We start from the raw sequence: 72,089 nt of genomic DNA on the forward strand, positions 1-72,089 counted from the left end.
TTGATTGGTTTTCTCAAATATTTTGACATTGACGAGCGGAGACAGACCAATGAGGCTCAGATCAAAGCACACACCTCTGCTTCTGATGTGCGCTCTGCTCGGCGCCGCTGCGGATTGAAGAACACGCTGATTAACGCAGATTAAAAAACGGGCCGAAGCCTCCCGCCAGTTTCATGTGTTATAAAGGTTAATCACAGATTTTTTAGGGGGGCTGGGCAGAAGTTTAGGGGGGGCTGAAGCCCCCCTAAAAAGGGCCTAGTGATGCCCATGATACCGACTGGTGTTAATTCACTCTTCAGTTTCCCTTTCAAACCATAGAATGTAAAAACCAGCATGGTCAAGTTCACATGCTCATTCCCGTCCTTTTTGTGGAGATGTAAGTTGCAATAGGTATCTGATTAATCTAATATAGGATGCGTTGGTTGAGTTTATTAACCCGCTAGCAAAGCTCTGCAGGGTAGTGTTTATTCACAGTTCCATCTCAAATGCAATGCCCGATATTATTGACTGGGTTATTTGAGACATTTTGTTTTAGATATATTGTTTTAGCCTATTTCTTTTTCAAAACATTGATGCATCATAATCTAGCAGTTATTTTTTTCTCATCATATGTTTGTTACATCCACGCCTGTCCCCAGGGGTGGACTGGGGCAAAAAAGTGGCCCTGGACTTTCTGGCACAAAGCGGCCCATCACACCCGGTCCGCGACTCACCTCACCATTAACCCACCAGCTCATTATACACAGGGCAATTTTAAACACTGAAGCTATTTATACAAAAATATGAATTATATTCATTGTTTTATTGAAATGCTTATCATAATGAATGACTGGCATACTTCTTCAGGTTATAATTTGTCTTTCCTGGTGCACATGGCAGATAGCATTTTTTTATATACAAATTTTGATTTCTCTTTTCCAAACACTGTAGTTTAATATCATTAAGTTCAATACCTACCATAAAATCAGACCATATACAATGCTATGGTCTAGAAGCCTTAGGGTGTAGTGCAGAATGTGGACTGTTTTAGGGTGCCTTTCTAGTGGTTATAGTATGTAATCTGTAATTTTATGGAATAGAGCTCAAATAGTGGAAAAGAGTTTAAAAATGATATGTAAAATTACAGCATATTAAAATGATTTCTGAAGGATCATGTGACACTTGAAGTAATGATGCTGAAAAGTCAGCTTTTACAGAAATAAATTACATTTTACAATACAGTCTCATAGAAAACAACTAGGCCTATTGGAAATTGTATTCATATTTCTTAATATTTGTGGTTTTACTGTATTTTTGATCAAATAAATTCAGCCTTCTTCTTTCAAAAACATTTTAAAAAGACTTTTGATTGCCAGGGTGTAAAATAATGCATATGAACTAACTAGCAAATTATATATTTATTTTCATATGACACTTTCCATAGGCTACTTGAATATGAAAGTTGCCAGTTCTAGCATGATGTATGTGTAGGCTAAGACTACGTTTCAGAAATATATTTCTGAATAATTTATTTATAATAATATAATTATATATTCATGAATAATTTGAAAATGATTGTGAAATTACTGAAGAAAGCCTGGAAACAGAAAGACAAACATTATTCCCTCTGATATGCTGAAAACTGCGACACCTATGCTAATGTTTCTTTATGCATTCTGTGACGAATAACGTAAAAGGCATTACAATCTGATTAATTCTAAAAGGTCAGCAGTAGTTTACAACCCTGGAAATTAATGTCCGTCGTTTAACATTTTTAAAATTGTTAACAGTCGGGAAATATTGCTGTAGCCCATTGACTCATATTCAGCTCTTACCTCGGCTCGGATTCAAGTGTGAATTACTGTGGACAGTAAATGCCGCCTCCTTCAATTTGATTGGATATCGCAAACATTTTGACATTGATGAGCGCTTTTACACCACTGAGACACTGGGACTGAGCAGGCTATAGATTAGAGTTTTGCCTCAAGTGGGCCACGCGGGCCATTCGTCTGGGCTGACGGAAGGATATAGGCTACGTAGTTTTACTATAATTTATTCTTCATTACGTAGCAACGGGCCGGCCCACATTGTCCAGCGGCCCACCGGGAAAACGCCCGGTATGCCAGATGGCCAGTCCGCCCCTGCCTGTCCCGGACTCCATTTCCCAGAATCCTCCCTGTCTCACACCTGAACTCACTTCCTCATTATCTCTCCCACTCTCCCTGGATGCCCTGCACCTGCTCCTTGTCATTAGCACTCCCTTTATATTGAACTCACTCCCAGCACTCCTTGTCTGTTCTTATATTGATATTGTTATGTCAGGTTGTGTATGCTGTTTGCTTTGTTCCTCGTATCATTCAACTCGTCTATTGTGGAAGCTCCGTATCTTCTCTTCCCTGCTGCACTACACATCCGTAACAATGTTCATGTTTTCACATGTATTTGTTAACATTCATTTTCGTAAAGGTCTTAAAACATTTTCATTATCTCCATGACGGACATGCCCCACCCTCTGAGTACTTCAGTACAAATTTTTTGAGACCTATCAATGATCGAAATGAGAAATTGCCCATCCCGTACAGAAACATGGTCTAAAGTCAATAGCGCAGTATTTTTTGTGTTATTTAAAGGGCACATTAGAAATATACGCATATAGGAGGGTGCCCAATGCACGTACAGTCTGCTTATTACACACACAGGAATGCGCAGCAGCACACAACATTTTTTAAATATTAAAAATAAAAGGATTCCTCTCCAGAGAAGCATTCAGTCTTTCTGCTTGCAAATTCCGCCATGTATATAGCGAATCCGTTATGGTGCAAGCGCAACTGGCTTTTAAAGGGAATAGGAGATGAGACTCTGATTGGTTTATTGCACGTTACGCTCAAAACACACCCATGACTCATTAAGATACTAGGTACAACCCTTTAGGACCATGCGTCTGGTGTGCCAACAGTTTTTTTCTGCTGTTAAACTAGCAAAAATGGCTTCGGACACACCCTAAGTGCACCTGCGCCATACGTTTCAGACCATGTGCTCAGAACATTAAAATAGGGCCTTAAAGGAACACACAGACTTTTTGGGACTTTATCTTATTCCCCATATCCCCCAGAGTTAGATAAGTCCATACATACCATTCTCATCTCCGTGCGTGCCATAACGCTGTCTGACACACCCACCACTAGCCTAGCTTAGCACAAAGACTGGAGGTAAATGGCTTCAGCTAGCCTACTGCTCAATAATTGTCAAAATAACGCCAACATTTTCCTATTTACATGTTGTGATGTGTATAGTTACATTGTGTACTAAGGCCGACAGAAAATTAAAAGTTGTGATTTTCTAGACTTATATGACTAGGAACTATACTATCATTCCTGCGTAATGATCAAGGAATTTTACTGCCGTACCATGAGTGCAGCGGCACAATAATATTATGCAGCACCTGAAAATAGGCTAACTTCCATGAGCTCGCGGTTCATCGGAGTGGTTAGGCAGATTTAAAGTTTGCAGTTTCTTAAGCAACCCCCAAAAAGGCATAAGGTGTGTTATGTTCTTGTTTACTGTCATCTGTAATGAGTATTTCTGTGTATTTCGCTGTATGTTAATGATGCTATGAAGAGAGAGAGTTTGTGTACGAGGTGTTAATGCGCACTTCTTTGCTTTATTTGTTCAGCTCTTACAGTGATTTTTTGGAGATCAAACGGTTTCAATAAACTCCATGACACATCATTAAAGTCTGGCCATCATTCGAACAGGGTCCGCTACACAACATGACAATCTGCTTGCACAGAGAGCGCTGGGGACTATTATCAGGTGCTACATAATATCATTGCGCCGCTGCACTCATGGTACGGCTCAAAGTTCCTTGATTATCACGCAGGAATATAGTTCCTAGCCATATCAGTCTAGAAAATCGCAACTTTTCATTTTCCGTCGGTCTATGTACACAATGTAACTATACACATCACAACATGTAAATAGGAAAAGGTTGGTGTTATTTTGTCACTTATTGAGCAGTAGGCTAGCTGGAGCCGTTTACCTCCAGTCTTTGTGCTAAGCTAGGCTAGCAGTGAGTGTGTCAGACAGAGTTATGGCACGCACGGAGATGATAATGGTATGTATGGACTTATACAGTATATCTCTTGGGGATACGGTGAATAAGCTAAAGTCCCAAAAAGTTGGTGTGTTCCTTTAAATCGTCCAGTAATGAAACAAGTGAAGTCTTTATGAGCAAGTAAAAAATATAATACTGCAGCAATTAACATTTTGTCAGAACCACTAGTAAATGACATGCTATTTTGTTTAGCTGTCTGTTCAGATTCGTGATCTCTATTTGAAACGAAAATATTGTGATTCTCGGTTTATGCAGAATTGTGCAGCTCTACTCTTATATTCCAATTATTTTGTTTTCCCTTCATTTTCTATAGTTAACAATCACATATCCATTATCTAATAATAGTCTAATGTTGTTCGGCTAACATATGAGAAATCTAAGTAATTTTACTCAACAGAGTAATAAGCTATGTTTTTTTTTTTTTTTTTCAATAAGCATTTTGTCTTTATACAACATAGTTATTCAGAGATATGATAGGGAAAGAACTCAGACAATCTGCATCCAATGATTTGGAGCGCATGTACCATTTCTGAGCAATATGTGCATTATGTTTTTCATACTTAAAAAGATACACCTGAAGAATTTTGTAGAATCAATGGACCTTAGATTTATTGCAGAGACACTGAACATACAAGGACAGTGTATTTACTTTGCCCATTATGTTTGACTTTATCTGAAATGAGTAGTTGTAGGACATCCTTATTAACTAGTCCTGCACTGGTTTTGGCAGACATCCATGACTGACTTTGGCTGTATGCCTCGCTTGGCAGGATTATTAATCATAATTAACTTAACGTTAAGGTGTACAGGTCTTCCAGTGCCCTAATGATAATTAAATGAGATGGAGGTCTGTGAAAGAATATACGTTAGTAATGAGGTGGCCTTTCCTGAACGACAATGTTAGTGTATCATTAGTACAGTTCCCCATGTCTACCATCATTTCCAAATTGTGTATTGTTTTTGGTTTAACTGTGTCCAATGATGCAAAGTATTTTATGCAACTTTATAAAAACATTAATATTTCAAAATGCGATGGGTTTTCAAGAGAATAAATAATTGCATGATATTGATTTTATTAGCATTGTAATTTCCACTGCTTTTTAGTAAGCAGCTATTGTCTGGAAAAAGAAGCAGGTGTATATTACCTCAGAGAAAGAGGGACCTGCAAATCAAAGAATATCAGGTTTATATCCAGCGCTCCACACGCACACCCACACACTCACACCCATGAAGTATGACACTGTTGCTATGGGACATGAACTGCCCACTCGGGGACTAAACCAGGCATATCGAGTTCTAGAGGTCCTTGTTAGCATAGCCTGAAAGCATACTACAATATCATATTCCACAAAAGAGTCAAGACCCGCACATTACATTTAGATTCTATTACACCAGCGACTGAGCAAGGCCTATGGTTTTGTATAGCTTGCGTCGCTACATTACTTCAGAACAATAAGAAATCTACTTAACCAGACCGCGAAGAATTGTCCCTGCAGCTATTGCAATAGGATATAGTGTTATGTATCAGTTCAATGTGTTGTCTGTCTGTCTGTGTCATAAAATTCATGTAGTGTGTTGGCATGATTTGAGAACATTCAAGCTAGAACAATATATATACACTACCATTCAAAAGTTTGGGATCAGCTAGATTTATGCTTTGAATGTATCAAAAGTGACAGTAAACTTTACATGATTACAAAATATTTATATTTCAAATAAATGCTGTTCTTTTGATTGTTATATTTATCAAAGAATCCTGAAAAACCAAATGTATCACTATGGGCCCTATTTTAACGTTCATAGCACATGGTCTGAAGAGCATGGCGCAGGTGCACTTAGGGCTTGTCCGAATCCACTTTTGCTAGTTTAAAAACGGTTGGCGCACCATGCGCATGGTCCAAAAGGGTTGCACCTAGTCTCTTAATGAGTCATAAGTGTGTTTTGGGCAGAGGTAACGAATTACATTTACTCGAGTTACTGTAATTGAGTAGTTTTTCTGCGTACTTCTACTTTTTTAAGTAGATTTAAAAATATGTAATTTTACTTTTACTTAAGTTTGTTTTGTATGAAGTATTGTACTTCGCTACATTTTAAACCACATCCGTTACTGAGTAAAAATAAATAGTACAAAGGGGGGAAAACGCGATCCGGAAACGACTGCATTGAAATGAAGGCGGGAGAGCGAACGCAAAAATCACAAAAAGATGGAGACGGACGGACAAGACAGACGTCAGACCCAGCTGAAAGTGAAACGCCGTCGTGAACCCCTGGATAGTATGGAAAAACTTTGGATATAGACAAAAAATAGTGTTGTCCTGGAGGATATCAAATTAGCAAAAAAAAATTGATGCAAAGGAGGAAACACATAGAACATGTTTCTGTGATGCAGAGGGAATCCCGGAATTACCTACCTACAGTATAACGCAGATTGTCACGTAAAACGCGCAAACTGATGGATGAATGAATACATCGACAGTAGAGCTGTACAATAAATCAAATCGCGACATGGTCTGTGAATATTAAAGCTCAAAACACTGCTATATGAAAATATGATCTGCTTTTTCTGTCTCTGTGTGAATGGGCAGCGCCGTTTCGTCTAAGTTACTAGCCTACATACTTAAGTAGCCTACACGATGCTCGTGATGTTTAACGTGACAACGTCTCAAAAAACATATTTGGGCATGAGCATACAGTATGAACATTTCCAGAGCTGATCTGAGACCCCCTAATTAACATTTTCATCATTTTATTTGATTGAAAGCCATTATCAAATACACTCTGAAACAGATCTTTCCTGAAATAGGTCCTCACTAAAACCCGTCAAAATAAACGGTTTAACTAGATGAAATTATGACAGAAATATATTACTATTGTAGGCCTATAGAATACTTGTCAAAATAATAATAATAATAACAACAATACTAATATTAAATAATTTAAACATTACGCTTTGCCCCCCAAAAAATGAAAGGATAAGTATTTGATTACCACCGTTTTGGTAATGTATTTGTATTAAATCATAAAAAGAAAAATTTCTTAGGACTCTTTTATTCTTAAAGTTGTTAATCTAATTCATAATAATTTATTTAGTTCATTAGACATGTTTTGTTGAAATTTTAATAAAAAAAATCAGTTTTCATTAATTTAATGCCATTTTAACTGGTGATAATAATAACCATAATTGAATAATACAGTTTATTTATTAAATAATTAATACCGTGATGCTGTGAAACTGATGTTTTCATATCGTGAAAATCTCATTCTATTACAACCCTACACGGGAGAGTCCCCCATCCCACTGTTAAAAAAAGTAACTCAGTAACTTTTACTCTGAGTACATTTTAAATTAACTACTTTTTACTTTTGCTTGAGTAAATTTTTAGACAAGTACTTTTACTTCTACTTAAGTAAAATTTAATTGACGTAATAGTACTTTTACTTGAGTAGAATATTTTGTTACTCTTTCCACCTCTGGTTTTGGGCGTAATAAACCAATCAGAGTCTCATCTCCCATTCCTTTTAAATGCCAATTGCGCTTGTACCATGGCGGATTCACTATTTACATGGCGGAATTTGCGAACAGAAAGACTGAAGTCTTCTCCAGAGAGCAATCCTTTTATTCGTAATATTTAGAAAATGTTTGTCTGCTGTTGTGCATCCCTGTATGTGTAATAAGCAGAGTGCACGTGCATTGTATATAGGCGAATATTACCACAGTGTCCTTTAAATAACACAAAAAATACTGCGTCATTGACTTTAGACCAGGTTTTTGTTGGTCAATGGCACAGTCGTTTTCAGTTGCCTCAAAATAGCAACGCGCCAACAATGCACCTGAACACGCCTCGTTTTCAGACCAGCATGCCCATGGGCGAATAGATGGGTGCGAGTGCATTTGCTATTTAAACAACGTGGCGCTGGACGTGATAATGATCATTGTGTCGGGCTGAAACTAGCAAAAAACACTTGCGCCACATCTGCTGTCGTATTGCGCCGGGTGTATGATAGGGCCCTATGTCCACAAATTATAAAGCAGAACTGTTTTCAACATTGATAATAATAAGAAATGTTTCTTCAGTACCAAATCATTAGAAAGATTTCTGAAGGATCATGTGACACTGAAGAAATATTTCACAGTGTTGCTGTTTCCCCCCCTGTATTTTTAATTAAATAAATGCATCCTTGGTGAACAATACAGTCAGAGACTTTCACTTTACCAACCACAGACTTTTGAACGGTAGTTTATATCAAACATTTATTCAATAAATGTAAACACATCAGCACTTATCAGTATTTGCTAAGAAAACTCCCAAATTAAGTCAAGACATTACTGTGATAAATATACTATTATGGCAGACAAGTAAAGCTTTGCATGGACAAAGAGTGCATATAGAGGTCTATATATGTACAGTATATGTCACTAGCCTATAGTCCATAGCAATCCATTGTTTAGTCAGGTTTGACAATCTGTCCTATTTTGTTATGAAGTTGTCAGGGGAAGTTGTCACGTACAGTTAAATTAAAACAACAGCAAAAAAAATCTATAATTTGTTGTTTAAAGCAGGTTCCATTGGGACAACTGCTGGATAAAATGAGCTTGATGTGATCCTGGGCTGTCAAGCTTTCAGTTGTTGTAAAAAAAGTGAGTTTCTCAGCTGGTAATGTGGCTATTGAGGCAATCACACCTGTGTCTTTAGAGCGGTGCTCAATCAAGGTTGCTGAATGGCATCCCAGATAGCTCAGCGAATAGTCCTCCATTATTGTGCCAGTAATGGCTTCATGCCCAGCATCTTATTTTAAACCTAATTTCTTTCTGAAAAAAAAAAGAACACAACATAAACTGCACCAACATAGAAAAGAAAGACAAAGTAATAATTCTCAGTATCTCAATGTCCTTTGGGTGCAGTTCTGTAGTTGTATGTGTCTAGGAGTGTAATGGTATAATGACGGTTCAGTACTTACCTCAGATTTAAGTCACTGTTCAGTACGTTTTCTGTACAGCAGATGCGGAAAAAACAAACCATGTTTTTAGTTTATTTACAGTTTTTCCTCAATCACGCATTTTTCGAAACGGTCTGAACATTCTCAAAAATGTAAGTACAATTGTCACAACTGTTTGCTGGAACATCAGAACTCTACTGCATGCCTGCAAAATGAAGTTACTCAACCAAAACATTTAATTCATGCTTTAAAACCTAGTTTTTGTATCACTAAATTGGCCAGTGCCTTCAAAAAAAAAAAAAAAATTGTAATCGTGTGAGCCACACTGATCAAAATGTTTAGATGTTTTTTCACCATAACAGTCAACCGTGGAAATTATTGTTAAATACAAATTGTGAAATGTTTGTTGGGAAGAGTTGATACTGTAGTACATAGGGGAAAAAAAGAATATGAACATTTGTATTTATACAGTACATGTATGTGTTACATTTATGTGTTACATTTATTTTTATTTTTAATTATACTCTTTATTTTTATCTTTCAATATTTTCTTTATTTTTTATTTCTTTTAATTCCTATTATAACTGTAATATTTTTATTTCATTTCTGTGTAAAGCACTTTGAATTGCCACTGTGTATGAAATGTGCTATACAAATAAACTTGCCTTGCCTTGCCAACATTTAAACTGAAAACCCATTTTTTTCTTTCTTCCATTTTATGGTAAATTTCACATTTCTTACATGTTATTGTAAATACTGAACAGGGAATTGCCACAAAATGACATCCATGAAAAAAAATATATATTCTTGGTGGACATCCTGTCGCTCTTGTTGGTCTGGCCAAAGATTTTCATCAACATCACATCTGATGTTTTCCCTTGCGATGCACCAGTGGAAAAAATCTCCTTGAGTGCCACAACCATCCCCTGCAATGATGTCACCTGTCCTCACAAGCAGCATTCATGGCATCTAACAGAGACATCTGATCTTGTGGTCGATGGTCATATACTTTCCACCTCCGTGCTGTAAAAAAATCTCTTATCGGATTTAGGAATGGAGAGTATGGTGGAAGGAACTCCGTTGTAATCCTTTCATGTGCAGCAAACCATTCCCTAACAATGTTGCTTCGGTGGACGCTGATGTTATCCCAGATAATAACATAAATTGGCAAATCTGGTCTCTGTAAAGTGTGTTTAGGAAGGCCAGGATAAGTTGGGTGTTACAGGGCCCAATGTGTGGAATATATGTGCTCTCACCATTCTCTGAAATGGCAGAACACATTGTAATATTGCCCCCACGTTGGCCTGGTGTGCCAGTTGTGTCACTGTATCCAATGAAATTGAGGCCATGTCTCCGGCCTTTGGCCAGATTGAACCCAGCCTCTTCCACAAAAACAAGAATGTGGGTTGTTTCATGCCCTTCTAACTCCATTATTCTCTATAAAGTAACAGAGAAACAAAATAAAGTTACATTTCCAAAGCTTATTCTAGACAGTTTAGTATTTTTTTCTCTTCCGATGGGTATCTAAAACTTCAAGATATATATATAGGCATCTTAGAAGTACAGTAAAACTCCCAACACAACATACTAAGCGTTCACCAATTTCTTACCTGGACATACTGATACCGTAGCTCCTTCACTCTTTCACTTGTTTCATAGTCATTTGATGTCTCTTCAAAACTCTGTCTATAGTGGAAATGCTGACAGAATTTATATTTGCGATATCATTATCATTATCATTTTATGATTGCGTTTTGGACCTCTCTTAGCCTGATGGAATTGACCATGATCATGTTTAAAATGTATTTTTCTTGCTAATGTTTAAATACTGCTGCTCTGCCACCAGCATAACGTTGCTGTGTGGCCCTGTATACATATAATGTACTTGCATTTACTTTTACAATATTGTTGTGTATAAAAATGCTGGAATAAAACAAAAAAATTAGTAGGCCTATTACCTGTTTTCTCTATGAAAGGTTTGCTCAGTTGATGACACCGTGGACCTGTTTACATTAGGCTGTATTCTTCAACCAGCCTCTTCCATTGTAAGACCATGGTTTATGACATGATCCACAAGTGTGGCTCTGATTTCATCAGAAACTCTAACTCTTTTAATTTTTAATTTTATTTTTTATTTTTTCTCTAATTTTACCTCTTCCTCTATTATGCCTTCCCCTAACCACCACCACCACCACCACCACCACCACCACGTATTCTTACATGTCTTCCTATTGCTCTTCCACGAGCATGTTGCTGCTGTTCAGGGATGTGACTGTCCTCCAGTCTCAAAAACGGTAGTGGTTGTGCTGTGGGCAAACTCCATATATACTGTATTCTTCCAACTTGATTGGTTGATTGCGATTTCTATTTTATTGCAATGTCAGATCATTTGCCAATTTAGCAGACATTACAAACATTCCATGTCAGATCAAATATACATGCATGTCTGATAGATTTTGGTAATTGGATAATTTTGCATGTGATGGCTTACACGATGAAAGAATGTTTATAAGTTGTGAAGAGTTTGACAGTTTCACTGAGAATCAACTCATCAGTTTTGATAAACAAGCCATGTGCAATTAGTTATTGTGCAAATTGTAGAAAATTGTACTTACTCTTCTGCACGTGTGCCAAAACACTTGCAATTTTCTTAAATCAGTAAGAAATTCTAATCTGATGTGAACAAGAAACCAATTGTTCTGAGATCTGAACTTATTGTTTTGAAAACAATACAATTCTCATTCGAGCCAAAGCAATTGAGGAGAACACTTTTTTTATTTTAATTAAACAGTGATTTACTGAATACATGTCTGTCTTTAAATAAAGGTGTCTGTCTATATGACTACAACTGGCAGCAATAAACACTTCAGTTTATGATGCTGTTGTAATTGCTGGAAGAGATTTGAAGTGCTTACACTTTTGGATAATATTTTAGAATAAGGTTAGAATTATTATGGTCCCATTCCCCTCTGTCTATTTGACACACATGCACACTGGCACTCGCTCAATAAAGTCTGTGAAGGTAAACGTAGACTCTCTTGTTGTCAGTAAAAAATCAGGAGAGTAATAGAAGGAATCAAGCCAACAATAGGGCAACAATATGCAAGTGCAGTGACTAGTCCCAGGACAGTCTAGCACAGCGCACATAGCAAGAAAAAAAAAAGAAAGATCAATAGAATAGTAACTGTTAGCATTAATGCGTCTTCAGACCTTTCTTTAGTGTTAGTATTAATGCGTCTTCAGATGTTTCCTGGAAATGGCTAAAGAAACAGCAGCTCGGGTTGAGTTAGGTCATTCCACCAGCTTGGCGCAGTCAAGGTAAAGGTTCATGAAAGGGATTTTGTGCCACTTTGGGAAGGCACCATAAGGCGCCGTTCACTTGCAGAATGCAAGCTTCTGGAGGGCACATAGGTCTGAAATAGTGAGTTTAGGGCCAGTGGTTGTTCTGTTGGCAAACATCAATGCCTTAAATTCGATGCGATCGGCAGTTGGCAACCAGTGCAATTTTATGAGGAGAGGTGTGACATGCACTCTCTTAGGCTCGTTAAATACCACTCTTGCTGCAGCATTCTGGATCATTTGCAGAGGTTTGACAGTGCATGCTGGAAGGCCTGCCAAAAGAGCATTACAATAGTCCAGTCTGGATAGAATAAGAACTCGGACAAGTAGTTGTGTAGCATGCTCCGATAGGAAAGACCAGATCCTCCTAATGTTGTATAAGGCAAATCTGCAGGACAGGCCAGTTCTAACAATGTGAAGTTTAACTGCTCATCAATCACAACTCCTGGGTTCCTGGCTGTCCTGGATGGAGTAATGGTTGTCAAACCTAGCTGCGAGGAGCTACTGTCGGATCATATGGCTGGAATGAGAGGTAGAGATATGTGTCATCAGCATAGCAGTGATAGGAAAAAACATGTTTCTGTATGACTTATCCTAGTGATGACATGTAGATGGTGAATAGAAGGGGTCCAAGCATTGAGCCCTGAGGCACCCCAGTAGCTAGATGTTGCGACTTAGACACCTCACCCCTCCACGACACCCTTGACCTACCTGAGAGGTTAGAATTTAACCATTGGAGTGCAGGTCCTGAGATGCCCTTCGTCATGAGGGTTGACAGGAGGATCTGGTAGTAGAAATGGATAGTTCACCCATGATTTACTTAGATGCACTTTTATTGACTTCAAAACAGAAACAGCTATTCACTGCCATTATAAAGCTTGGAAGAGCCAGGACATTTTTTTAAATATAACTCTGTTTGTATTCGTCTGAAAGATGAATGTAATTTACACCTAGGATGATTTAAAGGTGAGTAAATCATGGGCTAATTTTCATTTTTGGGTGAACTATCAATTTATCTGTGTCAAAAGCAGCTCCAGCAAGATGTTTTCCTGTGCTCGTTTTGCTGGATCACGTCTCAAAAACATTAAACAACACGCAAAGTATATCGATATTAACGATATTGTCCCATCCTAAGAGGGCAACACTGAGTTTGAAATTGCGTTCCACACACAGAGGTTCCACGTGTACAGCGCACTGCATTCGTTCAGTAAGGACGCAAAAATGTTACTATTACACCTCTATATGTCCTATAGCTCATTTACCATCGGTTCTTCATTTTCATCCCACCAATGCTGATCTTTTAATTATGTGTTTGACATTACGTTCAGTTCTGCTGATGTGTGTGTATTTGTTAGGGCTGGGAGATATGGCCAAACAATCATATCTCTGTATTTTTTGGTTGAATGGCAATACACATTATATATCCCGGTATTTTCTACTTTTTTCTATTTGGATTTAAAAAAAACAAAAAAACATCTGTATTCATTTTAATCATAATTTTCACATCCTGCCTAATGATGTCCTAAAAACAATGTTGATATTGAAGGCTATAAACAAATACAGTGAATATAATGTAGGCTATGCAATATATTATGTGCAAAAAGGGGGTTAAAATTACATTACATTCTAACATCAAAATGAATAATTCACTAAACTAAAAATGAAAATAAAAACATACGCATATTAGCCTACATTTGATTACCCCATTATAATGGTCACTTTCATAAAAATGTACTTACTTAAAATTCCACATATGGCACATTTATTGTCCACCAACAAATATTTTAGAAATATGTATATTTTAGTCTGAATTATTGCGCTCTTATTCTATTGGGCTCCGCCTGTTTGCCCGTGCATGCACACGGCGATGCTCATTCACGGAAGCCTTCATTTTAGCAGAGATTCACATGCAGGCTCGTCCTCTCCGGACAGCAAAATGGACATATTTGCATGACTTTCTAACATTTACAGATGGAGACTATACCTTTGAAATGTAAGTTATGCACTGAGGAAAGCATCACAATTCAAACGCATTAAAAACCACAAGTATTTGTCTGTCTGTCATCACAAGTAGCCTATCTTTCAGAGCATCTGACATGGCATATACGTGTTAACTATATCTTACCAGTTATTTTGAAGCCCTTACTATAAAGCCCATGTCATGTTGAGGACAAGTTGTATCAAGCACTTTCCCTGCATCAGTTCACTCTGCATACTCCGCTATTTTTCAGATTCCATATTGTTTCTAAAAAATATATTGATATATTGTATAAACTCGATATACCGCCCACCCCTAGGATTTGCGTGTGTCAGTGTCCGTCTTCTCTGAGTGAAGCAGCACTTCCAGACATCCGTTTTCTTGCTGCTGCCTCTCCTGACCTCCATATTCTCAACCATGAGATTATTAGTACAATTTGCCACCATTAGCAGCAGTTATATCAAATAATAGGTCTGTGTTCCATCTTTAAATCAAAGCTAATTACACCCAGGAAAGAGGACCCAGTGCCAGAGGACAGGTTGTCCTCATCCTTGAACAGACACTGCCTTATTGGCCCCAATCAGAGCGCAAAACACAGAGCAGCTCCAGTAATGCTACAGTAAGCAGCCCCCATCACACACCCGTTACCCCATAAGGGCAGATTTGATAAAGAAAACATGCTCTGTGTGACCCTGAATAGATTGGGACCAAAAAACAAAAAAAACAAAAAAAAATTTAAATGCAAATCGCCATTATGGGGTTTAAGCACAATAACCTCTTTAGCTTATCGGCTCATACAATTGTTATTCTTATTTTTACAGGAATTTGCTACTAACAACTTAGGCACATTTATACTATTTTTTGCATGTAATAATGGATGTAATTATTTGTTTCTTTTTTTACTGTTATATACTGTATAACAGTACAACTTGCTTCTTCATCCTCATATCTTAAACCTGTATGATTTTCTTTGTTCTGTGGGACACAAAATAAGATATTTTAAGTAAAGGGGATTCAAAAAGCACTAAGCCATCTTTCAAAATATCCGCTTTTGTGTTTGTACAGGTTTGGAACGACATGAGCTTGAGTAAATGGAAGAAGTTTTATTTTTGGGTGAATTCTTCCTTTAAATAGACCAATCATTCCACCATTGTTAACCTTATATATAATGACTTAATTGTTTTGTATAGTTAATTGTGCTTATATACTAATTTTACCTTGATGATCAGAGATGTATGCAACATTTCAAGTAAATATATACCATAGTCCCAATTCTTCTTATTGTTTTTATTTTTAGATTTATCATTATTATAACAACATCGACTGGCCATGGCTTGATAATACAAGTAATTGATAATATGATAATATAAGGCTCTACATATACATGTAGTCTAAAAAAACTATGTAAAACTGTCGGAAGCAGAAAAAAAAATAAAAATGTAGGTGGGTGGGTCCTCCCCTAGAAATATTTACTGGAATATTCCATTTACATTAAAGGGTTAGTTAACCCAAAAATGAAAATGATCCCATGATTTACTCACCCTCAAGCCATCCTGTATATGACATTCTTCTTTCAGACGAATAAAATCGGAGTTATATTAAAAATGTCCTGGCTCTTCCACTTTATAATGGCAGTGACTGTTGGGTAATTGTTGAAGTCCATAAAGTGCATCTATCCATCATATAACTGCTCCGAGGGGTTAATAAAGGCCTTCTGAAGCGAAGCGATGCATTAGTGTAACAAAAATATCCATATTTAAAACTTTATAAAGTCAATTATCTAGCTTCCGGAGAATCGCCTTCCGTATTCAACTTACGGAAAAAGAGTACTTCTCGCAGTTCAAAATGCTTATGCTACGTCTGACGAATGTAACTGGTGTGCAATGTCGAAATAGGCCGCCTTGTTTACTAATTGTCTGGTTGGGCCAGACAAAATTACGTTAGACACCAAACTATTTAGAGCGTCACATGGCAGAAAGTCTTGACGCAGATCGACCCAAGGTTCAAATTTGCTTTTTGCCGAACTTGCTCTACTCTGTTTTCCCATCACATATCAGATTGGAAAGGCATTTATTTTCAATAAAAATGAATAAAATACGAAAAAGGTGGAAATAAAGCATTTAATAATAAACTGTTTATCGGTTAGGGGTAGGTACACAGCATGCGCTGAATTACAGATGGTAAACGTGAGTGGGTCCAATATCATTGGCCTTAAAAAGTGGGTGGGTCTTGTCCCACCCACTTACAATGGTTCTGACGCCCATGCATTTTGTTTCAATCAAGATTAAACATGTTTTTGATGACTGAAGCAAAATCTCTAGGGGATGAAACATTTGTTCCATCACAACTTGCCCTACTGCCATATTGAATATACTGTATTTGGCAGGGCAGGGTCCCCTAAAGATTTTGCTAGAAATTGTTAGGAATCTGAGAATATAATACTTGTATAAGCTTGTGATAATAATATTTCAACTGATGCAACATGAATTAATTTGTCAAGTGAATAGCGATTTTGCTTCTTTTTAATCTTTTTTAAATGTTTCAATTTCACTTGTTGTGTTAGTCTTTTTCAATGCATCACTGACTGCAGAGAGCAGCTGCGGTTATGAAATGAAAATGAGTGGAAAGCGATGAGGAGAGTGTGTGATTTATTGTGGCGATAGAGTGACCATTTGATTACACTTCCCATAAAAGATGAGAGTGAGTTACAGCCCAAGCTGCACAATTACAAGCTAATAGCGTCCAGCCATCATTACTCATACTTTCAAGCCAGCTAGGGGAACACTGAATTAAGCACTAGAATATTTGTGCCTTCCATACACTTTGGAAAAAATCTAATGTTTGACCACAAAAGACCATTGACACAGTGAATATGGCAGTGTGACTTATATCTGCAAATGATATCTGTTGAAATGTTGCTAAACAACAGACGATGAACAGTTTTCTTTGCAAGCTTGCACATGTTGTGTGGTCATAGTTAAATGCATTAATCCTTAATGAAGGAAATTAACTCAAGGTCAAGTGCGAGGGCTTGTTGGTTTATTACAGTTGTTGATATTGGATAGAATCAAGGTGTAAGTGCAGTCATTAGATGCTTTTAATGGTTTTAATTGGCCAGACAAAAGAGTATGGTAATTTAATAGGTCAAGTGCTTTGCTGGTTTAGTACTTGACTGTGTAAAAAAAATAATAATAATTATTTAGTTGACGATGCAAGGCAAAAGCGAAATGTGATGGCTTGTGCTGGAGTTACAATGGCATATTCATTGAGTTCTTTGCATATAGATGAGCTCTTTTTTAAATAAAAAAGGGGGGTAAAAAAAACTCCATACAGAACCGTCCCAGCGGTGCCAGCTCTGAGAGAATTGTTCAACTGAGCCGGAGGAGAAAACCGAACCGGAATGTCATGATCTTCCAATAAATCGAGTTAAACTCAACCTTAAACGGTGGAGGAATTTGACCCCAGTCCCTATGCAGGACTAAGGGAGAGTGACAGGGAAATGAAAAAAAGAAAGAAAAAAAAACACTTAATCTTCCCACTTTTGGATAAAAATGCCAGAAGTGTGGCGTCTATTGAACGGAAAGTGTGTGCCTGTAGGTACTATCACTCTTCCTCAGAGACCTTGCCTGAGGCAACCATCCAACTCCTCAGGGAAAATCATCTCCCACAGAGGTTCCTGGCTGCACCATCGACAAAAAAACTGTCAGGACATCTTTCATTCTTCATTCACAGTCTAGTCCTCGCTGCAGATATGACGAAACACAAATAACCCTGCATGCCACCGAAGATGTGCAGAGCTCTAAAACTTTAATTAGACTTCATTGAGAATAGGTTTTTTTGAAGACTGCAGGAATTGTTGGCCTATTGCTACTGTACTCTCCGGCAGTGTAAAAACTTCAAAACATTGCAGTTTAATAGGCAGGGATTCCTGTGATGTATTCGTTGTCATCGTGTCTTTTTCCATCATTAATTTTCTGTGCTTTCTGTGGCCACGATGCAGGGAAGTTCCTACCTGCTTAACTGAAAGTAATTGTGCTGAAGGCTTTAAAAGTGAGTCTTTCAGCCCACCTCAGCTTATGGCTGATCATTATGTGCGTTGAATACTGAGAAGGCTCTTTTGGTTGGAGGCCCCGGTCATCTTGTCCTCAACTGTTTGAGTGAAATTTGATTAGGAGTTTAATTATGTCCGGCAGAAAAATGAGGCTGGAGGTCATTTCATAGTATAGCTTGAGCTTGAGCTTGTTCTTGTTCTTGATCTAGACATACCTCTACATATTTTGCCTGCTTTGAAGATGGAATCAGTGTTAAAAAGTGTAGATGATGTCCTTCCTACCATATAATCTTGAACAATCAGCAGGTCAGAGTGTAGTTATTAATTGTCCTAGAAGAAGCTATTGACCTGTACAATAGCAAATAGCAATGATTTTGATTGCGCTTTTGTCTGACTCAAGGTTCTCCTGATTGCAGACTGGCGGAAGGTTATGAAGCTGCCCTTTACACACCTTTACCAGACGCAAAGAAGTTTCCAGTCACAGGCAATTTGCCTGTCCACAGTTGAATGTGGAAGTATACAGTCATGATCAAAATGATTGGCACCCCTGGTAAATATGATCAAAGAAGCCTGTAAAAATATATTTTCATTGTTAATCCCTTTGATATTTATAAAAATAAAAAATAAAAATAAAAATCGAACCTTTCATTAAAGTAAAATAATTGAAAATGTGAGGAAAATATCTTTTATGAAATAAACACTCTAATTTTCTATAGGGTTCAGGTCAGGGGACTGGGATGGCCAAAGCTTAATTTTGTGCTCAGTGACACAGTTTTGTGTTGATTTTGATGTTTGCTTTGGATCATTGTCCTGATAGAAGACTCAACCATAGCCGATTATAAGATTTCTAACAGAGGCAGTCAAGTTTCGATTTTTTTTTAATCTGTTGGTATTTGATAGAATCCATGATGCCATGTATAAGCCAAAATGGATGCCAGAAATAGGCTCAAAATTTCACAGATCCCGCAGTATATTTAACTGTGGGTATGGGGTACTTTTTGTCCCTATGTGCTCTGCCAAAAAGCTCTTTTTTAAGTTTAATCTGACCACAGAAACCAGTCCTGTTTGAAGTTCCAGTAGTGCCTGACATCTGAATATGCTGGAGTTTGTTTTTGGATGAGAGAGAGGAGGATTTTTCTTGAAAGGCTTTCTGACCCCAAGACTCAACAAATCTCTGCAATTCTCCAGCTGTAATCCTTGAATTGGAATTGGGCCTTTGTGTCTCCTCATATTTATACTCCTGTGAAACAAGAAGTCATGGCTGGACAACAATGCTCTAGTCACCCTGGTGCGCTAAAATTTGTAAAAATATGAATGGGAATATACTTCATATATATTTTACTCATAAGCATTTCTAGGGGAGTCAATAATAGTGGCCAATGTTTGGAGAAAAACATTAGTGTTCATAATGTGATTTCAACCCAGCCCCCTACTAGCAACTCCAAGATTTGATACATAAGAAGTGCAAGAAATATTGTTTGACTTCTATGCCACTTCACTTTGGATAAAAGCATCTGCCAAATGCATAAATATAATACAAATGCTATTGTTTATTGCCTAGTCTGTGTTACAACGAAGCTTCAGCATGGATAAAGCAGACACTTTTCAGTAAATGAAATAAAATCAAGTCTGTTTGGGACTGTTATGGTCTGGTGGTGGTCAAAAGGTCATGTAGTCCAGACAGGGTCATCAACTCCACTGTCTGACTGACAGCAGCCTTGTCACTGCTATGATCCAGTGCAAGGAAATCTAGTTAGTGCAGGAGGCTTTTTAATAATAGCTTGCTGTGCTGTGATCAGGTGTTGGTAGAAACGTTCTCCCTGTCCAATTTAAGAGGCCATAGGACAGCCTTTCACACAGTTGCTCTGCCCATCACTACCTTTCGTCTGGGGAGAATTGGAGGGTCATCTCAGACTATTGATTTGTGGTTTTATATAAGATTTTTCATTTAGTTATTTATTTGGTAGCTTTTGAATCAGTGCTTGACCCTGGCTGTGAAATCCATACTGTGTTACTTTTTTCTATGTCAGGTTATTTCCAAATGATGAAAGTGTCAATTTAAAGTTGATCTGTGCAGGATTGATTGATTGATTGACCTATTTGAGTTAGTTAGTTAGTTAGTTAGTTAGTTAGTTAGTTAGTTAGTTAGTTAGTTAGTTAGTTAGTTAGTTAGTTAGTTAGTTAGTTAGGTTGGTAGGAAGGTAAGTAGGTAGGTAGGTAGGTTAGTTATTTAGTTAGTTAAAATGTAAAATTTTGTAAACACTGTGGTACTATCAACCAGGGGTGCGTTTCCCGTACAACGACGTAACTCACTGGTTAACTACCATAGTACGATGCATCGTTGAAGAAATCAACTAGCTAGTCACGATTGTTTCCCGAAACCGTATTGTCGCAAATCTGTCGTTCAACCACGTTGGTTAATGATGTCACGCAGGTGGTGGAGTAATAAATGCTTTTAATGAATTATTTTGAGATCGAATTCATGCTAGATTTTTTGCTACACATTATGGATATGGCACCTGAGGAATAATTCAAAATTTTCTCAGTTATTTTGCTTTATTTCCAGATTCAAATAGGCTCTTTTTTACGTACTAGAGCACGTCCGCACATGCGCACTCTTCAAAAATGGTGCTTTAAATCTCTTGACAAACTAAAAGACATTAATGACATTTGTTTGTATTCTAAATAAAATATATAGGTTGTACTGAATGTCAGCTTGCTTATTTTGCTCAAGATAAGGATTTATTAAGTCCACATGTCATGTAAACAAGAAGCTATGCTTCTAACCACATGTCGAGAGCTGTCGTTGCAACCACACAAGTTTGCGACGCTGTTTGCGAACGTTCGTTCGAACAACGGTTTCGGGAAACACTGACTGGTTGAACTATGTTGATAACGACGGAACTTGCGACCATAGTTGGCTAACGATGCTTTTGGGAAACGCACCCCAGCTCGACATAGCACCAGTGGTTTATAAATAAGCAGGACTATTTGTTTGACCAACCAACAGCAGACAATGTGCTGAGGAACTTGTTTGGAATCAGTCATTATTTTTCCAATTTTGTTTGTTGACGATATGGAGAAGAAATTATATCGGTATCAGTTAACAACTAATATAAATTTTTCATATATTGATATTGACTGCTATTAGGTTTTTAAATTGTGAATGCTTCTCATTTTCTTCTATTTTTACATTTAAATGTTTACATTTAACACCCAATCAATCTTACAAAAATCACTAATCATTTAATAACACAATTAAGTGTAAACATTGGCAAATCTCAAAATAAATACCCATATTTTAAATACTGTACATTATACAGATGTAATGCCTAAATTGATTTATAGCATTTAAAATGATTTATTTTAGTGTTTAATGATCTATAATATACACTCACCTAAAGGATTATTAGGAACACCATATTAATACTGTGTTTGACCCCCTTTCGCATTCAGAACTGCCTTAATTATATGTGGCATTGATTCAACAAGGTGCTGAAAGCATTCTTTAGAAATGTTGGCCCATATTGATAGGATAGCATCTTGCAGTTGATGGAGATTTGTGGGATGCACATCCAGGGCATGAAGTTCCCGTTCCACCACATCCCAAATATGCTCTATTGGGTTGAGATCTGGTGACTGTGAGGGCCATTTTAGTACAGTGAACTCATTGTCATGTTCAAGAAACCAATTTAAAATGATTTGAGCTTTGTGACATGGTGCATTATCCTGCTGGAGGATGGGTACATGGTGGTCATTCAGGGATGGACATGGGCAGAAAAAATGCTCATTTCTGACATTTTTCCAGTCTTCAACTGTCCAATTTTGGTGAGCTTGTGCAAATTGTACACTCTTTTTCCTATTTGTAGTGGATATTAGTGGTACCTGGTGGGGTCTTCTGCTGTTGTGGTTTCACAAATGCTTTGCTGAATACCTCGGTTGTAACGAGTGGTTATTTCAGTCAAAGTTGCTCTTCTATCAGCTTGAATCAGTCGGCCCATTCTCCTCTGACCTCTAGCATCAACAAGGCATTTTTGCCCACAGGACTGCCGCATACTGGATGTTTTTCCCTTTTCACACCATTCTTTGTAAACCCTAGAAATGGTTGTGCGTGAAATCCCAGTAACTGAGCAGATTGTGCAATACTCAGACCGGCCCGTCTGGCACCAACAACCATGCCACGCTCAAAATTGCTTAAATCACCTTTCTTTCCCATTCTGACATTCAGTTTGGATTTCAGGAGATTGTCTTGACCAGGACCACACCCTAAATGCATTGAAGCAACTGCCATGTGATTGGTTGATTAGATAACTGCATTAATGAGAAATTTAACAGGTGTTCCTAATAATCCTTTAGGTGAGTGTAGATTTCTATGCAGATTCTAAAATGTTGCAATAATAAAATGGCATTGACTATGTGAGCTTCCACATTATCTGTGAGATATGACTTCTTTTAATGTGTTGGTCTCACAAAATGTTCAAATGGCTTCAGCTAACTTCGGATATAGTGCACAAGTCATATCGGCCACATTTATGATTTTTTAATGGTGCTTTTTGTGATGTTTTTTTCTTTTTCTTTTTTTGGGGTCTTAAATGGGTTATGAATTGAGAAATCAACTCTCCTTTGAGCCTTTGGTATATAAAAGTGAATCGTGATATAAGAATATCCTGTAAGTTTCAGAGCTGAAAACGTCTTTGTTAGTCAAAGAAAAGCTTTTATAGACACCGGGCCCAGAAAACGAGGGATCTCAGAATATGTCAACCATTGACGTAGTAGGACGCACAAGCACCGCCTCAAGCCCGCCCACGACTCGTGGAGCTAAACAATGCAGAATCAATTATAAACAAGATAGAGGTCGAGACTGGATTTGCAGACATATTGATATTAAAACACAATGCTGTGCCTTCTATATTGGATCCGACAGGAACGGTGCAACACCCTTATGTGAGTAAAACATGTTTTTTTTATATGTATTAGTATTGCATTGTTACAGATTATTTGATATCTATTGATTAAATACCTTAGCACACTGTCACAGGCTGGAGAAGGTGTTATTGGTTCATTCGTGATCAGACTCGGACTTGTAACGCCAGCTTGCAAAGCCCAAAGTCCCGGGGCTATGTGCTTTTCAGACGGGCTAACACCATCCTGCCGATACGCGCACGTGTGTGTGTGTGTGTACGGTTTGCAGTTATATTCCCTGATGATCGGGCGAAATGATACAGAAATAACATTCCAATCAATCGCGGGTGGATGAGAGATGAATCATTGTGTTTGTTTGATAAAGACATTTTGCGAGCCCTGGCTGTGGGCTGGGCGATTCATTCCAGTTGCCGTTTGCCTCACGCTATCACTGACAGGGGAGCAGAAGCTCATTAAATATGCAAATATTATCCAATCCTAGCTGTGGCCGTTTACTTCCAAGTCTTCAGTGCGGCACGGCCATCAAAACCGACCGTTTTTCAGAGAGCCTCAAAACCAAAGCAGAACGTAGCCTATTACTTATTCATTATGATGTTTTTGAATGTTAAAACCACGCAAACGTACAACCCCAAATCAGAAAAATTTGGGACAGTATGGAAAACGCAAATAAAAAAAAAGAAGTGATTTCTAAATTTACTTTGACTTGTATTTCATTGCAGACAATATGAACACAAAATATTTCATGTTTTGTCTGGTCAACTTCATGTCATTTGTAAATATGCATCCTTTCCTGTCATTCAGACCTGCAACACATTTCAAAAAAAGTTGGGACAGTAAAGCATTTACCACTTTGTAATGTTGCAAGTCCTTTTCACAACACTTAAAAGACGTTTAGGGACTGAAGACACCAAGTGATGAAGTGTTTCAGGTGTAATTCTGTCCAATTCTTCCTGCAAACAAGTCTTAAGGTGGGCAACAGTACGGGGTCTTTGTTGTCGCATTTTGTGCTTCAAAATGCACCAAACATTCTCTATTGGAGACAGGTCGGGACTGCAGGCAGGCCAGTCAAGTACCCGTACCCGTACCCTCTTCCTCCGCAGCCAGGACTTTGTAATGTGTGCAGAATGTGGTTTTGCATTGTCTTGTTGAAATATGCATGGACGTCCCTGGAAGAGATGTCTTCTTGAAGGCAGCATATTATGCTCCAAAATCTCTATGTACTTTTCAGCATTAATGGTGCCTTCACAGAAGTGCAAGTTACCTTTGCCAAGGGCACTGACACAACCCCATACCATGACAGACCCTGGCTTTTGGACTTGTTGCTGGTAACAGTCTGGATGATCCTTTTCCTCTTTGGTCCGGAGCACACGGCGTCCATTACTCCCAAAAAATACCTCAAATACTGATTCATCTGACCACAGTACACGTTTCCACTGTGTGATGGTCCATTCCAGATGCCTCCGAGCCCAGAGAAGTCGACGGCGCTTCTGGACACTGTTAACATAGGGCTTTTTTTTGGCACAGTACAGTTTTAACTGGCATTTGTTTATGTAACTACGTATTGTGGTACTTGACAAAGGTTTGCCAAAGTAGTCCTGAGCCCATGTGGTGATGTCGCTTATAAATGAATGACGATTCTTGATGCAGTGCCGCCTGAGAGATCGGAGATCACGGTTGTTCAGCTTAGGCTTGCGCCCTTGTACTTTACGCACTGAAATTCCTCCAGAATCTTTTAATTATGTTATGCACTGTTGAATGTGAAATATCCAAATCTCTTCCTATCTTTCTTTGAAGAACATTGTTTTTAAACATTTCAATAATTTTCTCACGTATTTGTTGGCAAACTGGCGATCCTCTGCCCATCTTTGCTCCTAAAGGATTAGACCTTTCTTGGATGCTGCTTTTGTACCAAATCATAATTACAATCACCTGTTGACATCACCTGTTTCAAATCACATCATTATTTAACCATTTAACCTCATTACTAGCCCTAAATTGCTCCTGTCCCAACTTTTTTTGAAATGTGTTGCAGGTCTGAATGACAGGAAAGGATGCATATTTACAAATGACATGAAGTTGACCAGACAAAACATGAAATATGTTGTGTTCATATTGTCTGCAATGAAATACAAGTCAAAGTAAATTTAGAAATCACTTCTTTTTTTGTGTGTGTGTTTTCAATACTGTCCCAACTTTTTCTGATTTGGGGTTGTAATAAGTTGACCTCAGACAACAGTATAAAAAAATTAAAAAGCCAGTTCATGACACCTGAAGTCACTGTGAACTGTCACGTTTGTATAGGAAACTGCTGCATAAAAGTCTACTTTTGTATTCAGTGAAGAAAAAAAAATTCATACTGGACTAAGTCCCATTCACAACAAGGACTATAACGATAATAAAGATATAGTTCTAAAAATCATTCAAAACACGATAATGACACAGAGGAATGATATTATTGGAATCAATATATTGAAATGCTTTCAGAAGTCTTCTAGTTTTAAGGAAGTGAAAAGCCCCCAGATTTCTTTCTAATCATCATAAGGTAGTGGTGGGTGGGTTGACATTTCAAACGGTAATTTATATGATAAGTACCTACACAAAAAGTGAGTTTTGACCTTGTGAGTGACACTTGAAATGGGTATGGTGATGATCTGATTGGTGAGCTTTTGTTAAGCAAGATGCTGAGGTTTACTGAGGACTGCAATAATGAAGGGTCAGCTGCTGGTAAAATTCAAATTATTCATAGACTGCAGCATAGCTCATATATGCCAAACTGATGCTTACATAAATAATTAGTTCTGCTTTATTCTTCAGTCCTGTAAATGAGAAAATAATTTACATCTGCTTGTTATATTGTCAACAATGAAACCAGATAAGACAGGTGTGTGTCACACATTTAAATTTAAGCATTTGTCAGATGCATTTATCCAAAGTGACTTTCATTACATGTTTTATCAATACTTGCATTTTCTTATCAGAACCTACAACATTAGCATTGCTAGTACATTGTTATACCAGTTGAGAAGGTTTTTTTTTTTTTTTTTCAGATTTAGTTGCTATATCTTTTTATTGTTTGACAGAAAGAACATTTTCTTTATCAGAGGTTGTTCTAGTAACAGTCACGAGACTTCAAGTTATCATGTACTGTATGTTTCATTCATTTTATTCTTGTCTCAGATGTTTCTCCCTAAATAATAGACACACAACGCATGTATAAAGCTATCAAATGAATGTGGAAAGTATATCTCAGATCATTTGCTCCTAGAATAATTAAATGAGAAATGTTGAAATAAGAGCACAGTTTGAGGTCTTTTCTGCAACTCTTACAGAGACACCTGTGAGTTTGCTGGGGTCTTTTTCTCAGAACACAAATCAGACAAGTTCTCTATTTGCTCTTCATTTAATCTTGTTTCTGTCTAGAACAAACATTCAAGAATTAAGAGATAGCATTTGTGATGTTACTTGCCTATGGGAATAAACTGATTGTTTGCCTTAAAGGGTTAGTTCAGTCAAAATGAAAATTCTGAAAAAAAGTCGTTCCAAACGTGTATGAATTTCTTTCTTGTGCTGAACACAAAAGAAGATATGTCTGTAAGGGGGCAGTCATGGCCTAATGGTTAGAGAGTCAGACTTGTAACCCGAAAGATGCGGGATCAATTCTCAGTACGGACAGTAAAATGTAGGTGGGGGAGTCAATGAACAGCGCTCTCTTCCATCCTCAATACCCGTAGCTGAGGTGCCCTTGAGCAACCCCCAATTGCTCTCCAGGTGCCGCAGCAAATGGCTGCGATGTGTGTCTCCATGGTTTGCAGTGTGTTTGTGTTCACAATTCAGTACTTCTAATGTTTGTGCAGTGCATTAACTTGAATGGGTTAAGTGCAGAGGACAAATTCCGAGTATGGGTTAGAATACTTGGCCTTCACGTCACGTCATAAGTCATACGTTAACAAAACAGTTGATGTACCCAACTGACTTCCATTGTATTGAAAAAATCTGGCATAACTTCTGGCATACCTTCCTAATATTGTGTTAGTCCCACTTTTGCTGCCAAAACAGCCCTGAGCCTAACCTGAGACATGGACTCCAATAGATCCCTGACAGTGAGCTGTGGTATCTGGCACCAATATGTTAGCAGCAGATCCTTTAAGTCCTTTAAGTTGCAAGGTGGGGCCTCCATGGATCAGACTTGTTTGTTCAGCACATTCCACAGATACTCGATTGGATTGAGATCTGAGTAATTTGAAGGCCAAGTCACCTCAAACTTGTTGTGCTCCTCAAACCTTTGAACCATTTTTCTGGTTGAAAAATGCTGGTCTGCAACAATGCTTAGGTAGGTGGTACATGTCAAAGTAACATTCACATGGATGGTAGGACCCAAGGTTTCCCAGCAGAACATTGAGACCACTTTTGATAGATACTGACCACTGCAGATGGCAAGAGCTGCAGTGTTGGAGATGTTCTGACCCAGTCGTCTAGCCATCAAAATTTGGCCCTTGTCAGACTCACTCAAATCCTTACGCTTGCTCATTTTTCCTGCTTCTAACACAGGACAAAATGTTCACTTCCTGCCTAATATATCCCACCCACTAACAGGTACTGTGATGAGAAGATAATCAGTGTTATTCACTTCACCTGTCAGTGGTCATAATTTTATGCCTGGTTGGTGTATGTGTAATATATATTAGGGCTGGGCAAATTAACGCGTTAACACGGGCGATTAATTTTTTCAGCTTAACGCATTAAAAATATTTAACGCAAATAACGCAGCGTCCGTTTTTATATCCTTTTTTGCTTAGCGTTACATGATCATCACGCTCCTATTCATGTAAATGCTTCCAAGCGCGACAAGACACTGGAGAACGCGCTGTATGCCAATGTCCTGTGTGTGTGTGTGTGTGTGTGTGTGTGTGTGTGTGTGTGCGTGTCAGTGTCCTGTCTGTGTGGATGCGTCTCAGGTCAGCTAATCAAGGGACACACACACACGCACACACACACACACACACACACACACTCAGGGCCGGCTCTGTAAATCTGGGGGCCCTAAGCAGGATAATTTTGGGGCCCTGCCTTGCAGTGAATAATGGAGTATTGCACTGCAAACCAGCAACTGTATACAATCTAACACTTACATATTTCATCTGTATATCTTTTAACATGATTGCCTACAATTATTTTACTGCTTATTAAAGTACACTCACTGAAACAGTAAAAGTAAAGATTATAGATTTGCAAATTTAAGGTCAATTTGTTGTAAACAAATAAATATTAATAATTTAGCATTAACAATATATAGCTAACTTACAACATGAGCCATAGTGGTATGCGGCTCGCTATGCTCTACTGAAGCAGCAGTAGAGTCACCTCCTCCAGCTGTTGAGATTATAATATAATTAATAATAAATACAGTATGCAGAGTAGATAAAACACATTAATTTTAAATTAATATTAAAGTACAATTAGACAACATAGTGAATTATGATTATAAAACTAAATTTTTTATTGGCAAGAGGAAAATTAGCTATGTTGAAGTTGCGCACAAAACTATTCAAAAGAAAGGCAGTGGGAAATATTTACTTGTGTCATCTCTGGTGTCAGCCTCCTGAAATGTTTCTCCACGACCACCAAAATATTTAAGAATAGCTCCTCCTGAGAAAGTGACATTTAGTTTTTTACAATTATGTTAAGGGTAAATTAAAAGAAATCCAATGTTAAATTATATTATTTAATTATTGGTTGATTAACTCTTACATACTGTTCATATTTTAAACCTTCACAGCATGGAGTGAGATATTTTTTACCTTTTATGATTACATACAGTAATACATTCACTGTAAAAAAAAAATCAGGTGCCCAATTGAAAATTTTCTAGTGAGCGATCACATCTAAAATTTTCAGTTGGCCAAATTTAATTTCTTGAATTTTAATTGAATTAAAATGCATCAATTCATATTAATTCAATTTGGCCAACTGAAAAATTTAGATGTGATTTTTTTTTACAGTGTTCTTTACTAAAATTGACCACAAATCCATTTTGCTTTTAGGTGTCTTGTATCGATCATCATTCAAAAATGTTTCAGAGAGGACACTGTGTTTTCTTTAGGTTTAAATGGTCTGGGCGATTTAGCTTAACAATATATAAAATATTTCATAATAGTATATAGATTAATATTTATTAATAATCTTTAATTGCCTATTCAATTAAGACCATAAGAAAAAGCTTGTATTTAACCGCTTTATTTTAAACTTCATTTTGATTTTGACTGTCGAATGATTGCTCTTTCTCTTCCTATTACTTTCTTTCTCTCGAATGTTCTTAAACTATTTTTTTATTGTAATAAGCGTCTATTGAGACAAAGATTTTTCGTTTTTTTCTTTCCCAGAACTAGTGTAGGTCATGTAACGTTAACTGTTAAAAAGAAAATACATTCAAAGGAGGTGGGTCTGTCTCTACGTGGTCTGTAGCCCAGAGCTGGGGCCGACGGCTGGACCATAGCGCAAGCAATGTTGATTCAGCATAATCGACGGACAGCTAACGTTATGCTGCGTTCACACCAAACGCAAATAGAGTGTCTGGCGCGAGTGATTTGATTTCAATGTTAAGTCAATGGAAAGGCGCGTTGACGCGCGTCTAGAGGTCCCGCGGCGCGGAAGGCGCTTTTCGCGCGGTGCGAATGAAGCGAATTGAGCGTCTTGCGTGATAAACTGCGGCGACGCTGGCGAGTGCAATCTGTAGTTAGTGGCGGCGGGGCCCTAAGCAGCCGCTTAGTTCACTTATAGGGAGAGCCGGCTCTGCACACACTCGATGCATAGATAGACTCGCGTCAGTTTCCTGCTCACATCGAGTTCTCTTTTGCTCTTGAACAAACAATAAAACAGAGGATTTTGAGTATTCTCATATTAGGAGTCTTAAATTAGTTAAATAACGTCTTAAATTAACTTAAAGAGTTGTGAGAAAATGAGATGCGCGGTACAGCGCGTGAGATCCGCGGCTGTTCTTAAAGTGACAGGAGCACTGATGATGCCTGTCATTAATGTTCATCAAAGAACAACAGGAACAGAGAAAATTGTAGCTTTAATGATGATTCATCTATATTTCATTTATTATTTATGCAGGTAAGAAAGGTGTTTGATAACTATTACATTTCTGTATATATATAACAGGGAAGGCCATGGGTAAATATAACATTTATTATTTTGGGTTTATGTAAAGATTGTTTTAAGTTCACTTAAATTAAAAGTTGTTTTTTTAAAGCCTAATAAATGTTGAAATTGGGAGCTTTCAGTTATACTGTAATGTAACGTCATTAATGTTTCATAGAGACATCAGTGATACTGGCCTTCATTCGTAAAAAGATGCAATAACAACACATATTTAAAATATGCTGCCTTTAAATTGTTTATACATTAATTTGGAGAGTAGCTGAAATTATTACAATATCAAAATTTTAAAAACTTAAAATATTAAAAACTTGCGATTAATCGCGATTAATTACAGAAAAAAATGCGATTAATTAGTTATTTTTTTAATCGATGCCCAGCACTAATATATATATATATATATATATATATATATATATATATATATATATATATATATATATATATATATATATATATATATATATATATATATATATATTAATATATATATATATATATATATATATATATATATAAACAAGCTGCATACAGATAGACTATTTCTTCCGACCAGCCAAGCCTTGTAGCCCAATCTTAAAATGGAACTTTCTCCACAGCGAGTTGAGAATAAATTTTGACACTAATGTAAAAATCCAATCTCAGCCAACTGCCAGTGGATATTAGTCGCTGATGGAGTTTTGTATCACCTGTTTAATGAAAGAACCTGTTTTGACTGGACTGTTGATCTATATTTTGCTAGATGTCACGCACAGATTTGGACATGTTCCATCAATTTCACTTTGCAGTGGTATGTTAATACAGAATTTGAATAACTTCCTTGGCAAATGGAACTTGGTAAGTATGGACTTGATAAGGCCAAATTTATTATACACAAGGTAAATTGTATGTGCAGCTAAAATAAACCTGACAGTGGGACTGGGTGGGGGGGTTGTCCTCTGCCCTTTGTTCTCCTCGTTTTGGGTGGGCTTGACCTACTAATAGCTTTACAATTTGAATTGTTGTGTTTTGATTTTAATAATATTGCTTTTGTTGAACCTTTTACATACTTTTTTTTGTTTAAATTGTGTTTCTTACTTCTAAGGTTGCTGTCTGACTGTAGTTATACATTTTTAATAACCCTAAAATTAGTCTTTGTATTAACATTCAGTCAAAAAAGCATTGAGCGTCATTACTTGAAAATAATTGTTGGCTATCCAATAAATAACATTTGCAGTACAAATTAATTTGTTCACACAAATTAATTATTGATTGTCAAATTGATTATGACGATTAAGCAAATTAATTAAATCAGAGTACACATTTAGGTTAGACTACATACTGAGATAAATTAAAGACAATATCATATAATATTGCTTACAATTAAAACAATAATAATATAAAAATATATTTATATATATATATATATATATAAAAACATTGATTAGGGATAAAATGGTTGTTTATATATTTATTTTTTTGCGCATGCGCGGGTTGTGAGCGCGTTGTTGATGTTAGAGCTCCGTCGAATTGATTCATAATCCTTGATTTTCTCCTTATCACTCGCTTACAAACGATTATTTTCTATTATTTACAGCGTGTGAATATATCTCCGATACGATTCTCTATAAAAAACAATCGGATTGCTTTGATATCACTACTTATATCCGAACTTCCGCTACTAACCGTAGCCCGCTAGCATTGCACGCGTGGTAGCTTATTTACACCGGTAGCCCGCTAGCATTGCACGCGTGGTAACTTATTTACACCGGTCACCACTGAAACCGACAATTCGTCATCGCAGCACATCTGCTACAATGACGAATAACTCGGATGTGTGTCTAATGTTACCTTTGAGTGCAGGCGAGGACACGTTCGAGCTGCATTCGGTGCAGTTGGAGCTGGAGTCGTTGGAGAAGCAGATTAGCGATCTACTAGAGAGACGAGCCGTGCTGAGAGAGCGACGATCAGCGCTTGAAACATCACGCGCCGATGCGGTTAGTAACCTCTTGACTCCGACCTCGTCTACTCCGTGTGTTTCTCTGCACAGGACCAAAGCACCCAGGACGCGATCATCATCCCTGGTTTCGTTCACTCCGGCGCCGACACGACCCTGGGTGCTTCCACAGCGGAAGACGCGAGCCAGGACCAGAGCTAGGACCTCTCCGCCCCTCCCGGTCTTCGAGATCTCCATCCGGAACCGCTTCTCCCCTCTTCGCGAGACGGAACGCGACGCTGTGGTCATCGGTACTTCCATCGTCCGACATGTCCACGCTACCTCAGGTAAAGGCAAGGTAATCACTCACTACTTTCCTGGTGCTCGTGTTCTCGATGTCGCTGCGCAGGTTCCCGAGATCCTGAACGATGACGAGCGCATCGGAGCTGTCGTGCTGCACGCGGGAACGAACGACACCAGGCTGCGGCAGACGGAGGTTCTGAAGAAGGACTACAGGAGCCTGATCGAGATGGTGCGCAGAACATCGCCTGAAGCATCGATCATCGTGTCTGGACCTCTTCCCACGTACCGACTAGGACATGAAAAGTTCAGTAGATTATTTGCTCTAAATGAATGGTTAATGTCATGGTGTAATGAACAGAAGCTGCTCTTTGTAAATAATTGGAATCTGTTTTGGGAGCGACCTAGGCTCTTCCGTCCTGATGGCCTTCACCCCAGCAGAATCGGAGCGGCTCTTCTGTCGGACAACATCTCCAGAGCGCTGCACACCACCATATGACTAGTAAGTCAAAGTCCAAATCACAGTATTTGCTGTCCTAACTTAACTGACATAAGTACCAATGTAGAACATTATATAGAAACTGTGTCTATTCCTCGTTTAGTGAGGTCAAACATTAAATCTACTGTAAGATCTAGGAAAAATCTAATTGTGATTAAACCAGAAAATCTCAATATTAGTGAACAAAAACAATGCTGTCCAAACTTAATTGACATAAGTACCAATGTAGAACATTATATAGAAACTGTGTCTGAACATAACTGTGTAGAACATTATATAGAAACTGTGTCTGAACATAACTGTGTAGAACATTATATAGAAACTGTGTCTGAACATAACTGTGTAGAACATTATATAGAAACTGTGTCTGAACATAACTGTGTAGAACATTATATAGAAACTGTGTCTGAACATAACTGTGTAGAACATTATATAGAAACTGTGTCTATTCCTCGTTTAGTGAGGTCAAACATTAAATCTACTGTAGGATCTAGGAAAAATCTAATTGTGATTAAACCAGAAAATCTCAATATTAGTGAACAAAAACAATTTCTAAAACTAGGTCTTCTAAACATTAGATCGCTCACACCTAAGGCGGTTATTGTAAATGAAATGGTCACAGATAATAGTTTCGATGTACTTTGCCTAACTGAAACCTGGCTTAAGCCAAATGATTATTTCGGTCTAAATGAGTCTACTCCGCCAGGATACTGTTATAAGCATGAGCCCCGTCTGATTGGTCGTGGCGGCGGTGTTGCAACAATCTATAGAGATATTCTTAATGTTACTCAGAAAACAGGTCACAGGTTTAATTCGTTTGAAGTACTAGTGCTAAATGTTACGCTCTTAAATGTAAGAAAGAAATCCGTATTATCTCTAGCCTTGGCTACTGTGTATAGACCTCCAGGGCCCTATGCTGAATTCTTAAAAGAGTTTGCAGACTTTCTCTCAGATCTATTGGTCAACGTCGATAAAGCATTAATTGTTGGAGATTTTAACATACACGTAGATAACACAAATGATGCATTAGGGGCTGCATTTACAGATCTATTAAACTCCTTTGGGGTTAAGCAAAACGTCACTGGTCCCACTCATCGTCTTAATCACACACTAGATTTAATTATATCACATGGAACCAACCCAACCGATATAGATATTATACCGCAAAGTGATGATGTCACTGACCATTACATGGTAACTTGCATACTGCGTACTGCTGAAATCTGTCATGTTGCGCCACGTTATCGACCAGGCAGAACAATCCTTCCAACCACTATAGATAGATTCTCAAATAGCTTACCTGATCTGGCTCAGCTGCTCAGTGAACCCAAACAAACAGATGAACTAGAGGAAATGGCTAGCAGTATGAGCACCATTTTCTCTAGTACATTAGAAATTGTTGCACCAATTAGATTAAAAAAGGTTAGAGAGAAAAGTAAAGCACCATGGTACAACAGTGCTACACATGTTATCAAGAGAGAAACTCGTAACTTAGAGCGTAAATGGAAACAAACAAATTTAGAGGTCTTTAGAATCGCGTGGAAAGATAGTATGTCACGTTATAAAAAGGCCCTAAAAGCAGCCAGGGCTGAGCATCTCCGCAAAATAATAGAAAATAATCAAAATAACCCAAGGTTTTTATTTAACACCATGGCTAGACTAACAAATAAACAAACATCGCCTGAACAAAATAATCCGTCACAGTTTAGTAGTAATGATTTTATGAACTTCTTCACTGAAAAAATAGAAAGCATCAGAAACAAAATTGTAAATGTACAATCTTTAATGATGTCTTATGATTCAACCGCAACTATCGCCCCTCAAGAACTACTACACCGCTTTACAACTATAGGACAGGAAGAGCTAAATAAACTTATCATTGCATCTAAACCAACAACATGTTTATTAGATCCAATACCCACTAAACTACTGAAAGAATTGTTACCTGTAGTGGAAGAGCCTCTTCTCAATATTATTAACTCATCTTTATCTTTAGGTCATGTTCCAAGAATATTCAAGTTGGCAGTCATAAAACCTCTCATTAAGAAGCCACAATTAGATCATAATAACCTAGCAAATTACAGACCCATTTCAAATCTCCCATTCATGTCTAAAATACTAGAAAAAGTTGTGTCCGCTCAATTGTGCGCTTTCTTGCAAGAAAATGAAATCTATGAAAAATTTCAATCAGGATTCAGGCCGCATCATAGCACAGAAACTGCACTCGTTAAAATCACAAATGATTTACTTCTAGCTTCTGACCAAGGCTGTATCTCAATACTAGTTCTACTCGATCTTAGTGCTGCGTTTGATACTATAGATCATAAACTACTCTTAGATCGACTTCAAAATTATACTGGTGTTCAGGGACAGGCATTAAACTGGTTTAGATCGTACTTATCAGACCGCTACCATTTTGTCTGTCTAAATGGGGAAAAATCAAAGATAACGTCAGTAGACTATGGGGTGCCGCAAGGATCCGTGTTAGGCCCTCTGCTATTCTCTATATATATGCTGCCACTTGGTAATATTATAAGAAAACATGGAATTAATTTCCACTGTTATGCTGATGACACTCAATTATATATTTCATCACGACCGGATGAAAACGCTAAATTATCTAAACTGACAGCGTGTGTTGAAGATATTAAATACTGGATGACGTGTAATTTTCTGCTATTAAATTCAGATAAAACGGAGGTGTTACTTATTGGTCCAAAAAACTGCCCACAAAACCTCTCGCAATACAATTTTACCTTGGAAGGATGTCCTGTCACTTTATCCACTACAGTAAAAGACCTGGGTGTTATATTAGACCGCAACCTGACATTCGAAAATCATATTTCATATGTTACAAGAACGGCATTTTTCCATCTTAGAAACATTGCTAAGCTACGTAACATGCTATCTATTTCTGATGCAGAAAAGTTAGTTCATGCATTCATGACCTCGAGATTAGATTACTGTAATGCTTTATTAGCTGGTTGTCCTGCATCCTCAATAAACAAACTACAGTTAGTCCAAAACGCGGCTGCTAGAGTTCTTACTAGGTCAAGAAAATATGATCAAATAACACCAATTTTATCATCTCTACACTGGTTACCTGTGAAGTTCCGTATCAATTACAAACTATTGCTACTAACCTATAAAGCCCTAAATGGTTTAGCTCCAGTGTATCTAACGGATCTTCTATCGCCCTACAATCCATCGCGCTCTTTAAGATCACTAAACTCTAGGCTTCTGGTCATTCCTAGGATATCTAAGTCCACTAAAGGAGGGAGGGCATTTTCACATTTAGCTCCTAAACTCTGGAATAGTCTTCCTGATATTGTTCGAGGTTCAGACTCGCTGTCCCAGTTTAAAACTAGATTAAAGACGCATCTCTTTAGCCAAGCATTCACATTATAATTATCTTTTTATACTACAGTTAAATCGGATCAAAAGCATTAATATAATATTCTGAACAGCAGCTACGCTAATCATTTCCCATCTGCTTTTCTGTTGTCATCTCGGGACACTAGTCCCGAGGTAAATAGTTCGTCAGCTCCAGTTTGTATCAGCCTCTCATGGAGACTTCAGATGCCCCAACACCTGTGATGAGACGACTCGACGCCTGTGAAGAGACGACTCAACGCCAGCGTTGTTATGGCCTAAATTAATACACGATTGATTAACTTTTTCGAACATTATTCTTTAACATTGTCTTTTTAACATTTTTACTGTACATCTATGAAATGCACTTTCTGTAAAGCTGCTTTGAAACAATGTGTATTGTGAAAAGCGCTATACAAATAAATTTGAATTGAATTGAATTGAATTTTTTAAATATGGAAATAAGGTAGGCTATACTGCTCTGAATCTTGCAAAATAGTTTAAAAAACCAACTTGAAAACCAATCGTGATAAGATTGTGGATCGTGATCTTCCCTGAAAAAGAAAAAAAAAATACATAATATATATTAAAACATCATATGATATATTATTATTATTATTATTATTATTATTATTATTATTATACTTTTTTTATTATTATATATATTTTTGTTTTATATATACCATCCACCCTAGTTTTTTTTTCCTTGTGAAAATGAATTTCAGTTGGTTAATACATATATCTGTCGGAGACCTTCTGTACTCAGATTTCATTGACTGGTGCAGACACAAAAGAGAAGGGAACCGACATCTTTGACTATAAGAAAAGTTAGTTGAGAAGTAGTTGAGAGTGTACATACTGTTACCCTTTTGTCCAAAACCAGACCATACTCAATAGGAAATGGTGCAGTGCAAAGTGTTCAAAAAATGGGTTTTGCTGCAGTGGTGCAGGAGGTCTGTGCTAGTGTTCGTTCACAGTAACAGATGTGATGTTCTTGGCCCATTTGAGATCTTTTGGGTTGTACTCAAGCCCAGTAATTTGCATGATGTGTTGTGTCCATGTTTACAACCGAGCCGAGGGGAGGTGGAAGGAACGTTTCCTGATGTCTTGTGCCAGCCTCACAGTGTCAGGATAATATTCATTTCCAAGTTGTTTCCATGGCACCTGGACACCAGTTTTTCAGCATCCCTCTGTGCATGGACACCACACTTGGAAGTAATTTATGGCAGTTATGCTCTTGCTTTGGTTATTTGCTGTTACCATAGATGTATAAAGTTCGTTGTCGTTTTTTTTTCTAGTGTGCCTCGGCAGAGCATAGAAACCGCAGCCAAAGACTGGAACAGTGCTTTTAAATGAAACAACTCAAGCGTCAGATTCATCTGTTGGTTTGATTGCTAATTAATATGTATAGGATTATACATTTTGTGTAAATGGAGAACCTGTGCAATGCTCATTGGGCCACATTTGCTGAAGCATTTAATGCGTTTCTAAGTTTTCAGTACGTGCAATTTTAGAGATATGAACAGTGTGCAGAAATAGATCCCACAAAAATAAAAATGTGTTCATTGTTTACAAAGCCTCATATGTTTCCAAACCTGTATGTTGTTATTTTTGAAATGGAAGACAACTTTTTTTTTTCTGTATGACAGTTCATAGTGACCAGGTCTGTCAAGCACTCATAAATTGAACTTGTCAGTGATGTTTGGTCATGCACAAACCAGTAACGTTTGATGCCATTGACGCCCAGCTTGCCCCATAGACTGCATATTTGATCACTTTCATGATTAAATATTAAATGGAGGGTCTCCTGAACTGTAAATTAATGAAATGAGCAAGGGCAGAGAAAGGCATTTAAAACTTAAATCTGAACATTTTTGAGTAGCTTTGAGCCATACTACTCTGCATTTGTGGTTACTAGGAAGGGGGGGGGGGGGGGTAAGAGAATTCAGGTGGTGGAACATGAGAGTGAATAATGACCGGATTTTCATTTTGAGGTGAACTATTCCTTGAAGTAACACTCAAAATTGCTTTCTATTTTACTATATATAAAAATAAACAACAGTAAAAGCAAATGCATCTGCAAGTGTTCCGTCTCCACATCCACTTCCTTTTTGGTCTCGTCAGTCATTGTTTCCCATTGGTATGCGGCAGTTTGGCTGCCCAAATAGGTCAGCCACTTTAATTTCCCCTCACTCTCCCATGTCTGTGCGATCGCAGTGTCATCGCTCTTTAGAGGAGAGAGTGAGCTCGCCGTCCCAGTGTCCTCAGAAAATGCACCCATTTTTTTGTCTTGTTTATCCCTCACTTAGGTACTCCAGGCATTACTGCATTGACATTGTCAGTGTCATTTACTTGCAAACATTTATTTATTTATTTATTTAACAATTTAATCTTGGATTTTTCTCTGATGTTTACATGTCAAATCAAATGTTTTTTCGATTGTCATTTTAAATTTACAGTTCTCTACTACAGTATGTGAGTCTTTGTATAGGGATGTAACGATTCAGTCAGAGCCGGTTGAAAATCGATACAAATGTGTGATGACTCAAGTCGGTTGAGATGTCAGCCTCACTTTACAAGCAACGAGCAAGTTGTAGCTAGCGTTACGGACTGTGCGTGCACACTGGCGAGAAAAAGAAGTAAGCAAATGTTTTCAGTTCATTCATATGGAAGTTGGGCACGAGCGCACCTGTGTGCACGCGCCGTCAAACAGAAGCATGGCGACGGCAAGCGCGTAGTTTACGTTGACTCATTCAAATCGGAGGTGTGGCGGCATTTTGACTTTCCGAAGACTAATGCCGCGTTCCAGGCAACCCATAACCAGTGTTTTTTTACAACCTTCTACCCGTGAAAGTGCACTGGAATGGCAGTCAAACCCGTGACTTCCCACCCGTGAACTCGTACTAGATCGATGTACTCCCAGTTACGAGCTCTCATATTTATTTTACCAACCAAACATGTTAGAAGTACACACACATACATTTAAATAAAATAAATAAAAACATTGAGATGTCTCTTAAGGTTCGTGGTGTTTTTTCCTGTGATTCCTGTGATCTTTTTCCACAACACCCATTTTATTTTCCACTTCAATGTAATGAAAGTTTTTCCAAATGTCGTAATACGAATAAATGCATATTTAATTTAATAATAGGAAAATAATATCCTAATTATTATTTAATTATTTAAATATGTTTAAAATTAGACCCACATTATAGTTCAAATGGTTTTCTGTCTTGTACTTTATCTCAAAATAAAGGATGTCATTTTATTCCACATGGAAATGAGCGGATGATAATGTGCACCAGCCTTTATGAGCCGTTTTTTTTCTCCTCCGTTTCCCTCAAATAAGCAAGGAGTAAGCACCTTTGGCGATAGAATTGAGTGTAAATGAGCATAAGCCCCGTATGGTCCGCCATGGTTTGTTTGCATCTAGCTACCACAATTCCTTGCGCTCAGGCAGTTTGGCGTGACTTTCACTGGAACGCTACAAAGTCGTGAGTCGTGGTTTGAAGTCATAACTTACGGGCTTGAAAACCTGCCTGGAACGCAGCATAACCTCCGTCTCTTTGTAAAAGATAATAGGCCAAACCACTTTGCAGCCCCACTCGCGTCGTCAAGGGGGATTGCCATGGAGATCTGCGAAATTTCACAGTGAAAGATAGGCTGTTTTCTGCCATAGTAAATTAATTCTAGGCTCTTCCTCATCAAGAAAAAGACCAGTGCGAGGATGCCTGACTAAAGGAGAAATCTGTGCTGTTGCAGAACCAGGTGTTGTATTTATTTTACTATCTCTTTCTCTAAATGTGTTCATTTTTTCAATAATTTGTTGATTTATTATGGCATATTTATCTAAATGTCTTCTGTTTTTCTAACTCCTTGCAAGTGTAATGATACAAATTATAATTAAAATATTGCCTTTATAACAATGTGAAACCCCTGTCCCTGTTGTACTTAAACTTTACCTAGTCTTTTTATTTCTGCTCTTCCTCAGTGCAGGATGAGGGAGAAGAAGCTGAAACAACCTCCTACCAAGAAAACACCATTGGAAGATCTGCTCGGGCTATGTATATAACCCTTGTTCCCTGAGATAGGGAACGAGCACTGCATCGGAACGACACTTTGGGGATGCTCCCTTAGCATCAGCGAATCTGAAGTCAGAATGACAACTAGGCCAATCCGATTGGCGTGCGTGATGACGTAATCGTGACGGCATACCCGGAAATATAAAAGGGGATCTGGAATGTAATGTCGGCAGTAATTGCTCTGAAGCATGCGCTCCAGGCGCGCCGAGGTGGATCTCAGGGAACCAGTGTTATATACATAACCCGAGCAGTTCCCTTTCGAGGGAACTCGCACTGCATCGGAACGACACTTTGGGGAACGAGTACCCACTAGGCCACACCGAGGGTAGCACCTGCCCTAGTGTGAAGCCGGAGACCGGGCACAACTAGGACTGGAGCACCCTAGCACCAGGCGTCGTAGGGAGATCCAGGCTATAAAACCTGATAAAGGTGTGTGGGGTAGCCCACCCGGCCGCCTCGCAGATATCCTGCAAGGGGACCCCAGAAAGAAGGGCCACCGAAGAGGCCATGCCTCTGGTGGAATGAGCCCTCACGGCCACAGGTGAAGGCAAACTGCGCACCTGGTAGGCCATGGTAATTGCCTGGACAATCCAATTACTGATTGTCTGAGTAGACGGAGGCAATCCCTTCTTGGGTGAGCCAAAACACACCAAAAGTTGTTGCGATCTCCTCCACTGTGCGGACTTCGCCAAATAAACTCTGAGAGCCCTAACTGGGCAGAGTAGGTGAAGTCTCCCCTCTTCCGCCGTCACGTGAGGCGGAGGATGGAATGCCTGCAGAACCAAAGACCTGACCACCCTTGATGGCACCTTAGGCACGTAACCCGGCCTAGGGTGTAAGATGGCCTTTACTCCTCCCGGGGCAAACTCCAGGCAGGTTGGCGTTACCGCCAAGGCCTGGAGATCTCCCACTCTCCTGAGAGAGGTAATAGCGAGGAGAAAAGCCACCTTAAGGGTCAGGTTCTTTGGTTTGGCTTACTCCAATGGCTTGAAGGGGGCCTCAGCCAAGCCTTCGAGAACCACTGCCAGGTCCCAGGTTGGAACTCTGGAACGAGCCGCAGGCCTCATCCTCCTAGCCCCACGGAGGAATTGTACAACCAGCTGGTGCCTACCCATAGGAGTGTGGAAAGCCGCAATGGCAGCCACGTACACCTTGAGTGTGGACGGGGTAAGCCCTGCAGAGAAGTGATCTTGGAGGAACTCCAGCACTGAAGCCACCGGGCAGTTAACTGGGTCCACCTCACGCTCCCTGCACCAAGTGGAAAATACATTCCTGGAACTGAGTAAGGTCTCTATCACCTCTGCCAATAGGCCAGCCTCTAGGTACCTGGTCCCCTCAGGGGCCAGACCCACAGGTTCCAAATCTCCGGGCGGGGGTAAAATATCGTACCCGCCGCCTGAGATAGGAGATCCCTCCTCAGAGGAATCTCCCACGGCTGACCTGCTAGCAGAGCTATGATATCCGAGAACCAAACTCGAGTCGGCCAATGGGGTGCTACTAGAAGTAATGCTGTGGCCTAGCCTTATTCCTGAGACCATCGCCAGTATGGTCTCGACTCGCGCAGGAGACAAATGTGCCTGCATCGTCGTCGAGTCCCATACAATCCCTAGGAACGTTGTCCTTTGGGACGGCGTCAACACGCTTTTCTTCGTGTTGAGTCTCAGCCCCAGGCACTTTATGTGGGCCAGAACGACATCTCGATGCCGGACCGCAACCTCGTACGACTGGGCCAATATGAGCCAGTCGTCGACATAATTCAGCACACGGATGCCCTGAAGTCTCATTGGAGCAAGAGCCGCATCCATGCACTTTGTGAACGTGCGTGGGGAGAGGGCTAGGCCGAAGGGAAGCACTCGATATTGGTACGCCTCGCCCCCGAAAGCGAACCTCAGATACTTCCTCTGACATGGAAGGATGGAGATATGGAAATATGCGTCCTTCAGATCTATCGTGACGAACCAGTCCTCGGACTGGATCTGACTCTGATAGGAATAGTATTTTATAGCATTTTGAATCTGAAGCTCCTCAGAGACAGATTCAAATCCCTCAGATCTATAATCGGACGCAACCCTCCATCCTTTTTGGGAACTATAAAGTACCGGCTGTAGAACCCGGACTCCCTCTCCAGCGGAGGAACGCGCTCTATGGCTTCCTTCGCTAGCAAGGATTTCACTTCTAGTTCCATTACCCGAACCCGCTCGGGTACCACTGTCGAGGCTGGCGTCGGGTGTTACACGGGTCCCGTTCCCAACCCCCTGAAGCGGCTGACCGGCAGGAAGTAGTTGGGAACGGTTCTCTGTGTGCGGACGCGCGAGCTGCCCAGCCGCAGGTCTTTCCAGAGGCGGCTGGTGCATCATGTGTTCGCGGGAAATCGATGTGGCCCGAAGCGTCATAGACGGCGGGATTACCACATCGATTTCCCCAGAGCGCCGCGGAGGAAACAACCTCGGTTATTCCTTCGCAGGGGGACCGCTCTTAGAAGCCCTGCCGCAGCTAGGACTTCTTCCCAGCAGCCTTCCGTGCCTGAAGAACGTTCCTCAGATCGCCTTTAGGAGCGGAAGACTGCTGCTGAGAGCGCCGCCTCTGTTGCCAGGCTCCCGGGGGAGGGGCTCTAGATGCGACGCTCTCCTTTTGCACCTTTCGGTGCGAGGAGCTGGCTGACGGCTGAGGCTGCCCACTAGGGCCAGCCTTCCCAGGCTTTGAGCGGCGAGGGAGGTACTGGTGGAAGGCTGCCGACTGTCTCTTCGCCTCCTGGTGTCTGGAAACAACGGTGTTAACCGCGTCTCCAAACAGACCACAAGGCGAGATCGGGGAGTCCAGGAGGAAGGTTTTATCCTTCTCCTTTATCCCCGACAGATTCAGCCAGAGGTGTCTCTCCACTGTCACCATGGAAGCCATGGAGCGGCCAATAGCGCGGGCCGTCTCCCTGGTGACGCGGAGAGACAAATCTGCAGCCTTCCTGAGCTCCAGCACATCCTCCGGAGAGGGACCCTCGCCCTCGTCTAGCTCTTTCAGGAGATCAGCCTGGTAGGCCTGCAAGATGGATAGTGTGTGCAGGGAACTACCAGCCCGTCCAGCAACCACATATGCCTTGCCCGCCAAAGATGAGGTGTCCCGACAGGGTTTGGTGGGCAAAACCGGAGCTTTGAGGGACGATGCAGCGTCGGGTGAAAGGTAGCTCGCGAGAGCCTCCTCTACCCGAGACATCGTCCCATAGCCCGCCTCGTGTGCCCCCAGAACATTGGAATAATCCAATACTGGAGGATTTGACACACGCGAGGAATAGGGCACCTCAGTGTGCAGATCCGGGAAGAAAGGCAAGCCCCGGCGAGGTGTTTGGACCCGGTGCGAGAGGAACCGGTCATCCAACCTACTGGGTGGCTGAATTTCTGGAGCCTCTTGTGGCCAATCGATCTTTAATTTAGCCACCGCCCGGGTCAACACCTCGACCAGCTCCTCTTGGGCGGGTGAATGAAGCGATGAAACATTTCCTGCTTCATCCCCCGCCTCGATGCCCACTTCCTCCGGCTCCTCGGAACCGGAGAGAATGAGCACCGGACCTCCCACCCCAGGTGAAGAAGCCGCAGAGCGGGCTTCCACACGGGGAGGAAGATCCTCGGAACTGTCAGAGGAGGACCGGGAAAGTGCCGCAGCAGTCCCGAAACCCTCTGACAAGTCCCGCTGTGAACCCCATGATCTGCGACATCGAGCCGCCTCAGCGACCGCGGGTCCAGAACCATGGGGCTCACGAGGCTGGCCGGCCTCATCAAACACGGACAGCCGAGAGCGGAGCACCCTGAGAGTCAGCTTCTCGCAATGATCGCAAGCCTAAATAGCTCGAGCATGCTGAACGCCCAGGCAGTGCACACACAGCAGGACATGTAGCGAGGGCAAGGATGCACACACTGCTTAAGGCGAGACACGGCAGGTGAAAACATCATTTTTTCATGCAGTGGTCAATTTTGAGATTTTGGGTCAGTTTGCTCCCTTAACATGTAAGCTTTCATGTCAAAATAAAAAAAATTGTCAACATTACACATTAAGGTGGTTATTTCATTATATTTTGTCACCGTGCGCCTTTAGATTTCTACCCGAAATCATCAAAAGATATTCTAGCGCGATCTCTCGTGCCGTCTCCATTCACAGAAACATGTCATGCTTGGTATCATTATAAAGCTCTCAGTCTCACACACCGTGCTGTCTAATCCAAATATGGACATTTCCTTTGTAGAACTAACCAACCACGAAAGTTTGCAGCCGAAAACCACATCTGATTGGTCGATGTGAATTTCTCACGCGCTGCCGCTTGCTTGTGTATTCTCCGCCTGAGAGAAAGTGCAGACAAGCTGAAATCGGCTCATAAACGCTCACAGAAAAGACCAAGCAGCAAGAGCCAGTAAAAAGAAAGTAAACAACAACAGATTAGACGACGAAACCCCATCAGAATTAGATTCAAATAGTTATAGATGGACCAATACAACAAACAGGGACAGTTCGTCTGCAGTTTTTGTGACTGGTGTTTGTTAAGGTAGTTCTCTTAAGGTAGTTCTCTAATAGCTATTGCTATTGACAATTTATTCATTTATCAATTTCCACGTGTTTTAAATATTATACACTATTGATATTAATTAACTGAATATGTATTTTGTTTGTAGGTTGGGGGTTTATAGAAATGTATGCAGTTATACAGTATAAAACTTTAAAGGCCGTTTTCTCAAAATTAGTTTTTTCTCACACTCAGAGTCAGATATATCCACTTCAGTAGCACCTACAAGCTACAACTTTTGCAGTCTTATGTCTTATGAACTATATTCTGAAGGCTTTTACAGAGGGATTTGTTGATATATCATTCCTATCCTGAGTTATAGGTCCTTTAACTCCAAAAAACATGGCAAAAATTGATTTTTTTTAAGGCTATTGTCAGTATTCTCTAATTTACTAAAGCACAAAATAAGATATCCAGAATCCCCTCTGTAAAAGCCCTCTCATCTAACATGTCAACAAATAGAACCAAGAATTTTAAACATGGTCCTTTCCAATTTCCAGATTTTGTTTTTGGAAAATTATGCAAATGAGCGTATATTTAAGTATATAAGGCCTCATTTGCATATTAAAACATTCATTTACACAAAACTTGTAATACATTTTTTTCTTATGTTTATGCCAGTAATAAACTGGAGAAGTTTCACAGTGATATCTTGTAATTAAAAAAAATTCCCTATTCACCTGTAGTGTCTCACCTTAAACTCTATCATTTCTTTTTCCATCTTTCACACACTTTCACTCTGACAGTACAACAATAAATAGACAGACAATATTGAGACACAGAGCGCTATGCTGAAGAGCAATAACTGCCGACATTACGTTCCAGTTCCCCTTTTATACTTCCGGGTATGCCGTCACGATTACGTCATCACGCACGCCAATCGGATTGGTCTAGTTGTCATTCTGACTTCAGATTCGCTGATGCTAAGGGAGCATCCCCAAAGTGTCGTTCCGATGCAGTGCGAGTTCCCTCAAAAGGGAACTCCTTGAAGGGACTTTTTGAGGATTTGTTTTAAAATTTCAATTGAGTTGTTATTTTACATAAAATATATATATATATATTTCAATTTGACAAAGAAATATGCACACTGTGAAAAAAAATCCCCCTAAAATTTACGGTAAAAAAACGGCAGCTGTGGTTGAACTTTACCGTAAAAAATATGGCAGTAACGTTTTAGGTTTTTAGGGAAAGCACCATATAATTTAAAGGTTTATAATGTAATAATTACGGTTAAAAAAAAAAATGTTACAGTATAAAATCGTTTAATTTAAAGGTTTATAATGTAATAATTACGGTTAAAAAAAAAAATACAGTTCAAAACCATATAATTTAAAGGTTTATATTGTAATTATTATGTTTACACTGTAAACTATTTACGATAAAATATATTTCATTAACTGAAATAATGTTAAATTACCAACCTATTGAAATACTAATATCTGTTATGTACCTTTTATATATACGGAAAACCACCAATCACAGTGGTGATGAGAATCACGTGATGAATCAAAGCTCATCACAAGCAGCTTTTAAGAGGACAATACTAATATAAAGAAGGTGCTCAGTGTCATTCACACAAACACTAAACACCATCATGGTAAAACACATGAAATTTAAAAATGCAATAAACATTTAATTTAACAACATCAGATATAACATAAAACCCTAATGTACATAACTGATTAGAAAAAACAAAGAAGAAACATAGTTATTGCAATGAAAATACATCAAATGCAAAGTGTCACGCAGGGAATTCTGGGAATGTCAATTTACGGGTTTTCACTGTAAATTACACAATTACACAACTGTTCTTTTTCACTTCCAAAAACTGTAAATTTAACGGTATTTTACTGTAAAACTAAATGAAATGTAAGGTCAGATCTATTACAGTTATTCACCGTATATAGTATGGAAACTTTCTGTTAACCAATTAACTGTTAACTGTAGCATTTTTACAGTAAAATACCGTTAAAATCACAATTTTTTACAGTGCAGAATTTTGTCTGAGAAATAAAAGGACACTTTTGTTTTATAATTTGTCTTAAATTTAATTTCGTTAAAATAACTTGTGAGAAAATCGTATCGTGAAATCAGTATCGTGAATCGTATTGCATCGGGAGTTAAGTGAATCGTTAAATTCCTATTTTTGCATAGTATGTTATTTAGAATGTGTTGTGTTTGTTAACCGTTAAATCCATGTGTACCTTTATTGCCTGTTTTAGCCCTTGGTTACACTGAGTGTTGCCTGTGGCCGAGGGCAGATGTCATCAGATTCAGGATAACTTTCATCATGTATTTTGACCCTTATCCAGAATGCCCTCCAGCTGGTGGGTCTGTGGTGGTGGCCAAGTCACTGCCTGTCTCCTAGCCTGCAGCTGAGCTCTCCTCGTAAGTTCTCGTGCCAGTGCAAGTACTTTTTTAAATATATTTTTGTTTTTCTTTACCTCTGTCTCAAGTCCACAGCTGACAGAGTTCATTATATTCACTCTGAACTGACTTGGTTGCAACCTACTTTTCTCGCAATGTTTTCTGTTCATATGTTGCAACAGATGCTTGAATTTACCTCTCTGGGTCATTCACTGAAATAAACATTTGTGTCTATATCTTTTTATGAAGCGCATTAAACACACACACGCACGTGTCTGGTTTGTTATTTTTGTGGGGACTCTCCATAGATGTAATGTTTTATACTGTAAAAACTGTACACCCTACCCCAAACATACCCATCGCACAAAACTTTCAGCATTTTTACATTTTCAAAAAAACTAATTCTGTATGATTTATAAGCTTGTTTCCTCTTGGCGACCGATAAGAAAAAAAGAGAGTCGATCGCGGCGGCGCAACCGCCGACTCGAAAGGGTTAATGTAGATCCCCATGAGTCAGAGTGCATTCAGGTTGAAGACCCCACCGGGATAGAAAACATGATCAGACACACACACACACGTTATTATGTGTTTTGTGAGCTTAAATATAATACAAAATGAACTATTCCTTATCCTATTAAAAAACAGCACTTAATGTGGTAATTCTGTATTTTTTTTAAATAAATGTTTTGAATGCATTTTTAAATGTTCATATAGTCGCAGAATATGAAGAATATAAAAAATATTAGGAGTCAGCCATCCATGACAGTCCTAAACCTGCCAAGGTACCGGCACAATAACACACTCAGCAAAATATTGTTTAATTATCGTTATTGATAAAATCCTAGAAAATATAGAGATCATTTTTGTCAATATATCGCACACCCCTAATCAAAATGTATCAAAGTAGAATTGTGCAAGGTTGAAATTTGAGACATCCCACATAAAATGCTGGTCTACAAGGGACAGATTTAGCATTCTGCAGGCATGTTGCTCATCCTTAAAGGTGTCAGGAAACAGAACAACCCAAACGGAGTACGTTTGCAAAATGATTTATTCAAGCACAGTGGAACAGTCACGGCAGGTAAGTTGAAGAGTGAAGGTGTAATTAGCTCAATAACTGAAGAATGGATCTGACAGAGTCTCTTATCTTCTCTTTTCAGGATGACCAGAAGTGGTCTGAGGAAGACCGGCGGGCTGAAGGATGACCAGAAGTGGTCTGAGGAAGACCGGCGGGCTGAAGGAGGCTAGATGGTCGAAGACTGGAGATCCGAAGAACAGGCAGGTTGAACAGAGGAATACGGTAGTCTCTTGAGCGGGTAAGCACATGAGTGAGTCAGTAGCGATGTAGTATCGACGAGACCTGACACTTGAATGAGGGAACTGGAGGTGCTTAAAACAGTGAGTGCAATGACATGGGATTGGTGACAGGTGATGAAAGCAGGTGCAGGTGATCAGAACTCAGGGGATGCGGAGCGAGTGGGCGGAGTGTAGAGGTCTGGCGCTGACACTGATGCATCTGTGACAGTACCCCCTCCTCCACGGCCAGCTCCTGAGGGCCGAAAGGTCCGACGACGGGGCCGACCACGACCTCTCGGCGCCGAACGACTGGGATGAGATGAGTGAAAGTCCTGTAAGAGCATTGGGTCAAGTATGTCATCACGGTGAACCCAGCATCTCTCCTCTGGGCCAAAACCCTCCCAGTCCACAAGATATTCTAGTTGGCTGCCCCGTCGCCGGGAATCGAGAATGTCCTGGACACGATAGATGTTCTTGTCTGCGGGGTCCACAGGAGGAGGAGGTACGTCATCAGAACCAGACCCTGTGGAGGGAGGAAATAGAGGATCAATATAAGGTTTGAGCAGAGAAACATGAAATGAAGGTGAGATGCGGTAATGTGAAGGGAGTGATAACCGATAGGTAACTTCATTGATCTGCCTCTGTATCGCGAACGGACCGATGTATCTGGGACTCAGCTTACGGCAAGGCTGACGGAGACGGATATCCCTGGTGGAAAGCCAGACCTTTTGCCCAGGTTGGTATGACGGGGTTGCAGATCTTCTTGCGTCGGCCTGGCTCTTGTGTCTCCGAACAGCCCTTTGCAGATGAACATGTGCTGAGTCCCAGACCCTCTCGCTCTCCTGGAACCAATGATGGACTGCTGGAACGTCGGATGGCTCACCTGACCAGGGAAACAGGGGCGGCTGGAAGCCGAGTATGCACTGAAAAGGCGTGAGACCCGTGGTAGACTGTTGAAGGGAGTTTTGTGCATACTCGGCCCAGGGTAGATACCTGCTCCAGCAGTCTTGACGATCATGGCAATATGACCGAAGGTATTTCCCGACCTCTTGTATTTTACGCTCAGTCTGGCCATTGGACTGGGGGTGATATCCAGACGTAAGGCTGACTGAGACTCCCAAAAGGTTGAAGAATGCCTTCCACACCCTGGATATGAACTGCGGCCCACGGTTCGAGACAGGTAATCCGAAATGTCGGAATATCTGAGTGAATAGGGCTTCCGCCGTCTCAAAGGCGGTGGGTAAACCAGGCAGAGGGATAAGTTTACAAGCCTTCGAAAAGCGATCAACGACGACCAGAACACATGTGTGAGAGTCCGAGGAAGGAAGGTCCGTGATAAAATCTACCCCCAGATGGGACCATGGTCTAGTAGGTATGGGAAGGGGTACAAGTTTACCTTCTGGGAGGTGTCGGGGGACTTTGGCCATGGCACAGACAGAGCAGCTCTTCACGTACCGGGAGACATCCAGGGTCATATTGGGCCACCAGAATCGTTGTTGTATGAGCGAGAGGGTCTGTTGGCTGCCTGGGTGTCCAGAGCCCAGAGATGTATGGACTGAGTCCATGAGAGACAGACGTAGACCAGTGGGAACATAGGTCCGTCCCTCAGGGCCTCCCGGCGGAGCAGGTTCTGACCGGGTGGCGTCGACAATGTGGTCATCTATACTCCACTAAATAGGACTGACGATCACGGCTGGAGGGAGTATAGATTCCGGCTTGGAGGTGAAGGTATCTGGTTGGTACAGACGAGATAGGGAGTCGGCTTTGACATTCTTGTCCCCAGGTCGGTAAGTTACCTTGAAATTGAATCTTGTGAAGAAAAGAGACCAACGGGCTTGACGAGTGTTGAGTCTTTTGGCATCTCGGAGGTATTCCAGGTTACGGTGATCGGTAATGACTTCAAAAGGGTGTATAGCTCCCTCCAGCCAGTGTCTCCATTCCTCAAGAGCGAGTTTGATCGCCAGAAGCCCAGGAAACGTTGTAGTTCTTTAGTATTGGTGGGTAAAGGCCAGTTGGAAACGGCATCCACCTTCCTCTGGTCCATGGTGATCCCGTGAGGAGTGATCACATACCCTAAGTAGTGAATGGTTTCTTGATGGAACTCACATTTTCCCAGTTTCAGATACAGCTGATGATCCCGTAGCCGTTGAAGGACAGACTGGACATGATGGTGATGATCAGACAGGTTGGTTGAGTATATGAGAACATCATCTATATAAATAATGACAAACTGGTTCAGATAGTCTTTAAAGATTTTGTTCATAAACCCCTGAAATACCGCTGGAGCGTTGGACAATCCGAAGGGCATGACCCTATATTCGTAGTGGCCGGCAGGGGTGATGAACCCGGTCTTCCACTCGTCTCCTTTCCTTATTCTAATCAAATTATAGGCACTGCGCAGATCCAATTTTGAAAAGATCTTAGCACCACGGAGCTGTTCCAGTGCGGCTGGGACCAGAGGAAGGGGATACCGAAATTTAACCGTGGAGTTATTGAGGGTCCGGTAATCAATACAGGGGCGCAAGCCTCCGTCCTTCTTGCCAACAAAAAAGAAACTTGAAGCGGCAGGAGACGTAGATGGCCGGATGAAACCTTGACGAAGAGCCTCCTCAATATACTCCTCCATGGCCTTCTGTTCCGGGATGGACAGTGGATAGATCTTACCACGCGGTAGAACCGCCCCAGGCAGCAGGTCGATCGCGCAGTCCCATGGCCGATGTGGTGGAAGTTTTGTAGCCAGCTGTTTATCGAAGACATCCTGGAACGCCCGGTAGATGTTAGGGATTTCCTGATGTTCGTTAGAGGATGAACTTTCGACGGAGGTAGAGCACATGGAAACTTCCCGGACAGGAAATGAAGTGTGAAGAATCTTCTTGACCTGAGCTAGACAGCGAGAAAAGCAGTCACTCCCCCATTGACGCACCTCTCCCGTAGACCAGTTGATAATAGGAGAATGAAGTTCCAGCCACGGGCGTCCCAGGATGATGTCTGCCGTAGAACCCTCCAACACCAGAAACGACAATTTCTCTTGGTGAAAACACCCGACTTTCAAGGTTATGGATGGACTGCTGTGACATATCCTCCCATGACCGAGCGGTCTACCGAGGATGGATTGCACAAGGAGAGTCTGTGGAATGGGTTTACGGTGGGCTTGGAGTTTTTGGAGAGTAGAAAGGGAAATTAAATTACCAGCGGACCCAGAGTCGATCAACGCTTGTGCTGAAAGAGATTGCTGGCGATGAGTGATCTGAACTGTAGAGTATTTCATTTGAGAAATGGGTGAAGTTATGCATACTGTACTCACCGCTGGTCATGGGGGACGAACTGGACAGGAGGCGAGCAGGTGGCCAGCGGACCCACAGTAGAGACACAGGTTGTTAATAAAGCGACGTTGGCGTTCGACCGAAGATAGATGTGTTGAGCTGATGTCCATGGGTTCTGGTGTTGAAAGGCTGACAGAGGTTGATGGCCGAGGAGGAGGCAGTACAGGATGATCGAGCTTACAAGCAGTGCGGCGTTGATCTACACGGATGGAGCGTTGAATGAGACTCTCCAAACCAATTACGTCATCGTGAATGGTAAGCTGTAATCGAATCTCGGGCTCTAACCCATGCCGGTACGCGGTGATTAAAGCCGGCTCATTCCATCCACTGGAAGCTGCCAGGGTACGGAATTGTAATGCATATGAGGAAACCGATGAATTGCCTTGACGTAAACGGAAGAGTTGATCATGAACAGATAATGCATTAGTGACTGGAGAAAATACTTCCCGGAAGTGACTAATAAAATTGTCCAGAGTTTCAGTCACAGTACCTTTAGCCTCCCAAAGCGACTGCGCCCAAAGCAGTGCTCGACCGGTGAGAAGAGAGATGAAGAAAGCGACTTTCTTTCTCTCTGAGGTGAACTGTGAAGCATTCATCTCCATGAACAGCTCGCATTGCAAGAGAAATCCGCTGCACTCCCCCTCCTCGCCAGAGAAGGGCGCTGGTCGGGCCATGAGACTGACAGAGGCAGACGAAGAAGAGTTGATGGCGGGTGGTGGAATGGCGGATGAAGCTCCGGCGGCCGCGAGCGGGGCTGAAGCTTCTCCATCGCCGCAAACTGTTGGTTCGTGCATGTTGGTCAGGTCTTCTGTCAGGAAACAGAACAACCCAAACGGAGTAAGTTTGCAAAATGATTTATTCAAGCACAGTGGAACAGTCACGGCAGGTAAGTTGAAGAGTGAAGGTGTAATTAGCTCAATAACTGAAGAATGGATCTGACAGAGTCTCTTATCTGATCTTGGCAGGATGACCAGAAGTGGTCTGAGGAAGACCGGCGGGCTGAAGGAGGCTAGACGGTCGAAGACTGGAGATCCGAAGAACAGGCAGGTTGAACAGAGGAATACGGTAGTCTCTTGAGCGGGTAAGCACATGAGTGAGTCAGTAGCGATGTAGTATAGACGTGACCTGACACTTGAATGAGGGAACTGGAGGTGCTTAAAACAGTGAGTGCAATGACATGGGATTGGTGACAGGTGATGAAAGCAGGTGCAGGTGATCAGAACTCAGGGGATGCGGAGCGAGTGGGCGGAGTGTAGAGGTCTGGCGCTGACGCTGATGCATCTGTGACAAAAGGGTTAGTTCACCCAAAAGTGAAAATTCTGTCATTAATTACTTACCCTCGTGTCGTTCGACACCCGTGAGATCTTCGGAACACAAATGAAGATATTTTAGTTGATGGCTCAGAAAGGCCTCCTTTGGCACAATGCACTTTACACTCTTAAGACCCATAAAAGGTACTAAAGACGTTGTTACAAAGTCCATCGGACTACAGTGGTTCTAAAATAACTTTATGAATCAACGAGAATAGTTTTTGTACGCAAAAAAAACCCTAAATAACGACTTGTATAGTGATGACTGATTTCATAACACGGCATCATGAAGCTTCGAAGCGTTATGAATCAGCAAATCGAATCATGATTCGGATCACGTGTCAAACCGCCAAACTGCTGAAATCACGTGACTTTGGCGATCCAAACCGCTGAATCGACTCGCTGATTCATAACACTTCGAAGCTTCATGATGCTGTGTTTTGAAATCGGTCATCACTATATAAGTCGTTATTTAGGTTTTTTTGCGCACAAAAGCTATTCTCGTCGCTTTATAAAGTTATTGTAGAACCACTGTAGTGAGATGGACTTTGTAACGACGTCTTTAGTACCTTTTATGGGTCTTGAGAGTGTACCATGCATTGTGCCAATGAAGGCCTTTCTGAGCAATCGGATTTCAACTAAAATATCTTCATTTGTGTTGCGAAGATGAACGGAGGTCTTACGGGTGTCGAACGACATGAGGGTAAGTAATTAATGACAGAATTTTCATTTTTGGGTGAACTAACCCTTTAAGTTTTGATCATTCATATTTCACTTACTTCGTATTGTTATAATAATCAATATTATTCTAATAATGATCAGGCAAGTTAATATATGATGGTGAGCCTGAAGTGGTGGTCCGATATCTGGGAATCTGACCTTACTATCTGGGCTTTTGCTTACAGTTTGGTCCTCCGCACTTTGAAAATGTCTCCTGCGCCCCTGTATTGAAGGATCATTTATCTGTGCCTGTGAATTTTAATTACCCCATATCATATATCTTATTTACCCAATAGTAAATAGTGAATGGTTTAATTTTTATTTTAAATGGTCAAGTTCAAATATAGGAGACCTTAATATTTCAAATGTAATTGAAATATCACCTTTCCAAAATGGAAAAGACTGTTTCATAGAATGACTCAAAACTATCCTTTCTCCTCTGTCCCTCTTTCTATTTCTCTTCTATTTTCTCAGAATCTCTATGGCAGCCAGGTTCCTGTCCAGAGTCAACGAGGCAGGACTTTGTGGCTTTTATAGACTAACCACATGTTTTTAAAAGGCATATTGCAATAACCACAAAGGACCATGTGGCCCTGTGCCATGTGCTTGAAATGCAAGACATGATCTCACTAAGATGAAGTAAAAACACAAAAATGAATAGCAGCTAGTGCTTATTAGGTACATATAGTGCATTCTCTGTCTTTCTTTGTGTGTATTAATTGTATTATATTAATTCCCTTTGTAGGATATAAACCTCTCTCCTTGTCTATTCCCTGTGTAGTTCACCATCCATAATCTCACAAAGTGCAGTCATGGCTACCTGCAATTACATTAGCTTCTGAAAGCATTCGTAGCCAGCACGTCTTAAAGCCAGAATATTAAAACATCAAATAATTTAGACAACATGGCCTTGGGAAGACAATTATTGTTTTAAAGAAAATAAGAGAGGACTTCATCTCACTCCGGAACGTTGTAAGCGCGACACAGCAGGTGCATTTTTGCCATTGTTCACATTCTTTAAATTTTCAGCCTTTTCTCTATTGTTCCGTGTTGTTGGAAATGTTTTTGTCACTTTCTATGGAGGCTGGTTAATCATTGAATTCTATTCATGCTGGTACCTTTTGGTTGGCATGTTGGCATATGACACGTGTAACCGTAGTGTGTTTTCCCTTTGGAAATTTTTAAAGGAGTCATATTGTGAGGAATCACTTTTCTTTATTTTGCGATGACAATAAAAAGATTTGAAAAAAGTACTATAAAAACATTCTGGAACTTTTAGAACTCAAGACTTCCCTAGTGAAAAGACTAAAATTGCTTGTTCCGAACGATATTTGAACGTTTAACTGCTCACATTTAAAAAAAAAAAATGGTATTTTTTTAGCCTTCCTGTAGCTTAAACAGTAGCAACAACAAGGTCCTGATCCTCAGGAAACGAAAGAACTGATCAAATGTGTACCTCGAATGCAGTTCAAAAATGTTTGCACGTGTCAGTAATGAATGCCTATTGGATGTTCAGATACAGTACCTGGCCTACCCAGTCAGAGCATTTAGTCTTGAAGGCACAGTAGCATAAAAACCTTTGTTAATCCTTAGGCTCAGGAAGAAAATTGAAATTTATGATTAAAAAGTAAATAATGACATTTTTGGCATACTGTGACCCATATGTTCAAATATGATCAAAGTTGTCTACGGTATCAGAGCAGGATTTTTGCAGATGTGCCATGCATTGTGAAAGGTTAATTTAATGTTAGAGTTGCAATGCAATTATCCAACTGATCTTTGTTGACCAGGGACACCAGGCATCAGGTGAGAAAAGAAGATCTCAATTCAGTCCCTGAAATGGAGGTGGAGAGAGCAGCTGTGGTTGGCATAATGATTGACATGTGCCAGATTGCAGTGCCGTCCCTCCATGTTGCTTTCTGACCTCTAATGTTTTCGGTGTGTGTTCTGCAGTGCTGCAGAGCCAGATCATATCAGTTTACTCTTATTGGATTAACTCTGAGCTGCCCTTGAGGTAATGTTATCTCTGGAAGATTTTATTGTTTTAAACCAGACCACCTGCCTGAGGACATATTTATGTTCGCATATGTGTACAGGACTGTGCTGTGTTTATTTGGTGCGGCAGTAACTTTCAACACATTGGTTTATCTTGCATTACAGTCCTTTTTTTGTTACTTGAGTTTCGCTGTATAAGTATTAGGAGCGCCACTCTTTGAACTAGTGTTGAATTAATAGTTATAATCTTTCATTCCATTCAGATCATAAAGATTACATTTCTACTTGGAAAAATATTATGATACTTTTAGTTGGATTTTGAAAGTTTGAATGTTTGCCAGGGAGATTTCACAAAGATAAAGTTTGGGGTCAGTAAGATTTTTGAATTAAGTCTTTTAAAAGAAGTTTTTATGAATAAAACAGTAATTAATAGCTGATTTCAATGTTAATATTCACTATATTGTCAAAAGTTTTGGGACACCTGCCTTGACATGCACATTAATTTTAATGACATCCCATTTTTAATCCGTAGGGTTTAATATGGAGTTGGCCCACCCTTTGCAGCTATAACAGCTTCAACTTTCCACAAGGTTTAGGAGTGTTCTTTTAAAAGCGCATTTGTGAGGTCAGGCACTGATGTTGTACGAGAAGGACTGGCTCGCAGTCTCCGCTCTAATTCATCCCAAAAGTGTTCTATCGGGTTGAGGTGCAGACCAGTCAAGTTCCTCCACACCAAACTCACTCATCCATGTCTTTATGGACCTTGCTTTGTGTCATGTTGGAACAGGAAGGGGCCATCCCCAAACTGTTCCCACAAAGTTGGGAGCATGAAATTGTATTGGTATGCTGAAGCATTAAGAGTTCCTTTCACTGGAACTAAGCGGCCAGGCCCAACCCCTGAAAAACAACCCCATACCATAATTCCCCCTCCACCAAACTTTAAACTTGGCACAATTCAGTCGGGCAAATAACGTTTTCCTGGCAACCTCCAAACCCAGGCTCGTTCATCGAATTGCCAGACAGAGAAGCGTGATTCGTCACCCCAGAGAACACGTCTCCACTGCTCTAGAGTCCAGTGGCGGCGTGCTTTACACCACTGACACTTTGCATTGCACTTGGTGATGTAAGGCTTGGATGCAGCTGCTCGGCCATTGAAATCCATTCCATGAAGCTCTCTGCACACTGTTCTCGAGCTAATCTGAAGGCCACACAAAGTTTGGAGGTCTGTAGCTATTGACTCTGTAGAAAGTTGCCGACTTCTGCCCACTGTGCGCCTCAGCATGCACTGACCCCGCTCTGTGATTTTTATGTGTCTTCGTGGCTGAGTTGCTGTTGTTCCCAATTGCTACCACTTTGTTATAATACCACTAACAGTTGACCGTGGAATATTAGGTAGTGAGGAAATTTCACGAATGGACTTATTGCACAGGTGGCAACCCATCACGGTACCACACTTGAATTCACTGAGCTCCTGAGAGCGACCCATTCTTTCACGAATGTTTGTAGAAGTGTCTGCATGCCTAGGTGCTTGATTGTATACACGTGTGGCCATTAAAAACGTTATTGGAACACCTGAATTTAATTATTTGGAGGGGTGCCCTAATACTTTTGACAATTTAGTGTATTTTAAACTGTAATTTATTTCTGTTATGGCCATTGCTCCAGTCTTTAGTGTCATATGGTTTAGCAAAATCAGTGTTTTTCAGTTAATTTTTAAAAAAAATAATTAATTTCAAAAGATACCTACTATTTATTTTTTGTGCATCTTTAATTAAATAAGGACATCTTAAGCGTCTGTCTATCAATATGCCATTAGCGTTTGTAAATTCTGTAGGTTTATATTTGTTTGAATTTATTTATTTAGAAATTATGCTTCATTCAAAATGTTGGATTATTACTTCAGTTGACAGCTCTGACTTTCGAAGCGGACAGTTGTTTGATTCTCAACAAAGAAGTGTCCTAGCAACCAAATTGCAGAAGATAAACAATGCTATAGAAACACTAGCATTTGTTCTGCAGGTGTGCAATTACTAAGAGAGAGGATAATTTGTGGTGTCTCTCCAAACATTTTATAAACAGTTTTTATTTTTTACAAAATGCAAGAACTTAAGCTGATGGATGTTATTTACTTTTTTTCAGTTTTTTTTTCTTTCTTCAGTTTTAGTCTTTTAGTTTTTAGTTCAGTTCTCAATGGGGTGCAGTGTTGTTTAGACCCCAACATTTTTCAAAATACATTTGTGTGTGTGGTCTTGGTAAACCCTACGGTCGTTATGGAGACCATATCCCTACAGCGTTGGCAATATTCAAAATCCTTGTCCTTGAGGGGAATTTGTTTGGTCTCCATGAGAAACAAACAACCTATAAATTATGCTAATTTGTGTTTTTTGAAAATGTAAAAATTCAGATTTGTTTTTTCTTTTTCTGATGGGTTTAGGGGTAGGGTTAGGATGAGGGGATATAATAGTCCTATACAGTTTTTACAGCATACAAACCATTATATATATGGAAAACATGGAAACCCAACGTATGTGTATATGTATTTGTGTGTGTGTGTGTGTGTCTCTGTGTGTGTAAACTATCCCTTTTAATGCATTTAAACCTTGTATAGAAGCCAGTAGATGATACCCGTGAACGATTTTTGTTTATCACAAGAAAAACTACTGTGTGCATAATGTTAGGCCAGCTATTTGACAAGATAACAACAGTACCGAGTCAGTATCCATCAAACATACAAGTGATTAGCAAAGCAGCCGACTTGCTAGCTATCTATTTCACTTCATTCTCTGAGCTGTCCGCTGAGCACAGCAACATTTGCGTTTGTGCACTCGTCGAAAACAAAGACATCTGGTTTGCCTTCTGCCGTCAACCATGTGTTGTTTGAAAGCAGCATAAGGACAAGACACTGTCCACAAACTCGACCCAGACATGCTAAAGGTCACTGGCATGAAGCTGCAGAGAATTAGCCAAGACGAAGAGACACGCTGATGACCCTAACAATAAATCCACGTCTCTAATCTGATTTTATGTCATTTTAAGATCTCTGTATTATATATTTAGTAGATTTTTCTTTGTTGTAAACTTCTTCACATCACGGAAAAAACATTTAAATACTCCAGTCAAAAGCTCATTGTGATATTTTGAATATTTTACTTTTTATAATTAAATATTTTATTGGTTTTAGAAATGTTTTATTTCCTATGTAAAACATTTAGACCTCCTCTATGCAAAACAATGCACTTGATGTTTCATAATCACCACACAACGTGCATTATCAATACTATTCATTATGAATAGTTGAGTTTAATTTAAGCATGGCCAAACAAAGGGCATTTTGATTGCTTTGAATGTTTTTTTTTTCAAAACAGATATATGAATCCTAAGTCTTGTTTGATTACAGAAGACTCGATTTGATATGCCTGTCTCTGTAATTTAGATGCTGGGCACATCTCAGTAGCTTTAATTGCCAGGTATTTGTACCTCAAGAGGTTGCGATGCTGGGAAATAATGAATTCCTGATAGACTGAGAGATCAATAATAACCCGCGCCGTTAATAAAATAATTACACACTGCCCAACTATGTAAACAAGGGACTTTATAAACAGCACAGAGGCACATATGATCGACGAGACACATGCCATTTGTGAGAGAAGAGAATTTGAAATTGCATTTTGGGAGTTGGATACATTCATTTAAAGAGGCGAACATGGTTGTCAAGCCCTCTAATTCTCACAGTGTGAAATATTAGCCAGAACCAAGAGAAATGATCACATTCCTCCAGTACATTATTAAGGAATTGCATTTTTTGTGTGTGTGTGTGTGTGTTCACTTTTTTAATAATTGAATTATTGTAGAAACGAATAAGCATGAGGGATTTGCAGATGATTTAACCCCCAGGCTGGTCGTAAGGTTTTGTTAAAGATTGCATACTAATGTTTGCAAATAAGGTTTGAAAAGTACTGTACTCATAATATAGATAATATTTTTTACAGGACACCTGATGATTTCCAAGTCACATACTTAAAAAAGTATAGTTCATCCCATAATGAAATTTCATTTCCAAGCTGCTTGGACATTTTGCTTAATATTTCCTTTTGTGCTTCACACAAAATTGGATTTGGAACTACATTAAGACTACATACTTAATTTAGGGTTGAAGTATCCCTTTAAATTATAAAGTATAAGTAGATCTCATGTGTCTTGTTGATAGGGAAGCATAGCCTTGGATGCAAAGAGAAACATTCATAATTCATTCAGTTACACATTCTGCAAGAAAAGTTCCTTTGTGGATAGAGAAATGGGACTTGGTAGATTGGTCTCTGGCAATAGTCATGATAAAGCACAGTATGGTGTTGGTCACAAAAGCTTGTTTTGATTCCATGTGGAAGAAATATTGAGATCCGACTATGCTCTATTGCCACTCTGTCCTTGGCTGCTGGTTTTTCCCAGAATCCTCCTCGACAGGCAACCCTAGATCTTGGAGTCCCATTCAATAGAACATGACAGCTAAATGACAAAATAACTGTACAGCTAAATGACAAATAACTAAATGACAAACTGCAACTCCTGTCCCCACAAAGTGCCCTTGACAAGCAATTTGTCCTTGTAGTTTTCTAGCGTTTCTAATGTTTGTGTCTTTTTGAGCACAGGTTCTTCGCTAGAATCTAAGAAAAAAAAAAAAAAAAAAACATAAAAAAAAAAAAATAAATAAATAAATAAATATATATATATATATATATATATATATATATATATATATATATATATATATATATATATATATATATATATCTTTGCACAAATTAAAAAATAAAATAAAAAAGTGTTGCTGAAGTATAGCTGAACTTTGTGCACACTTTTTCAAGAATATATTCCCTTCCCTTCCCTTCTTCATTCAAGTGACTGTTTGATATTCAGTCTGCTATGAATGCCTCAATCTAGCCAGGTTTTTACAGCTTTTGCAGCAGCTCTGGCTTTTTCCATCTGAAGTTGTGAAGAAACTGTTTGTCTGTTTTGCTCAATACAGCGGAATCCATCTCAGGTCAGGCTAGGTTTTTATATTTCGTGTCTCCACGAACAATTCAGAGGGAGTTTGTAACTGAAAGGGCGATCTTTTATTTCATCACAATCGTTTTTGTGTGTGTGTGCGTGTGTGTATTTGAACAAACAGTTCACATGGAGGCTATATCCCCATTGGACGATCTTGCTCGCAGAGAAAGGTTTATGCCATCTTCAAGAGAACTATTGACCTATACTGTGCCCATAGAAAACTTCACATTGTACACACTGCGCATTACGTTGTCTGTTATTTCAACCTACTGAAGACAGGGTCACGTGGATCTGCAGTAACGGTAACGTGAGGGACAGTCTTCCTTTGCTGATGTTATCAGCCTATGTTGAATTATGCCTTCTGAGTTCCATATCTCTTGTTCTCAGAAGTCTGTATGGCACTGTGCTGTATATGCCTTTGGATTTTCAATTCTTAACAACAGGAACAACACAGAATGAGGGTTGATTGCCAGATGTACTTTATTGGTATATGGATACATTATGTGAAGTCCAGACGTCCAGATCTGCTTTGAATTATTTTTTTTTAAGTTTTTCTGTTTTAGCATGTGCTGTTTATTGTTTTGTAGGAAATCCACCCATAGGATACCTGATCTGGCTAAACGATGAGTCAGGGGCGGTTTCTTCATTAGGGCGATAGGGCAATGCACTACTAAAGTGCGAAAGGGACCGATTTTTCAATCACATTCAACACAGAGTTACGCTAGCTGTCACTATTCTAAACTGTTCTGCCTCTGGATATATAGTCCAATCAGCGTCAAGTCACGTTCTGAGGAGTACCTAGGGTGGCAATTTCCATAACACCAAAAAGGAGGACACTTTGCAGCATTTAGTGAGGCAAGAATAATTGCATAGGACTCTGGTGTACTCGCAACTACAATATAATTTTGTCCATCATTTCGATGGTATCTTGATACAGTGATTCTGAAATAGCCTACTCTATTCATTGCCAGATGAATTTGATCTACGATATATCTTGATGTAGACCTATGTGTAACAGAAGAGGCAAAACAGTATTTGTATTTTCTTCAAGATATTGTGATGTCTGTTTCAAAAACTGACCACTGAGAGGAACCTGTCTTGCAAAGTGCACAGTGCCTGAAAACATAACATTTCTGGACTTCTGGAAATAAAAGAAATACATACAGTAGGCCTAAATAAACATAATCTGGCACAGTGCCAGAAAACATAACATCTCACAGCGATACAGTGTGCAAAATCCATGAAAAGCGTCTCTACTGCTTTTTGATATAAATTTGTGCTCTTTTGTCCATTCCGGATTAAATGAGGTCTGACGTTTCGGCATGTTAACGTTATGATGTGACGTAGCCAGCATGTGGACGTGGAGGCTTGTTTATGATATATTTATTTATTTATGCATTCTTTATGCATATGCATTTATTTATATATAACCAATGATATATCAGATATTTATTTGAAACCGATTTCAGCCAATCATTTGTTTGACCAGAGATCTTACGGCATTATACGCTAATATGCTGCTGCGTCCCAATAAAGATTCTAGAGCAGATTTTTTAAGACTGTTCTCATAGACCACCATACAATTTTTATCTTTCTTTTTTTTTTTTTTAAATGCAGGCACTTTCATGCATTCTCTATGGGTTCCGGGAGGGCTAGCACTAACATGCTTCCTTCATCATACGTAACCTTAAGTTGTGCAGCGATTTGTGGGAACAGACATAACTTTTAATAATCTTTAAGTTGAAGTGACATACAATAATTTCCTTGTAGACATATTATCCATCTGTAAATGTTAGAAAGCCAAGCAAATATTTCCATTTTGCTGTCAGGAGCAAACGAGCCCTCTCAAGCACAAACTTCCATGAACGAATGCCACTACGGGCATGCATGCCAAACAGACGGAACACAATATAATATGGCCGCAATAATTCTGACTAAAATACACATTATTATTACCATGATTTTGTTTTTAGATTGTAATGTTACAATGTTAGAATGTAATGTGATTTTCGTCCCATTTTTTGCACATAGGCTATCATAGACGACAAGGTTACATTCACTGTTTCTTTTCATAGCCTTCAATAATAACATTGTTTGTAGGACAGTATTGGGCAGGATGTGAAATAAAAATGTTTTAATTAAAAACAGATTTTTTTTTAATTCAAAAAGAAAAATGTAGAAAATACTGAGATTATACCGTACATTGCCATTCAGCCCAACGATACAGAGATATGATTTGGCCTTATAACACTTTTTTCCCCTTTCTTTTATCGAAGCAGTAATGATACATTATTATATATGTTAAATGGTTATTTAAAAATTAGTACATGCAGTCCTGCATTACTAATTTGGTTTGTTTATATATATCTATCAAGACAAAAAAGGTCTGTGAGTTTGGTTATTTTTCAATACCTAGTCTGTCTGATTTCTCTAACTGGCCTTTGAAGATATCAGAGTTGATGGGAAACAAATTGAGGCTCTTAAACAAGATCTGGCCGTGAGCTTATTGACATGCAGACCAAATCCCCTACAAAACAAAAGATCTTACTCTGACACAATGCAAAAAGCATGCCTCATTCACGGCATAATTGCTTCTATTATATGCCGTGTCATTTCCACTCCGGATGGATCCAACAATTTCTTGTGATAAATTATTTGCTGCTGACGTACAATTTCTTTCTAGAGGAAGAGATAAAAATAAAAAAAAATGGTACGAAGGGTATTTCTAGAGATGCTCAAACTCTCACTTAGTTTGAAAAGTTTAGATTTGTATTATTATTGTTTGGCTTGTTCACCATTTCGATTTACAAGATGTCCTCCTTCACCAGAGGACCTTTTGTTATGTCAAGTGTCACTTTAGTAGTGACACGGCAACAATAGAGCCGAACGGTAAGCCAAATGCTCCCGCAACAACAATGCAAGTCAATAGGGAAAATTACTTTTCACAGAAATCATTTGGCAGAGCAGGCGCTCAAAATATTCTCTCTGGTACAGCGGTAGGACTCTTTGCCGATTGCTCACTTTCATGGGGAGCTTGACTCTCGGCCAGTCAATTACGTATTGATGAACTGTTCTGTAGTTCTGTACCCAGGCGCCATTTGGCACCATACGGTATAACAACAAAAAGAGGGGACTGCAGTCAGACTCCACTAGACCCAGAACCCTTTCTCTGAAAACCCTCCAATGATTGAACTGTCAGTCTCTGAGTCAAGTAAGATATTTTAAACCAGTTCTGAGATTCTTTCCTTTGACATCTCCAAGGACAGGTGCCCGACCATGTCTCAAAGGACGAGAAGTCTTCTGGCTGAAGTCGCTGCTGGCTGGAAGACAGTCTTGGGTAAGCATGACAAACTGATTTTGGAGCGGTCTGGTAACACAAGATTAATCTCTGTAATTATCTCCCAAGGAGAAATTTGCTCACTGCATGCAGAGAGCATTTGGACAGGGTTCATAATGGTCTGCTCGCATTTGCCAAGACCCTGATATCACGGAGATATTGGCTACAACCTCAATAGCCTCATCTCAGTCATTATCATTTCAAATAGGCAATTTGTGCGTTAATTTATTTATTTTTCTATCTATTTAGTTATTCCTTCTTTCATTCGCTCAACAGGAGAAAACATTGTTTTGACAACCACTTGTGGTGCTATCTCGGGGAAAAAAAAGAGTCCATTTGAAACCACATCAAAAAACCCTTTTATTCTTCGGGAAAAATCTCAATACAGAGACATAATCTTGATATCTTACATCTGTTTGCGCCATGCCTTTTCAAATAAAAAACAATATTATGCTTCTACAGGAGACACGTACGTCCCCAACCATCTGTCTGCGATGCGGAGACGCCTCTGATGGAAAATATGGATCATTTATTTCAGACAGTCTCCCGCTGGTTCCCTCAGACCACATTAGTAAGTAAAGATGCAAGATAAAGATGGGAAAAAAAGTGAAGTTTTGTCACAGGCACATTTTCAATGACTGATGTCAAGGTCATTTGGTACTGTACTACTCACCGCATATGTGTTTTCCTCTTATTGATGAGCCAAAAATCAGCATTGAATTGTTTACAGACATCATTTGTTTGTGCAGTATAGCCTATTTGTTCAAAATCTTTAAAAACAACAGTGGTAGAACAGTTTGATTGAGCGTGCACCCATTGCTTGCATGCTCATTAAGGCAGAGCTTCTGATATGCTTTGCTCCTAATGGTGGGTCAGGATTTTTTTGTTTTGTTTTGTTTATTTTATTTTTAATTTTTTTTTATGCCTCATTCACAGACATGGTGGGATAATAAAGACAATAAAATCCCCTAAGCTCACTATCTGGTTAAGCCACAGATCTTCTACAGACTTTCAATTAGTCCTGACAGATAAATCTAGTTATTATTTACATTATTTTTTATACTTTGAAAGAACAGAAAGAGAAGCAATTGTCTACTTAAAGATAAGAGCTCAACTGAAACTTGTCCAAAGTCTGCATATACACTACAATTCAAAATGTCACAAAGGTATCCACTGGAGGCAAGTTGAAGGACCCATGTGCAGTTCTTTATTTACAAACATCATCCAACCATAAAACAAAGACTTGACTTGACTGAGAAACACGCACCTACAGCGGCTAACAACATCATTAACAGACCAGGACACACAGCAAACATGAGGGCTTAAATACACTGACTAAATGACAAGACAAGTGACACCTGTGAACAGTGATGAGACAATGAACCAATGACATGACAACACATGAGGGCATGGGAATCACATGACTAGACCAGGAAGTGCATGACAAGACAGTGAACATGACACACTAAAACATAACCAAGAACATGATAAACTGAAAACATGAACGAGGAACAAGAAACATGAACCAACACCAAAACACCCTGTGACACAAAAGTGTGTGGTCAGTAAGAATTTTTTTTTATTTTTTTTTATTTTTTAAAATCTTATGAGTTTACATACGTATATCGCGGACATATATACACATATATACACACATATATACACACACACACACACACACATACATTATATATATATATATATATATATATGTATATGTGTGTGTGTGTATATGTGTGTATATATGTCCGCGATATATGTAAACTGTTAAGGTTGATTTAAACTGTTACCAATACTTAGCAGTTCAGCAAGTGATCAGCGTGGGTTAATTCATTAGTATGTACATTTATGCATTTGACAGATGCTTTTACCCAAAGGGAGCTATACAGTGAATTCAAGTTATACATATGATTTGATCTTGCACTCCCTGGGAATCAAACCCATGATCTCTGCAATGCTAGCATTATATTCAACTTTTTGAGCGTATGCTAACAATAGCCCTATTAACTCAATACCCTGTAAACGCGGTTTTGTTTTGTTTCCATGTGGACTGAAAGGTTGCGTCATGTCTTGTGGGCATTCCTGTATAGTTCTAACAGTTGAGCATGGTGCTACAAAAGGTCATGGGTCCAATTCTTAGAGAATGCATGAACTACGTTTAATGCAATTTAAAATGTTTTATATCAAAGAGTCTGCAAAGTGCATAAATGTAAAATATAATGTAATGGGCACAAAGACTGAGACTATCAACTGTGTGACCACGGTATCTGAATCCTGTACACTTGTATCAAGTCTGCTGGTATCAACTTTCACTCTTTTTGCTTCATCCCTTTCATTCTTCCAGTCAAAGCTGCAAAGATCAATAACAGGCCACTGAAGGTTCAGTCAGTGTGTATAGATCAGGTGAGAGTCTCAAGGCCTTTATTTAACCTTTAATTTTTGTCTTTTTTTCACTTTGATAGTGCTGCCATATTCTCACTGGTCCAAGTCCACTCTTGTCCTGATGCTGAATTATTCCCCTGTTGAAACCAAACTTATTTCACAAAGCTACCGGACAAGCTTAGAATTCAAATGTTGTCTTGACATTGTGGTATGAAAGCATCTACAGTATGTGCACAGTTTTAAGTGGCCAGGTTTCCCTGTCTGATTATTTGATAAGCAAAAGTGTGTAATCAAACCATATTAGTAGGCAAGGGATAATTATCATTCCTCTAGTTGTGTATATTGTTGTGTCCTCAAAATCTAAATGAGCTTTATGATGTGTGTTTCCCTTATAAATTAATCTAGATCTCATGGTAGCTAGGAGCGTTTTGCCAGAGTTATAATGTAAGTGTCAAAAACACGATGATGCTCTCTGTGCATGTCATTTTCCCCCTACGGTCTGAGAGGCGCTTTTTGTTTTCTTGCAATTTCATTTGTGGTCAAAAAGGTATGGAATAACAACTGGTAAATGATGACAGAAAGTGATCAAAGACGACAACTCATTATTGGGATGTCAAACCTTCAGTCTGTTGGTGTTTGGTTGTATGTGAAACCCTGAAAACAGCATCTTTATCAATGAGAAGAACGTTTATGGTGTAGTGCTAATGGAACAATACGAATAATAGCTATTGAGAAAGAACAGCGATTGTTGCAAGTTGCTTAACTTCTTTGAGAATGTTTGTTGAGCAAGCAGCTGTATTATATGCAAGGTATTTAACGCACTTTGAAAAGAATCGCATTTTGAGAGAACACAGCAGATCTCAGAAATGCAAAACAAAAAAACATTCTCAGCTACCAAAATTTGGAAGAAAATTAGTTTTTCCATCAGAAAAGTGTGAAAGCTTAGACAATTCAGAAAAAATAGGGAAGAAAAAAATGAGAGATGTTTTGTTCTGTTGACTCCTGAGATGCTGCAAAAATAAAAGCTTTTTAAGTGCAATCGGCATGTCAAGGCCATGGAAATAGCATCAAAACACTGTAATTAGAGCACAGAGGGAGAAGACTTATAGAAATATTGGTTTCTGTGAATAAATTGACATTTTCGACCCTATAAGCCTATTACTAGAAGACATTCTTTCCACTTTCCCAAAAGTCCTGATTGTTAAAAAAAGATGAAACCCCAGGCAGAATAAATGTGGCCTTTTCCCTTTTGTTTCTTTCTCTTTTTCCCTAATTTCATAATTTTTTGGCTGACATACAAGTGCCAAAATGCACTTCAATAAGGCAAAACAGCTATTATATATATAGCATTCAGACAATCATTAAGATGCTTTCACACTTGATTTGATTGCCTGGACCGACCCCGTGTTCGATTGCTCCGCCTTCCCCCTTCCCCTGCTGGACTGTGCTCATATTATATTATTTGGGTCCGTACCGGGATGCGTTTGCGCCATCAAAGCAGCAGCTGTTTACCCCGTTGCTTGGTAACGACTGCGAGCGAGAAGGAGGCAAAATGCATAGCGTTACTCACCTGTTTTTGAACCGTTGGTTTTTTACCAAAGCTTCAGTACGTAATGACACTTGAGTCTATCAGCCACGAATGTACTGCAAATGCTCTAAAGAATGCTGAAGGCGAGCAGAAATGAGATCTACAGCTCTGTGCTTGCAGTACGTCAGTCACACTCGTCAGGAAAATGGGTGAAACACACACACACACACACACACACACATTTTTATCAAATCATACGTCATTAACTGTTCTGGAGTTCACATGAACCGAACCCCAGACCACCTTTTTAAGGGTGCTTTCAAACCTGCCTCATATAGTTCGGTTGAATCGTACTAGAGTTTTTCCTTTTGGTGCGGTTCGTTTGGTCAGGTGTGAAAGCAGCAATCGCACTCGGTGAAAATCGCACTTTGATAAAAACTCGGGTGCGGCGGACCAAACAAACTTTCAAACGAACTCTGGAGCGGTTCGTTTGTGGTGAGAACGTGATCCGACCTCGAACAGACTCAACTGCAAAAAGTACTGATTATTTTTGGACTAAACCAGCTGCCGTAGTCAGCTGCGCTGTGCAGTATGGGATGAGGAAGTGTTTGTTAACAGTTTGCACTTTAGCATGGCAGCTCGCGGACAAACTTGGAGTAGTGAGGAGGTGTGGAGCCTCATAAAAATTTGGTCTGATGACCATATTAGGTCCCAACTTTCGAAAACTCACAAGAACAGCGCAATCTTCTTAATGTTTAGCAAACAACTCAGGGAAAGGGGGTTTGATAGATCTGTGGAACAGTGCCGGGTTAAGGCAAAGAAGCTCCGCCAGCAGTACATCCACTGATCCGCGCTTCATTATAGAAATGTATTGTTTGCATATTGTGGTGTATACAAACAATGTAATAGATTATGGCCAGGGACAAAACCAGCCCGTGCAGTCGTCCATCCATAGTTGTGTTGTCTCCGTGTTGTTTGTTGGCTTTTCCTCTCCTGTTGGAATTTTCCCGCATGTAAATTTTGACCAATCGAAAAGCAGTTCAGGAAATACGCCATGGCTAATGAGTGATGTGGATGTTGTCATGTGACTACATTTTGGTTTGTTTCAACTGGTTCGGACCAAAGCAATCAGTGTGGTGTGAAAAGGAATGTATAATTGTTTGGCCTGGGTTCGGACCAAATGAACCGAACTAGAGATGTGAAAGCACCCTAAATGGACTCGGGTACGGTTCACAGGTGCGCACCCGAGTTCGGAAGACAGTGTTCACATCATCCAAACGAACCGAACTCTGATGTAAATCGAACCCACCAAAAGTTCTAGTGTGAAAGCACCCTAAGTTACATTTATGTTGACTTGCCCTGCGTCTCTATCTGCCTTAAATAGTATTGACAATTACTAATGTCACACACTATTTAGGATGGATAATATGCACATTGGGACTTCTGGGTTAGTCAGTTTAAGGGAACCTAACTAATCATTACAATTGCATGTGTCTTTTTTTTCTTTCATGCATGAAATACAATGTCTATCAAGTGATACAATTTATAAGCCCAGACGCCTTCAAAGATGAATAAACAAAGCATTCATTTGCATGCATTAATACTAAGTAAGCTGTTTGTTCTCAACCTGCAGCAGACATGATAGGTGTTGGTTAAAATATTGATGATGATATAAAGCTCGGTGTTAAAGGTTACTTCTTGATCTTGCCACACATTTGCACATGATGCATATTCATGAGGGTCCTTGGATGGCTTAAAGTTTGTCAGTCTCAGCTTGCAGAAGGAAATCTCTCATTAATTAAATGCATTTATTTTGGTGGCATTTTCAGGCTTTGGTCACAGTTCGAACTGCTGATCTTCTGTTAAGTTTATTAGTCTGTTAGATTCTAAATTATGTATTTTGTCTAATCATGGTGCATTCTTTGGTTTATTAGCCTTTATGATGTTAAATATTTGACTCAAATTGTTTTTAATGAATCTGTGAAGAAATCAATGCTAAATCTGACTATTACGTTTTTGTGTTATGTGCTGTTCAATGGTGCTTAAGCTCTCAAAAAAGGGACTAAAATGATATGATATGAAGCTTTAATCTATCTGCTTCATGAACTGCCCACAACAGAACAGTTACAGCATTGCAATCTACTGAGATGAATATTTGAAACTGTGATCTACAGACCCTTCAACTGCACTGTGACATCTTTAATAGGATTGGCCCAAATTACAATGTGCAAATCACTTTATGCATTAAAATTGCTTTTCAATTCCTTTAGATGTGTGTGGAGTTGAAATGTCACTCAGACTCTGGGAGCACAGTCGCTTACAGAATTGGATTCGGATGTTCATGAAGGTGTGAGGTGAGCTGGCACAGGGATAAGGCCAGAGATTGCACCCCTTCTCTGTGTAGGAGGCCAGTCCATTACAGGCTGACCTATGTGGGTCATTTAGAGAAAGCAATCAATCAGGCAATCTGGGAATGGATGTGTCCGCTGAATTCTAGTAGGAGGGAGATGGCAAGGTGCGGAGTAAAATAGTGCCTCTGTTATTAAAGGCTTTTCCCAACTGGAATTGTGCTGTAATCATGTGGCTGTATGAGCCATTATAACAAACCACTTTGAAAAAGAAAAAAAAATGGCAACAGCACATGGCAACATCGTAGTTGAAAGTGTCTGCCGGTGGTAATTGGCATCCCATGATGTGCTGGTGATGTCGCCAACCCTGTATGAAGAAAAAGTTGGAGCAATAATGCGACTGCCATTCTGAAACTCTCACTTTGCACATTCTAGCTGTGACCCCAAAGCACTCGTCCACTTGTCACGGTTTATGACTGTTCATTTTATTTTACTTTTGGGCTTTTGCTACTTTTATTGACAGAGACAGCAAAGAAGGTGAGAAAATTATTGGACAGAGAGAGGGGGAATGAGATTGGGACTCATCGCCGACCGAAGCTTTGAAGTTACGACACCCAAATGAGTACCAAGACTCCACAGTCTATCAGCTAGTCCAGAGGTCTTCAACGTTTTTCAGGGCAAGGACCCCTTAGGCCAGTGTTACTCGCCCAGCTTAATTTCTGGCTTGCATGGCAGTAAATACAGTGAAATGATCATGCAGTCAATACATATATTTCATAAATACAAGCAGGGCTATAAAATAACCCATTAAAAACTCAGTGTATGCTCTATTACAAATTATTAATATTTAAAAAATCCCCAAAAACAGTGGCATTACAAGATGGAAATATAGACTAGAAAGGATATTTAAACTTGCTCTGCCCTTACATCCATGACTCGCTGCCAGTTTTGTCTGTCTTTCTAGCTTTTAAAGCAGAATGTGCTCTTATAGATCAACACATTCTCATGAAATGCGTATCTATAAAACAAATTGTATTTATCGTGCAAATTATACGCCAAACTCAGGATTAGTGGTGTGGGTTACACGCCAACATGAGCACTGACAGCGCGCCAGAATCAAGTTATCTTTCGCTCTTGAACAAACTATAACACAGAATTATGCCTAAATGTCCGTTTTGTTGCGTATCTTTATAAGAACGGTTTTAAATTAGTTAAATAACGTGTGGCAGCACGTCAGAACCGC

Source organism: Gobio gobio (assembly GCF_949357685.1).
Source record: "Gobio gobio genome assembly, chromosome: 20".
NCBI lineage: Eukaryota > Metazoa > Chordata > Actinopteri > Cypriniformes > Gobionidae > Gobio > Gobio gobio.